Source organism: Mesoplodon mirus, assembly GCF_964341445.2.
Source record: "Mesoplodon mirus genome assembly, chromosome: 2".
NCBI lineage: Eukaryota > Metazoa > Chordata > Mammalia > Artiodactyla > Ziphiidae > Mesoplodon > Mesoplodon mirus.
In genome coordinates this window covers 135903231-135975319 of record NC_138977.1, presented here as the reverse complement: position 1 = coordinate 135975319, position 72089 = coordinate 135903231, and positions in this window count along the sequence as shown.

Here is a 72089-nt window from a genome sequence, read left to right as displayed (position 1 = left end):
AATGGAATTAAGCCTGAATTAAAAATTGATGAAAGAAAGCTTGAATTTAATGATTGGCCACCAGCCATCTCGTGTTCTCCTCATTCTCCTTTCTTCTTTTCCCCTCCATTGTGCTGCTTTTTGGAGAATTGTAAATTATATCACAAGCTGTAAATACTTTCCAGTTTGATTCAGCCAGTGTTAGGTATTTTCAGCAATAGTATCAAAACTTTAAAAATATTTATTCATACTTCTGTATTAATATATGGGTCCATATTAAAATTGAAATATTATACAGAATCTCAGTTTGCAAATCATGCAAAATTGGACCTGTTTTGGTTGAAGTAGGGACCCAGAGTCTCTCCCATTCAACGTGCTCTAATCCCCCCTCCTATCCCGTGTCAGACCTTAAAGCATCTCTAGGAGACAGAGTTGAATCAGCTGTTACACTTTAATATCACCAAGAGTCATATGGTAACAGCCAGTTTTTGTGTACTTAATCCTGAATTCAGGTGCCACTATGTCTCCAAGTTTTCCAGCCCATTTGGGTCATTCTGTGATTCAGTTCCTTATGCATCTCAGCTTCATATATGGTATACTAATCAATATTTCCAAAGAATATGAGAATCTATTTCTTCTCATCACTTCTCATTTCAGTTTGTTAAGTCAGATGAATTCTCCATTGACCTTTTTCATTTATAATCTTTTACATTTCCTTCTGTTTGTTCTGAGTTGATCCAGATGGGCAATATATATAGCTCCTATGCCACAATTTTCATCTTAATATTCACAAAGGACAATTGTGTGAATAGACTTTTACTGAAGATGAGGGGTCATTCTGGAAGAAGGCTGTGTTTCATCCGAGCACAATAGAGAGACAGTTGACTCTGATCTTTAGCCACCTCCATCCTCAAACCCTTAAATGTGGCTAGACCAGCTCCAGGGACTCCCCACTGGCTGTTTCTCCTCCTCATGTCCCAGCCGCCTACCATCTTGCTGGGCCCTCTTCCCTGCTTCTCATGTCTCCTCTGGTTTTCCAGGTTCCTAGGACAGCTGTCACCCTCTCTCTCTAGGGCAGCTAGGGGAAACTGAAATTTTTCCTTTTTTAATTTTGCAGAGTTTTTTTTTTTTTTTTGGCTTATTCACAGTCTATTCTAGTCATGCCAAAGAAACTATCTATTCATATATAAAATAGCCTTTTAAGCCAGTTATTTGCTAGACAATACATTTCTTTACCTAAGAATTTTTCCACCAGATTTTAAAGAAACACTCCCTGCTCTTCTCTCCCACCCTAATCTGAGGCTTGTACAAGAAGAAGCTTTAGACGTAAGATTTTCTCTTTTGCAGCTCATGATTAAAGAAATATATATTGGAATGAACACACAGTAGGACCTGTATACAGAGACAAAGAAATTAGATAAAGTAAGACAATAAAGTCCATGTCTGGATCTCAATAGAGACAATAAATATACATGGGTATCATCCTCCACACTAATACCTCCTTTCTCTGCTTTCATTGTGGATACTACCTCTTGGGTTCCAAACTTTCTTTGCATTATTGTACCCTTTGAATGATTAATTTTTAAATAGAGGGGTTGCTCCTCAAATATGTTGAGCAGGAATCTTGACCAGGATGCTTAAAAAGAAAAACTCTTTTTCCTGATATATAACATTTATGATTTTTGTGATTTCACTATGCGCACATTTCTTGCTCTATTATCACTTTCTGGGCTCTCCATCTGATTTCCATAATGTATGTTCATAGTGAACATGTTTATTACAACAGATTGCTAAGTTAACTTATCATGGCTTTTCTGCGTTTATATTTTCTCCTGATTCAGAATTTTAAGAGATACCAAGGCAAATCTGACAGTTACCAAATAAAGCTGAAATTCTGTCTACAATGGGAGTACCTTGGGACCCTGACTGCCTTTGGCTCTATAAACGCATGCTGTATGCTAGTGTTGCATTGATCAGAATGAGTCCGCCTGCAGTGAGCCCTGGGCATGCTCTGGGCCTTGAAACTTAAGAGGAGTGAGGGACGGTGTAATCATTGTGAGAGCAGCTTAGATACAATTGATCGATCCTCATGACACCAACAATGAACCTCTCTCTAGAGGGGCATATTGCAGTTGTGAAGTCAAGCAAGTGTAAGTGTGATGGGGTGGAACTTCAGTTTTTCTCCAAGTAAAGATACTACTCCAGAGGTCACAGCTGATGAATGATCAGCTGCTCCATTCTTCGGGTTGTCTGCAAAGATAGGCTGGTGTTTACAAAAACCTATTGATAATTCCATGAAAGGTCTTTCTTAATTCTAAATATACACCTTTCCTTTGGGCTGAGAAAGAAAACTAATAAAAGATATTTGGCTTGCTGCAATCAAATATTGGGAACAATTACACTAAAAAAAATCTCTCTTAGGGCTTCCCTGGTGGCTCAGTGGTTGAGAGTCCGCCTGCCGATGCAGGGGACACGGGTTCGTGCCCCGGTCCGGGAAGATCCCACATGCCGTGGAGCAGCTGGTCCCGTGAGCCATGGCCGCTGGGCCTGCGCGTCCGGAGCCTGTGCTCTGCAACGGGAGAGGCCACAACAGTGAGAGCCCCATGTACTGCAAAAAAAAAAAAAAAAAAAAAAAAAGAAAAAAAAAAATCTCTTGAAAGTGAGATGCTGATGGTCCAGTGGGTTTGGGGTAGAATGAACCTTTACAAGTTAACATAGCGGCTTCTCCTGTAGTGCTTTGAATGAGTGCTAGTGGCCATTTCAACCTCTGGGTGGAACATCTCAGTGATGAGGAGCTTACCATCTTGCAAGACCATTACAGTTTTATTTCCTTGGAAATTGTACTGAGCTGAAATTTGTCTTCTTATTACAGTTTTAGTCTTAGTTCCAGCATTTGGAGCTACTGCTCAGTTCATTCTAATCTTCTTCTGAAATATTTCAAATATTTGAATGCAGTTCTTATGTTCCTGCTATACCTCTACATTTCCAGTGTTTGTTAATTCTAATATTCCTCAAATGACATAATTTGTAGGACTTTCATTATTTTTGATAGTCTCCGAATAACCCCAGTGTGTTTTTGAAAATGTGGAATCCAGGACAAAATGCAGTGTTCTGGATTTGGAGGTAAAAATTCACAGAACAATGGAAGTATACCTTTCCTTTTTTGATATTGATATTTATCCACAACTCAGTTAATATGAGCTGTTTTAGCAGCCACATCTCATTATTATCTTATGACGGGTATTTTTAAACAAGAAGTGCTCTCTCACTCTGAAATTGTACATTTGACTTTTTGAGCCGTTATTCAGTCTTTATTCCCATCAAGTTGCATATTGCTTGTTACAATCCACTCGTCTAGCTCAACAAGAATTTTTAAATTTATTGTCAATTATTTTCAATAAATGGATCCATTCCTTAAGTTAGAGTCACCTATACTGTTAATAAAAATGCCTATCTATTTAGTAAAAATGCCTTATATGGTTAAATCAGATCACTGATAAAAATTGGAACAGGGTAGAGTGAATATATATGTCTCAGCTGATATCAGTGTATTATTCACTGTTTGGATTTAGTTCATGCAGCTATCAATCCTCTGAATTCTACTGTCATCCAGCCTCCAATTCTCCTAGAAAATCATAGGGAAATTGGTCATATTTCTTTCTGAAATTAATATCTACTCTGTGTAGGTTATTCTTCTTTTCTAACATAAAGATTCTATCTCATAGGAAATGAAATTGGCATGAACAAATATTGGGCATTTGTTCTCAGTGGAGCCATTGTAGCTGCTAGTAATTAGTTTTATCTGAAAAGTGTCCACAAAACATGTATTTAAAAGTTTATTCTCAAGAATTTTCAGCTACGGATAAAAGGAAGCAGAGAGGGTTGCAGGGACAAGGGCACTTAGCAGAAAGAACCATGAGAAGTTAGATCTACCTAAAGGACTCAATTCTAATTCTTACTGGTAGGAGAATATTAACATAATACTTTGTGTCTTAGCTTGTGCTGCTATGTCAAATTAACATAGACTGGGTGACTTAACAACAAATCCTTATTTCTCACAATTCTGGAGGCTGGGAAGTCCAAGATCAAGGTGCTGGCAGATCCAGTGTCTGGAGAGGGTCTGCTTCCTAGTTTGCAGATTGCTGTCTTCTTTTTGTATCCTCACATGGTGAAGAGCAGAGGGAGAGAGGGAGAACAGACTCTCCTGTCTCTTCTTATAAGGGCACCAATTCCATTCGTTCCACCCTCATGACCTAATTACCTCTCAAAGGCCCCTGCTCCTAATACATTCACATTGGGGGTTAAGATTTAAACATAGGAATTTTGGGAGACACAAACATGCAGTTCATGATATCTTGTAACAGTAAGATTGGTTCTGGAAGGAAGCCTGACCCTGATGGATTCGTTGCTGTGTTCTGTGAGGAGCGGGAGTATCACAGACAAGCAGAGCAGGGAGCAAGGAGGCAAAGACTCATGCTAGAATTTCCAAAATCTCCTTTCTCTCAGTTTTGAATATTGGGGATAATTTTGACTTTTTCAGTTTTTCTGCATCTTATCCTATTGTCTAAATATTTGCCAATAGCTGTTCCACAACTGTACGTGGATGTTCTTTCCCTGCCCTTGCATACATTTCATTTCTGCTTGAGACTTAAAGTTAATTTAAAGCAACTTGGCTTTCTCTTAATCATCTTCTTATCTACTTTAGACTTCTGTCTTCTGGTAACCAAGTCTGCTCTATCCTTTCCAATTTCAGGATCACTGTTTGTATTATAGGAAGTGGAAGTAAAGTAGAAATTGAATAGCTTTGCTTTCTCTCTGCTTCTGGTAATCGTTATATCATGTATCTTATACTCTGAGGCTGTACCTTCCCTTTTTCCAAGCACTTAAATAAAGCAAATGTTCAGTGTGTGCTGACTGTGTGGCAGATACGGAGCTATGTGTTTTATTTACATTATTTTTTATCCAGTCCTCAAAAACTCAATGTAGAAATATTGTTATTTTCATTTTGCAGATGCAGAAACCAAAAATAAGAGAAATTAGGTAGATTTGTCAAGATCACGCAGTTAAAGAAACAACAAGCCAGACTTAGAATCAGGTCTGTCTGTCTTAAAATCTTATTCTCATAAGCAGTATGTTCTTTGATGTCTTTTGAGAATTTTTAGCATTTTATTTATTTATTAAAATTAATTTATTAATTAATTTATTTTTGGCTGCGTCGGGTCTTCATTGCTGCATGCGGGCTTTCTCTAGTTGCTGTGAGCAGGGGCTGCTCTTTGTTGCGGTGCGCGGGCTTCTCATTGTGGTGGCTTCTCTCGTTATAGAGCACGGGTTCTAGGCGCACGGGCTTCAGTAGTTGTGGCTCACGGGCTCTAGAGCACAGGCTCAGTAGCTGTGGCACACGGGCTTAGTTGCTCCATGGCATGGGGGTTCTTCCCAGACCAGAGCTCAAACCCGTGTTCCCTGCATTGGCAGGTGGATTCTTAACCACTGCGCCACCAGGGAAGTCCCAGCATTTTATTTTAAAGCTTCACTCTAGGGCTTTTGCCGTCCTAATTATAGTGTTAATCTCCACACACACACACACACCCGCCCCTCACCCCCAGGTTTGTGATAATTTGTTTTGTCTGTTTTTGGCTATGAGACTTTCCTTCCATTTTAAAAAATACATGCCTTTTAAAAAATCCAAGCTTATTACATTAATCTATCTACAGAAACATTGTTTTCTTTTGGTAATTCCCTGTTGTCCTTCATTTAGACTGTATTTTCAGGATGATTTTTAAAATCAGCTCATTTCACTTGAGCCACATATCTAAACTTTAGGAATTGATAACCTTTATAAATTATTTTAGGTCATCAAAGCAAGTCTGTCTATACTCAGCTGGAGCCGGTCCCCCCTGGTTCACCCTAGTGCTTTCATTAACAAGATGTTTCATGGGAGTGGAGGCCATTCTAAAGGCATCAAGTAAGCAATGCAGGGCCTGTGACCAACTCGCCCCAAAACTGAAGACGGCATTTACTGTAATCACATACAGAGTAGCACACATCTAGACACACTCGTCACTCAAAATCACCTATTTAAGTGTACTGGTTAAACGAGCATCTACAGGGGTGACGCTAGCGTAACGATAATTTTCTGGTTAATTCTGATCCCTGATAGTAATAGTTAGGAGAGAATAGTGTAGAGGAGGTGACAGATTGTATTGATACTTTTTTTTTTTTTTGGTAGGAGTTTATTAATTTATTTATTTATTTTTGCTGTGTTGGGTCTTCGTTTCTGTGCGAGGGCTTTCTCTAGTTGTGGCAAGTGGGGGCCACTCTTCATCGCGGTGCGCAGGCCTCTCACTGTTGCGGCCTCTCTTGTTGCAGGAGCACAGGCTCCAGACGCGCAGGCTCAGTAGTTGTGGCTCACGGGCCTAGTTGCTCCACGGCATGTGGGATCCTCCCAGACCAGGGCTCGAACCCGTGTCCCCTGCATTAGCAGGCAGATTCTCAACCACTGCGCCACCAGGGAAGCCCGATACTTTATTTTTTAGATTAGAGTTTTGGGATTGCTCCTTACCAGATTATTACTCAAGCCTCATTTTCAGAATTTTCTAACCACATTACCTAGGCAGAATTTAGGGTTTTTTGGAATCTAATCATTAATAAACTGTTCTGTAAATTAAAAAACACATAAATTTGCCACTTTTTAGAAGATAGCATGACTCTCAGAATTATAATTTTTCATTTATATTAAAGTTTTCTAACTGGAAGAGAACACAATTTTGCAAATATAATCAATAGATACACTTACTTGCTAACCCAGTTGTTTTGTTTATACCTAAAGGTAGAGTTTTTAACTTCTCTCCCTTTTAAATGGATTCAGTGATTAGCAATTAGGTGTAAATGTGTAACTTTCTAATTTTTCTACAGTTGTCATGACAGTAAGCTTTCTTTGGGAAGCTCAGGTGTTTAGAGGTAGCTTTTTTCAAGCACTGAAACATATATAGCACTTTAATTCCTTAATATCCAAGTGTCCACAATATATATAAAAAGTAACTTATGACACAGAAACAGGCGTGAAGTAAAGCTCTGGCTTAGGATGGGCACTTGGCCATCTGACTCTCAGCTGTGAAACAGGAATAATGATACTACTTACTTCATGCAGTTTAGTGAGGAATATACGAGAACTCCTTGCAGATAAAACTATAAAGACATTACTTATATAAAATTTGGCCTTGAATTCTGAGCACAACTGATTGCCACTTTAGTCCCACGAAAGGTGTGCTGTGTCTTTCTCACAGCCCACATCCAGTGCCTGCAAATCCCTTGCTCTGATGTAACTCAGTAGAGAGTATCATCTTCCCAGTCAGGTATAGAAAGATATGCACAAAGGAGCTTCTCATTGAGTGTGTGTCTCCTATGTAAATCAGCACATCTTGTTCATTAACCCAGCTCAGGATAATCAGGCCACAGAGCCAGGAGCATATTGGAAGGGGTCCAGAAAGCTCCAAAGCCAGAGAGATGGAAGCAGATTGGGATATGTCTGGAAACCAGAGTCTGCCTACTAAATACTACCTTCTTTCCCTGCAATCACTGGTTAGGGAAAAAAAAAAAAAAAAAAGACACTGCCCCCAGTCCCCTGCTCGAAGAACTTTCAGATAAAGTCAGACAGAATCATCTCCCCTTGCTTTATGTACATCATAGGAACATTCTCAAATAACCAATGCTGCATGCAATTTATTTTCTCTTACCCTCTGTTCTTCTGAATGACACCACTTGGCAGGAGGTTTTGCCACTTTCAGAAGGTTCAGGGCCTGAGTGGGTAGCAGGCTGCCTCAGTGGAGATTTATCATGTAGAATAATTCATCGAGCCATATGTTCCAATGAATATGTACAGAATGTTGTAAATACATCCACTGAATTTCTCATTTGCTACCAGAGGGAATCCATCGTTCACATTTTCCAGCAGAGCTCTTGACTGCAGATGTTAGAAAATATTTTGCTTTAAGTTTTGTTCTGACTGTTCCCTCCAGTATGATTTACCTGGTTTTTATTTTCAGCTAAAGTCTAAGCTTTCTGTGAGTATTTCATTTAGAAATGCCATAAGCACCCTTGGGTATTCTTGGGCTGATAATTTCCACCAGAGTAATCTCTCCAGGCATTTGCCTGTTGTAACAGACGCCACCTGTTTAGGCACTTGTTCCGTGTGATGCAGGAAAGGATTTTATTTTAACCCTGAGCTAAAGCAGCACAGCAATATGTTCTTGTAATTGCTAGAGGTCTTCGATACAGATTCAGTCATAGTCAGATAGTCTAGTTCATGTGCCTCTTCTATTTCCACCTTCCAGGCCAAGCCTGTGGTTGTTCCCTTTGAGTGACATTACCATCAGTTATTTTATTTAGCTAGATCTCAGTTCAGTATCAGCTGAGATCAAACACAGCATCTAACTTTTGATTAGTGACCAAGAGGAGAGGGGGTTGATATTGGAGTGTGGATACTTTCGAGTTTGTCCTAGATAGGGTTGGGCCTTTTGGAGGCAAGCATAATAAAACATAGTCTGGAACTGGGAAGAAATAGAGCTAAGAAGGAGGCAGAGAGGATCAAGGAATAATTGTTTCTGCCTCTGTTTTGTCGGGGATCCTAAAGATAGTTTGTGAGCCTCTGAAGATTGTTTGCTTCTGTCTTTTTCATATGTGTTTATAGTTAGTTTCCAAAGCATGAATTTGGATGTCAAGACTATTTTAAGGCCTTAAAAATGGAGAACCATTCTTTATTACTTGGTTGAGTCCCTAGTACAAGTTATTTTAATCTTCTGCACTTTTTCAGCCTGCTTTATTGATCAAATGCTACTCCATTTTCCATTCAGGATAGATAGAAGAAGATAAATGGAGAAAGTTAAAGGAGAATGAAAAATAGGAGGGTAAACTGTTAATGAATACCACAGAGAAAATAAGCCAGTTGTCTTTTTTTTTTTTTCTTTTTTTCATTTTTACTCTGGAACCTCAGCGTTCTCTTAAAACCTTTTTTTTTTTGATTTTTTTTTTTTTTTGCGGTACGTGGGCCTCTCACTGCTATGGCCTCTCCTGTCGCGGAGCACGGGCTCCGGACGCGCAGGCCCAGCGGCCACGGCTCACGGGCCCAGCTGCTCCGGGGCCCGAACCCGCGTCCCTGCATCGGCAGGTGGACTCCCAACCACTGCGCCACCAGGGAAGCCCTGTTAAAACCTTTTGATCTTCTTCAAATGCCAAGAGCTGCCAATGCTTCAGAGGAGATTGGATTCATATTGTAAATGAAGAGAAGGGAGACAGCGGAGGTGGAGTGTAAATTGGTTGTGGTTGGAGAGATAGCAAGTTACATGTGAAACATAATTTAGGTATTTGATTATTCATACCTCATTCCCACCTCTAAGCATGGAGTGAAGACTAAACAACCGAATTAGGAACTAAATAGCTCTCAAGTAGGTATCAGCTATAATTTTCTAATATAGTTAATAAAAATACCTTTTAATTTTTCACTCTCCCTGCTTCCTTCAGCTGTCTAATAAAGGAGCATTCCCTCCCATTCATAAGTCCCCTGTAGTGATCTGTTAATAACCCAGACCAAAAAAAAAAATGCTTGCCATTGGTCTACTACAATTGTGTGAAAGAAGCTAGTGACAGCCGACACAGCTGCTACCGAAAAAGACAGTTTGTTGGCAGTCTGACAGCTGTTGACTGAAAGTTTAAGTACCAAGGCCCTGAATGCCCTGCAGTAATCCTATAGAAATACTGGAAACTCACCAAGTTTAAGACACCAAGATGTGACTGTCATGCCTGCCTGTGCCTTCTTTTATCGAATGTAGCTTTATCTTATCAAGTTAATGTCATTTCTGAGGCAGAGAACAGGAACAAAAAAGAAGTGCCTTCCAGAAAACCAAATTCAAAATAGCACCTGGTTCCCTCATACCACAATTGTCTATAGCGTTAAGTTGCAATTGATGATGTGAGATCAGCAACCTGGAGTTCATTTAAAAAATCCCACTGCTACTATTATTTAAACCAATTGTAAATGTGCTTTCATCTCCATCTTAAAAATGCCCAGTGCTCAGCATAGTAAAAATAACCATTGTAGAATTTGTTTTACCTGAGAATTTCACAAATATTCAGTATAGAAATGTTATACTATTATGTAAGAAATTTTATGATTTGTCAAATTATAGGGAAAATAAGAAAAGATGAGATTCTGCTTTAGACCTTGAGACCTAAAATTAAGAAATTTATAGATGTGTCTATAGCTCTTTCTATACTTATATAGAGTAATTGGAAATACCAAATGTGCATTTCTGTAATGTGAGTCTGGTTTACCAATCCTTTGTCACAAGGTTATAAGTAAAATCTATAGTCAAGAGTTGCTAGAATAATATCTTTGTTCTGATTCTGCATCATCTTTTAGTTTCTTGCTGTATCTCAAGCTGAATCAGGCTTTTTTTTTTTTATGTTGTGCTGGTCTCTTTCTTGTAGAACAGAGTGCTACACTAATTGAAAAAAAACTTTAGTTTATTTGCATGCAATTGGTTAATGTTCGGTCTCTAGGACACATCAACTTCAACTGCATTAGCTATTTCTGTGACTATTTGTTACTACACATAATTGCACGATGCTGGAGAGACAGTTCTTTATGTGCTCTTCAAAATGCATGTAAATGCCTCCAGAAAAAAAATGTTTACTGCAGCTGCAATGGGAGGATTTATTTTTTTCAGCCTCCCTGATGTTAGGAGAAAATAAGAATAACTTCTGATTAGATTTCTACCTGGGAAACTTTACTTCATTACTCAGATTTGCATCTCTGATTGTTTCCCACAATCAACTATCACACCGCTTCTCCACTTCAACCTGGAGTTGAGAGGTTTCCTTGTATCATCTTCATGATTTTGTTACATAATTTAATCCCTGTTGCATGTAAGTTACATAGAGTACTACATCAAGCATTGTTGGGTAGCCCAAGAGTTAGTTCTTGAAGCATTAATAAGATTTAAGGAGGTTGGAGTGTTGAAAAGAGGAATTATAAGCTCATGAAATCTTTCCAGTAAAAGTTCGTAGGAGATGAGTGTGGAAGATGATTGTTAAATGGTGAGCAATCCGTGTTGGATGGAGTACAGTTGACTCTTGAACAACACAGGTTTGAATTGCGCATTCACTTATACATGGATTTTCTTACTAAATTCGTACTGTAGTACTGCATGATCCAGAGTTGGTTACCTGGATTGTGGATACGCAACTGTGGATATGGAGGGCCGACTGTAAAGTCATATGTGGATTTTCTACTGTTTGAGCTTGGTGCCTGTAACCCCTGCGTTGTTCAAGGGTCAACTTATATGTACTTGACAAGGTCAAAAAGAGAAAGGGCTGGATGGCCGGATGACTTGTATCACGAAGGGTCTGATTTTGGACTTTATTTAGTCCATTCCATTGGGGATCATTCAGAATTCTGTTAAGAAGATTGATTTAGTAGTGGTGCAAACAATGGATTTGAAAAGGAGGGGGACTCCAGCCTATCCCTTCTCTCAGAGAAGGAGCTATCAGAGGTTTCTGTAAATTATGTGAGAGATAAGAGAAGTCTAGGTTAAGATGGTGACACTAGGAATAGAAAGTAGGGGATAGATATAAGAGGAAACGGGGAGGTATCATTTTAAAAGTTTGACCATTTACTCGCAGCCACACAGTTTCCAGCATCAGTGATGGGGAATTTAAATATAAACCTGAAGTGTTCCACTTGTGTGTTGTAGTGGAGTATTTCCAGAAGTAGGCAAGAGAACAATGTAAAGATCCAAGGACAGAGATAAATAAGTATGTTTTTAAAATATATTGTATTTGAAGTTCCAAGGAATACATCTAGATCAGTATATGAAGCAGGCAGCTGGAAATGTTTGTCTAGGACTTGGGGGAGAGAACAGAGTTGGGGGTTTGGAAGTAGATGGTGTGGGAGTGAATAAGATTTTCAGGGAAGGAATCAATATTGCTACACATGAGCTATTCATTGGCTTTGATGGTTATTTGAAAGGGCATGTTTTATTAGGATTAAGTCACTTTGGTTTGTCAATGTCTCATTAAGTAACAGATTAGTAAATAGGCACATGAAGAGTGTGGGAAGGAGGAAGGGAACATAGGGCCATCTTTTATGGGTGGAACCAAGTATGCTGGTCTTGAAGACCTCAGCAGATCATTAAAGAATAGTATCCACAGTTTGCTTGGCATTTGTTTGTCTGCTTTTGCTTGCTTGTTTTTGTATTATACTTGGTTTAAAGATGAAGAGGATTCTGCTTGGACTGTTATTTAAACAATTTTTTTTTGGTTCTACATGAACATGTGGTTCTGCATGAACTCTTCAGAATACTTAGATGTGGATTATATTTAACTGCTATATTTAATGAATTTTTAAAATTTAGTGGTGTAAACTGAATTGCAACACAGAGTTCATATTTTAGAGTTACTTTTTAGTTTTTTCATATGAGTATAGATAAATTTGGAAGTTAAAAGGATAAGTAGATGATAGAGTATTTGGTAACTGCCTAATATTCACTCAGTTTGATAATTTAAATCCCCTAAATTGTTGAAAGAATGAGGTATTCAGAAATTATTGTCGTCTCCAAAAATTATTTTTGAGGGACTTCCCTGGTGATCCAGTGTTTAGGATTCTGTGCTTCCACTGCAGGGGACATGGGTTCGATCCCTGGTTGGGGAACTGAGATCCTGCATGCTGCATGGTGTGGCCAAAATAAATAAATAAGTAACTTTAAAAAATTATTTTTATTTTTCTTCATCTTCATTGACAATTGCTAAATAAAAGTGTATATATTTAAAGTGTATAACATGATAATTTGATATGTGTACACAATGTGAAATGATTACCACAATCATGTTAATTAACACATCTCTCACCTAACATAGTCACCATTTCTTTGTGTGTGTGTGGTGAGAATACTTAAGATCTACTCTCTTAGCACATTTCAATTATATAGTAAGTATTATTAACTACAGTTACTATGCTGTTCATTAGATCCCCATAACTTACTTATAAGTGAAGACTTCTGCCCTTTGACCAGCATCTCCCCCATTTCCTCCATCTCTCAGTGCCTGATACTCTCTATTTACTCTCTCACCATTCTACTCTCTATTTCTATGAGTTTGACTTTTTTTTTCTTTTAGATTCTATATATAAGTGAAATCAGTGAAATCATACAGTATTTGTCTTTATCTGGCTAATTTCACTTAGCATAATATCCTCTAGGTTCATCCATGTTGTTGCAAATGGCAGGATTTCCTTCTTTCTCATGGCTGAATAGTATTCATATATATATATATCACATCTTCTTTATCCATTCATCTGTTGACAGACACTTAGGTTATTTCCATATCTTGGTTATTGTGAATAATGCTGCAAAGAACATGGCAGTAGAGATATCTCTTTGAGGTACTGATTTTGTTACTTTTGGATATATACCCAGAAGTGGGATTGCTGGATCATATGGTAATTCTATTTTTAATTTTTTAAGAAACCACCATACTGTCTTCCATCATGTCTGTACCAGTTTACCTTCCCACCAACAGTGCACAAGGGCTCCCTTTTCTCCACATCCTTGCCAACACTTATTTCCTGCCTTTTTTTTTTTTTTTTTTTTTGGCGGTACACGGGCATCTCACTGTTGTGGCCTCTCCCGTTGCGGAGCACAGGCTCTGGACGCGCAGGCTCAGCGTCCTTGGCTCACGGGCCCAGCCGCTCCGCGGCATGTGGGATCTTCCCGGACTGGGGCACGAACCTGCATCCCCTGCATCGGCAGGCGGACTCTCAACGACTGCGCCACCAAGGAAGCCCTCCCATAGGATTTAGACATGTGTCTCAGAACTCTCTGTCCAGGAAATCAAAGGGGTAAGCATTTATCTCTTGGTTCCCATTCCCCGTTAGTCAAGGGGGAGTTCTTGGACAGAGGTTAATGCCCTTGCATTTCTGGATTGGACGTGTGTGAGAGCCAGTGGGTTCCCATGGGTCTTCCTGAGCCTTGGCCTCAGAAGAGCCCTGGGGCAGGAAACAAGAGGTGCGTCGTACACTAGGTGGGTGCTGTCAGGTTGCACCGGCAGAGAGTTGGTGAAAGCCAGTTCTGACTGACCTCTAAGGCAGGGGCTGGACTACTGGGTAAAGCCAGTAGGATTTAAGTGGTGTCTAAGAGGTGTTCAATACAGTTGTTTAGATACTATAACTGATACTGTGACATCATAACCTACTGAGTCACATACATATAAATCTAATTAAGATGTACATGTGAACCATTTTATTATGTTTTCATATTAGCTCTGATTTTATTATGTTTTCATATTAGCTCTGTTGCCTCTTCCCTAAAGGTAGACAATTTCTGCTCCTGACTCTCTCTTTTGTTTATGGCATTGGCCTTGCTGTAAATCTGGGAATGATCATGGTCTCTCTTCTCCTCCAGTCCCTGTATTCAACTATTCACCAAGTCTTGAAGATTTTAAGTGCAAGCCACTACCGAAATATGTCCTCTCCCACCTATTTCTATTAATATGGCTCTCATTAGTGGCTGTTTATTTGGGGGCATCTTTCTTCTTTGTTTGTGATGGTCTTGGGCAATTAGACATATAAAATTATTCATACTGTCTTTGCAAGCCTCGACAACTCACCATGATTAGTGGGGAAAGTAAAATCTGTTATGGAGATGATTATTAGAGTACGAAACAATCTTCTATTGGGTTACAGGAAAGCCAGCAGACTTGGAAAAATGAAATGAAACAAAGGGCATGGGAAATAATTCTTACAGCATTTCAAGAAATTTTCAAGGTATACACTTCATATTTATCTCCTTCAATGAAACCATCGACCATATATTTCCTAGATATGAAGTTTTCATTTCAATGTATTGGTTACTAAACATTCAAACAGATGGCAAATGACTTTTGAGGACTAAGATACTCAAAGTGTATAAAGAGATCAACATGAAAATTATAGTATTTACCAACTGCATTTTGAGTAAACTAGATGAAAATAATATGCAAAATTATTAAGAAAAATTCTGTGTGTATTATTGGGGGTAAGAACAGTGCCCATTTTATAGGGTTATTTTGAGGATTAAATGAGTTACTACGTGCAAAGTACCTGGAACAGTTTTTGCTACATAGTACATATTCAATAAATGTTTATTATTATTATATCACTTTTCCTATTTTAGCTAAATATTTAAGATTTTCCCAAATTTTATTTCATTGGTCAAGAACATACATATTTGAAAATTAGCCATGTGAATCTTTGCAAGATCATCCTCTTTTTCCTTCAAATATGTATCTTGTCTAAAGTAGTCTTTTACTTTGCATGTGTTCGTGTGTGTGTGTGTGTGTGTGTGTGTGTAGTGGGGGGTTGCTTACAGACTATTTACTATTAACAAAAGTATAGAGGATTATTCTCTACTTTTTGTATTTCAGAACCTAAAATTGTTAGCTACAACAAGTGCTCAATCCACTGTGGTCATCCTAATGACCAAATTATGAAATAAGGTTCTTAATTGGGGTACATAGACATTCTTTTTTTATTCTAGATCTTTTATAATTGGAAATATTGTACACCTAAGTTATGAGGAATTCTCTTTGTATTTTCTAATTTGTTGATATATATATTTTTCTGATTAAACATAATGCTGGTTGAAAAGCATTAGGCCAACTCCAAAACACCCTCACTGACACTTCGCAGAAAAAAAAATTTTGTGATAGTTGCAGTAGAAAGAAAGCACCCATTCAGTCCATTGTCTGGGCAGTTGTTTCCTTGAAGAAGACCAAGAATCTGTCTGCCTACCAGCACATGACTCAAGTCATCCATTCTATTTAAGGTGAATTACTTTCGGTTTCCTTTGGCTGGAAGACTCAGAGGGAGAAGGGTCACAATCAAGCTCTGTTGCTCAGTACCACTTCTGCGGTCTTTTCATTGGCACAAGAACATAATACAATGGAGATATCAATCAATGCACATCTCAGTCCAAAAAACTTCCCTTGAAAATCAGATAACAGCATATGCCTCAGTCTAGCAGACTTTTCTACCTACCAGCAGACTGCAAAGGGTGATCACCAAGTGTTTTGTAAATGAAAAGCCTCACACCCTTAATGCATCCAGGCAGGGGATAATTCTGAAGTGGAATTTAGCAGAAACCATGTGAAACATCACAAAAGATTGTATGATGCCACACAGGTAGCTCCAGGGAACATAATGTGTTACTCACCACTGATCGTATTGCCTCCTGCCTGTCCATTCAACACACGAGCCCAAACAAATAAGTTCTTGCTTCTCTAAAAGAAAGAGGCTTCTGTTTTATTCTTTCCTGATATTTACAATATCAGTTAAAAAAATAAGTAATTTCCAGGAGAAAAATGTGAAATAAAATTATTTTTCATTAGTACATTTCTGATAATGACATTAACTTAAAGACTTTCAATAATTTGGAGTAGTTCAGGGCAGTATGGCCTCACAGTGGTCCCATTACTATTAACAGGAATCGTGAGTGTTATTCCATACAAAGTATTGTGAGAATTTACCCCACAGAGTTTGCACACTGTGGAAACAGGAGGTCATTGGTAAAAACAGAATCTGGAAATAAAAGTTAACATGAAGAAGTCCATATTTTGATAGGGAAGCAACTTGGGAACAAAATAATATGATGGATTGCAGAAATATGGATGTTCAAATGGATCCTTGATTTCTTAAATATCTTGGGTTTGATCATTATCAGACAGTATTTGATGTCGCCCACCAGAGTGTGGTTTAAGCCCTGTAAAGGAAAAAGCAAACAAGCGAAGAATAGGATAACATGCTGTTCTTGAAATGCAGGAAGTAAGAACTAGATGTTTGCTAGTCCAATTAAGACTTAAAGTTGAGTTATAACCAAAATGAATTTTTAGTAAACATTCATTGAAAACAAAACAAAGTTTAAAAAAGATAGTAAAAAGAAAAACACTCCAAATTTCAATTTAAGGTTGTTTTAGATTTTCCATAAAGTTACTTGAAGCTTTAACTAAGACTTAAAAAGAAATTTTCCAACTATATTATTTACTCTATCAATATTTAATTTCAAGCGCTCTTATTTAAATATTGGTCTCCTCCTCTTTGTAAATTATCATGTAAGTCTCCGTATATCTCCTGAAAAAAAATAATCTGTACTGGCTTGAATACCACCCCCCCATTCATGTTCATTAGGAACCTGTGAGTGTGACCTTATTTGGAAATAGGGTCTCTGAAGTTGTAACCAAGTTAAGATGATGTCATAAGATGATTAGGATGGGTTGTAAATACAATATGACTGCTGTCCTTATAAGAAGGGGGAAATTTGGACATGGAAACACAGACACACAGGAGAATGCCACATGAAGACTGAGGAGGAGTACAATGATGCATATATAAGACAAAGAACACTAAGGTTTGCTGAAAGCCACCAGAGGGAGGCATGGAATAGATTTTTTCTCAGAGCCACCCAAAAGGAACCAACCTGCTGACACCTGATTTCAGACTTCCGGCCTCAAGAACTGTGAGGGAAGACATTTCTGTTGTTTTAAGCCACCCAGTTTGTGGTACTTTGTTATGGCAGTCCTAGAAAAGTAATACGGAATCATAGTTTACAACTTAGTGGGAGAAGTTTGTTCTGTCTTTTTCTTACTGAAAAATTTCACTCTAAATTGTGACTGCTGACATGCTTTGCTTTGGTTCTTTGAATTGAATTTCCAATATAATTCCTACTCTGAAAGTCAGAAGAGAAATCAGTTCCACTTCCTCAAGGACCATTATAAGAGAAGAGAGTGAAACACATATCTTAGGGTAAGCTAGATGCTGGTATCAACCAGACAACCTTGGAATCAGGCTTTGAAGGGAAGAGATGCTTTTATGAAGCCACCATATTCTCTGTTCCTGCTGCCTGGGAACTTCCTGTGCATCTCAGGCTTCAGCACTAAGCTTGAGTGTTATTGCCATTTTACCATCTGAGAACGATGGATCTTTTTTACTTTTTGCCTTTTTAGTTCATGTAACAAATATAGAAGTAAGAACAAAGGAATAGTGAAAATAACTTTGTGGGAAATTTTAATAACTAAACAGAGCAAACCCAACTATTCATTCCATACCTTCTGGCTTTTGAATGTACGTAAGCCTGAAATAGATACTGTCCTCTGAATGAAACTAAAGCTTATCAGTTGTTATGCATGTACCTGGAACATATCTGTCTCATAAATACTGATTTCAGATTTCAAATACATCTCTAGTAGATCCTAGCTTATCATCATATCTGTTTTTTTCTTGCACTTGCCTCACCAAAATGTATTGCTTGAAGAGCCTTTTGAAGTTTTGACAAGGTAGAATTTTGCTAAAGGTGGCCATCTTCTTTGTTCTCTAATTGAAGAATATTTTCATTTTTAGATTTATAAACACAAGTTATAATGATCAACCCAATTTTTTCTATTTTACATAATTTATATTCTTCCAGTTACTTTTTTTTTTTGCGGTACGCGGGCCTCTCACTGTTGTGGCCTCTCCCGTTGTGGAGCACAGGCTTCGGACGCGCAGGCTCAGCGGCCATGGGTCATGGGCCTAGCCGCTCCGCGGCATGTGGGATCTTCCCGGACTGGGGCACGAACCCATGTCCCCTGCATCGGCAGGTGGACTCTCAGCCACTGCGCCACCAGGGAAGCCCCTTCCAGTTACTTTTGAATACACATATGCCTTCAGCATTTGTCTACCTATGAACCATAAAATCACAAAAGATGAAAGAATATTGTCACCTGTTCTTTTAGAAAAACAGGATGGTTCAGGTTTTCACTCACCAATCTTGAATATTGTTCACTCACCAATCTTGTTCACGCACCAATCTTGAATTTGAGAATATTCATATGGAATATCATCATCTGAAGACTCATAGTCTAGGATTTTACTTATATATCGGTTTCATCATCACCATTCTAGTCTAGTACTGCTGCTTGTCATTTTACATTCCTCTTCTGATTCATCTAATAATTGTGAATCATCATTCTCTGTCAATATTCTTCTCTTGCCAGTATGAGGAGAAAATAAAATTTCTGCATTCAGAATGAAAGAAAAAAGCACTGAAAGCCAAAAGCAGACTATAAAGATTGTCTCCAGGCTTCTTTTATCTTTTCTTAAAAGATAATGATGTCATACTTTGGTCAACTCAGTATGAGAATTTAAAGATGATGCAATAGTGATGATTTTTTTTTTTACTGTTGCATCATCCTTCCAGATGATTCCATAATTTTTCTCTTATTCTTTTAATCTTAGCATTGTTGAGGATAATCAGTGATAATAGATGAAGCAGTACTTAGAGTGATGAAATAGCAAGTTGTTTCGAGATAAAAAGTATGTTAGAGTTACAGAAAGGTTGAATGGACCCATATTGTAATTGTGAGATAGAATGGATTTTATTCCATTAAAAAAGGCTAAATTTTCTCTTTGTTCTTTGCAAGACCTTTAATAAAGAATAAATGTCATGAAATACCGATCCTTACAAATAGTGAGCTCTCATCAAAGAAATTCAAAAGCTAAGATTGGATTCAATGGACCCTGATGATATATCAAAACTTAAGGAAGTGACGATAAGGGGCCACTAGATAGATGTTTCAATAGATGGCAAAATAAGGATTAAAATTCTTCTCCTCAAGAATGTTGCCTTAGATGTTCCAGACAAAAAAAGGATCCTCCATTATATGGTCTTTTACTATCACATACTTCTCCTTAGTAGCACAAATCACAATTAAAACTAATTATTTGGCTAATGCCTGTATATACTCCATCTGTCTGTAAACTGCATGAGGGTAGGAACTTTATCATGTATTCGTGCTGGTATTCTCAACTACCCAACACAGAACCTGGCCCATACAAATTGCCCAGGAAGAACTGGTAAGTGAATGAAAGAAAAAACTCTAAAGGCCATTTTGTTCACCTACACAAATAAGAGGTCATATGGTCAGTCTATGCTTGTCACCTTCAGTAAAGGGAAACATTTTTTTTTTTTAAGACAATCCATTTGCATTTCAGAGAGCTCAGACTGTTACAAAGTTAGGCCACATAGTTCTGGAGTTCTGGAACCAGACTACTGGGCTTCAGTTCTGTCTATGCCTCTCACTAGTGTGACTTTGGGCAAGCTATGTAACATTGATATGGCTCAGGCTCCTCAACTTTGAGTTGGAGATAATATTTGTACCTGCTTTAGGAGTGTTGTAAGGATTAAATGACTTATTATGTAGTACCTACAAGAGTGTCTAGCTCTTAGTAGGCATTATATGAGCACTTGCTGTTATTATCATCATCATCGTCAAGTGTATTATTATTATATTGACCTGAATCAGACCACCTAGTACTTTTAACCATTGATTCTCATTCTATTCCTAGAGTCTCTCAAAACTAGTATCTCCAATAGAATAGCCATCCAACTACATAGATGTTGTTAGCTGTTTTTCTCTTCCTTAAACTGAATATTATCCTTGCTTAAGCGTTCCTCAAAATATTAATGTTTTCTGTCTCCTCATTACTCTGGTCGCCTGCGTCTGAATGCTTGACCATAATCTGTCTGGCTTCTTCTCAAAATCCAGTGTCTAGCACTGGATGCAGTACTCCAAGGATAGTCTAACCAGCCTGGAATGCGGCCATTCCCTCCTTTGACCCAAACAGTTTTTTGTCCATCATCAAAGCTTGGGATTACATTATTTATTTTGGCAGACACAGCCCACTGTTGAATTTTACTAAAGTTACAGTTACATAAAATCTGCATTTTTTCCCCTCTTGTATGACTTCTCTAAGATATATACATTCCACATTCTAAGCTCCCATAATTTTTAAGTAGGTTATTTTACATTTAATAATAAAAATTATATGTTTAGCAATTAAAATCTTTCACATAAATCATCTTTTTTAATATCAAAAGAAATTCATGTGGTAGAAGTTCTTGTAATTTCTATATTATAGCTGAGGGAACTTGGATAAAGGAAGATCAGGTAACTTTCCCAGGGTAATATAACCAAACGGTGACAGAACTGTCACTATTAACAAAAATAAGATTATTTTTTACTATGATTTATGTTTCTGTAAATGGTTATTGTTATAGTTCATATGATTAGATTTGGCATTTGGCTAGATTTGATATCCCTTCCAGATTTACCTCATCAACTTGGCATCAATGTCTTCCTCTTATAATTATTAAAATGTTGAGCTGACTAGGTCTAGGACCAGGTCAATGTGGATTATCTAGAGGGCATCATTAGCTTCTTAAATTGAAGTATAGTTAATTTACAATGTTGTGTTAGTTTCTGGTGTACAGCAAAGTGATTCAGATATATATGTGTATGTATGTGTGTGTATATATATACATATATACACACACACACACATACATACATACATATACACACTTTTTCATATTCTTTTCCATTATAGTTTATTATAACATGTTGAATATAGTTCCCTGTGCTATACGGTAGGTTCTTGTTGTTTATCCAGTTTATATATAGTAATTTGTCTCTGCTAATCCCAAACTCCTAATTTATCCCTCCCCTCCTGCCTTTCCCCTTTGGTAACCATAAGTTTGTTTTTTATGTCTGTAAGTCTGTTTCTGTTTTGTAAATAAGTTCATTTGTATCATAGTTTGGATTCCATATACGTGATATCATATGATATTTGTCTTTGTCTGACTTATTTCACTTAGTATGATAATCTCTAGGTCCATCCATGTTGCTGCAAATGGCATTATTTCATTATTTTTTTTATGGCTGAGTAATATTCCATTGTATATATGTACCTCATCTTCTTTATCCATTCATCTGTTGATGGACATTTAGGTTGCTTCCATGTCTTTTTTTTTTTTACACATATATACTTTTTTTTTTTTTTTTTGCGGTACGCGGGCCTCTCACTGTTGTGGCCTCTCCCGTTGTGGAGCACAGGCTCCGGACACACAGGCTCAGCAGCCATGGCTCCCGGGCCCAGCCACTCTGCGGCATGTGGGACCTTCCCGGACCGGGGCATGAACCTGCGTCCCCTGCATCGGCAGGCGGACTCTCAACTACTGCGCTACCGGGGAAGCCCCACATATATACATTTAAAAAAAATATTCTTTTCCATTATGGTTTACCCCAGGAGATTGGATATAGTTCCCTGTGCTATACAGTATATATATATATATACACACACACACATATATATATATACCACATCATCTTTATATATATACACCACATCATCTTTATCCTTTTATCTGTCGATGTACCTTTAGGTTGCTTCAATGTCTTGGCGATTGTAGATAGTGCTGCTATGAATGTTGGGGTATCTTTTTGAATTAGAGTTTTCTCCAAATATATGCCCAGGAGTTGGATTGCTGGGTCATATGGCAACTCTACTTTTAGGTTTTTTTTTTTTTTTTTTTTTTTTTTTGCGGTATGCGGGCCTCTCACTGTTGTGGCCTCTCCCGTTGCGGAGCACAGGCTCCGGATGCGCAGGCCCAGCGGCCATGGCTCACGGGCCCAGCCGCTCCGCGGCATATGGGATCCTCCCAGACCGGGGCACGAACCCGTATCCCCTGCATCGGCAGGCGGACTCTCAACCACTGCGCCACCAGGGAGGCCCTACTTTTAGTTTTTTAAGACACCTCCATACTGTTCTCAATAGTGGCTGCACCAATTTACATTCCCACCAACAGTGTAGGAGGGTTCCTTTTTCTACACCCTCTCCAGCATTTATTATTTGTAAACTTAATGATGGTCATTCTGACTGGTGTGAGGTGATACTTCATTGTAGTTTTGATTTGCATTTCTCTAATAATTAGCAATGCTGAACATCTTTTCATGTGCTTTTTGGCCATATGTGTGTCTTCTTTGGAGAAATGCCTATTTAGGTCTTCTGCCCATTTTTTCATAGGGTTCTTTGGTTTTTTGTTATTGAATTGTATGAGCTGTTTGTATATTTTAGAAATTAAGTTCTTGTTGGTCTTTGAAATCTTGTTTTTGAGTCTCAAACTTTTTTGAAATTTCTTTTTATTTAGAATCTCAGGCCATTGTCCTTTTTGAACTATCTGTAGTCTGAGTTCCAGAGTTCTCAGAAATTTGTAGAGAGAATATTTCTTCTCTTTTCTACATCTAAATACAGTCAACCTTGAGCAATGAATTCTCATAGATTTGCTCATATCATGCTTAAACTAATTGGGAATATACAGTGGCATTTATTCTCGCTTTTCTGAACACATGTAGAGGGCTAATATACGCAGTGATAAGAAGTGTGTGTAGCAGAGAGATATTGTTTGGATTTTTCTCTTTGCATGTGGTGAAAGCTTGTGAATAGACAGGCCACGTAGTCTGATTTTTAACAGTTCTTACATTGGCCTCAATTATTTGTCTGCTTATTATACTACAGGCTTCTTTGTGGACCCAAAATGTTATGTTTACCCTTTTTGTGCATATGCCGTTAAATTCAGTGTCCCCAAATGTTATGTATACATTATTATTTTTTAAAATATACATCATTAAATCCTACATCTCAAAGAAGTTTTCCTCTGGAGGCCATTTCTGTTTCACCTATCCCTCTGTTAACATTTTCTGTACTACCTTGTAATATACCTTTAATTAGCTAGTATCTTTTTATGTATTCACATCACATTTTTGCAAGGTAGATAAAAGAAATTGCTCTCAAGTGATGGGATTTTTACTTGCTGTGTTTCAGCTTAAAACATACTTCTCCCCCACAAAAACTAGTTTTATAAACATTTGCGAAGCTGGCTGCATAAAGGAAATTGCTGACACAACTGCATCTATAATCGTGCAAATGATATGACTACATGCGGAGAGCGAAGAAGATAGAAGCAAAAATTGGGCTGTATTTTCAAGTTAAGTCTCAGTGTGAAAAAAGAGACTAATGCCACTTAGTTATAATTTGAAGTATTTGGAATATTTTTACTTTGTTAATACTTGGCCAGAGTGCTCAAAATAGAGATATGTGTCTTAGGGACCAAATAGAGCTTTGTGTTATATGCCAGTAGATTAAAGGTCTCTAATGATTTGGGAAGAGACAGAACATGCTGTGGTTTGGAAAAATTTACCTAACTTTCAGGTTCATTCTTTTTTTTTTTTTAAATTATAGAAGGAGTATTATAGTGTCTTTCTCTGTGGTGCCAAAGGGCTCATCATAATGTCTGCAAATTATATGTATTTTTAGATTATTAGATGATTATATCTGCTCTGTCAGACCTCAGTCTTTAACATAAAATCTATTCATGTGAACAGTTTCTGCAGCTCCAGATATTTATCTCTATTTTTGCAATCTCCTTATGTTAGGATTATAGTCCTTTTGAGTAGCTGTTTAAATCAGATATTTTTGTTTACTGAATTACTGATCTAGTGTACAATATCCCTTTCTTCCCCATCAGTATATCAGTATATCTGTTTTGGATCTGTAGGCCTTATTAGGTAGAACTGATCTAACCCCATTCTCGTTTTCACTTACCACCTATGTGACTTTGAACAAGTCATTTACCACTTCTAAACCTCAGTTTTTAAGTCTCCAAAGTAATGAGGTGAAACCCAATCATCTCTCACCTGACCTAATCTAACCTCCAAGAATCAGTTATGCTGGGTTTCTAAGATTCTGGTAATACTAGTATAACTAATACTTACTGAATACTTAATTGTGTGCTAGGCACTCTTCTAAGTACTTTACTTGTATGAAAGCCTTTAGTCTTTGTCAAAATGATGAGATGGATATTACAATTTTTCATTTTATAGGTGAGGAAAATTAGATACAGAAAGGTTAAGGAACTAGCCATGGGTCACACAGCTTAGAAGTGGCAGAGCTGGGATTTGAATGCAGAGATCAGGATCCAGAGTTCACTTGCTTACCGACTGTATCAGGATCCTTTTTTGGTAGATAGCTATGCTTCCTGTTGGAGCCAGCCTTAGATAAATCACAAAGTAGACCATGTTCCTTCTACTCCAGAGGGCTTTTCCTTCTTACTTCAAGCTTGTCAAGTGCCTCATGCTGCTCCCCCGTATCCAGAGCTTGCCACTCTGAAACTTTTCCATGTGTGGAAGAGGTATGCACGAATTCTGTTTCCAACCTTGAGTGCTGTTTCTTTAGGATTCTGCTCTATGCTGAAAAACTGCTAAGCAAATTCAAAGCAAGGGCAAAACAACATGTTTAAAGGGGAGAGATGTTTCAGAAAGAAAAATATTTCTCGCTGAAACTAAATTTAAAAATATATGTCACTACCTGTGTGATTTAGCATTTGACCCACATCTGGGTTCTTTTGACACATACCAGTAAAATTAAAATTTTTTCATGTCCCTTTCTGCCTCCCAGTAAAACCAGAAATGGATGCCAGATGTCTGCCTCTTTTAAAACATCCTGAGTTTTCTTGGGATGTTTTAAATTTCATCTGGATCTTTGGTGCTGCATTGCTATGCTTGAAAAGACAAGAGTGTGATTTTAAGAATGCATTCCTTAGAGTCATAATTAGAAATAAAACTAAAAATTAAGAAATTTCCATTTTAAGTTACAATATCTTTATAAAAAGTCAAGAAGGAAAATTTTATTAAAGTTATTTTACTTCAGTAAAATAGTTTAAACAAATTTAATATGCTTTTAGTCCTTGAGCCTTGTAATTGCAAGCTCACTGAAACACAGTATTAATTTTAAAACTCTTGCAAAACTGTTTGATTTACACCATTCTTGTTTTGTCAAGTTTGTGACTAGATAATCCTTTAGAGACAACTTTGAACTATTTGAACAAGCCTACTCTGAGATCATGTATAAACAATTTATTTATGTGTCATTATACCATCCACACTATTTTCTTTTCCTTTGCTTTTTATTTTTCCAGAGGATTATAGCAGATGTTTTAGATTTTGTGAGAAAGGTCAGGTTGTTCTCTTCTCTAATTGCCATTAGGAAGAATTCCAGTGAAAAGCTATTTGTTATACTATGCTTAGACAGTTGCATTTATACACTCGAAAATCAAGTTTACTTTGGGACAGTTATGGATGAAGTAATGGCTGCATTACTTAAACTGTGAAGAGTAAGAGCTCTTGATCCACAGTAGAAATAAAAATTGAACTGCTTCTTTGGTACCTTGTGCGCAACTTCGATCTTGGCACTACGCACTCTACTCACATTGCCCATCTCCTTGTCTGTCCCTTCATTACACTGGGAGCTCCTCAAGACAGGAATTGTTTTTACTCATGGGAGCATCTGCCTTTCTCAGCACAGAACCTACAACACCACAAGGTACTCATCTAATGTTTTTTTGAAGGAATGAATAAAGATATGAATTAATTTTTTGCCATTTCAATTAGTAAGTCATATTTATTTTTCTAGCAAACCAGTTACCATATCATGGGTGGACATTGCGAGATACATTCACAATCTATTTGTGTCTGTGCATGTGTAAGCAGTGAAGCATAAGTATTGAGAGGGATGGTGGTTTTGTAAAGGTATAAGATAATATGTAATATAATACATATGTAATAGAATAACATAATAAAGGTGTATGATAGATTTGGGTGGAGAGAGCTTTAGGCTATAATTTTCTAAGAAATCAGAAAATGAAGACATGATTTTATATACACTAGTGAAGGCTTGGTTTAGTTTTTCTTTTTTTGTGTGTGACTTTTGAGTATTTTTAGTAATTAGAGAAAAATCAATCTTTGAGGACCTGTTGTGTTTTGGGAGAGGTACAGCTAAGAAATCAATACCAAATAACTCTAAAGATGTGGTTCCAGTGGTCCTATTGTAGTAAGGATACTCAGGAAGAAAAGTACCCTCAGTTGGTCAAGGGGCTCATGCCTCACTAACACATCTACATCTTGAAATTTCTATGTCTTTGTTTTAGCCTGACTTAATCTAACTGGACTAAGCCTAACTTCGTCATCTTAGACAAACTTTATACTTCCTCCCAGTAAGTCATTTGTTTCAGAAGGAGGGAGCAATTTATTCAGCCTACAGAAGATGTTCAGTTTAATTTATAAGCTTTTATTTAGTTTTTAATTAATAGAGATAGTCCTCGCTAGTTTTCAGAATTCAGCAGGAATGACTGCCGGTGTGGAATAATGAAAGGCATGATGATTAATGGGAAAACTAATAAATCTTATTGACAATTCCCCAACAATTTTATGGTGTCTTCAATAGTACCCTCCTTATTTGTAATTGTATTTAGTTTTGATACTTGTCTTTCTCCACTACTAAACAATGAACTCTTTGAAGGCAGGGTCCTCTTTATCTTAGCGCAGTGCCTCATTGATTGAAAGGATGCCTGAGGTAAGATAGAACAAGAATATAGTTCCTATTGACAAACTGCTTGAAATTAAACTTGTCTAATGCAGTCATCTCTAATCATATGATCGTTGGTGCTAATTGGTATGCTGGGCTGGCAATGATCGAGACTGCACTTTGTGATACAGTTTACATCTTGTCAGGTCATCTTAAGGTGCTGTCTATAAAAATTAAGGAGTTCTTAAGACCTGGAATAGATCAGACAAACCATGGATCATTGATCCATGATCCTTGGTTACTTCCATAGAAATTCAGTTGGAGAGGTTTTACCAAGTAAACTGGCACATGCTACTTTTCTTTCGCCTTAATAATATCATAGTAAATTCTAACTCATAGCTCCAAGTCTACTTGCCTTCATGCAAGTGAATTCTATCACTCTTGTGTGTCAGCTCAATGACTATAAAGTAACCACTGACAGAGAATGAAATTACAACATAGATATTTCAGCCATTATCACCTGACTTTGTTTTTAGTAGATAACCTAATCTTATTATCTGATAAAGGGCAACCTGGATCCCATGCATTTTTTCCTGAGAAAAAAATATTCATGCAGAAGTAGGTCTCAGGGGACTTTTATCATTAAAACTTTTGATAGAAATGACCAAAAATCAGGGTATTGGAAGGTAATTCCGTATGAGATGATTATTTATCTGTGGTTTCTCAGTGCCACTCCTGTCATACTTTTTTCTGTCTGCACAAGCGCGGCTCAGATTTTTAATGTACATTTTCCAGGACCTCTTGCCAGCTTGCCTGCTGCTATGTCTATCGATAGGGGATATTGTTAGAAAATCAGAAGGCTAGAAATTGGGAAAACTTCCTGTTTTGGGCTTCAATGACATTGCAGTTGTTGGCAGTCCCTGGAATTTTCTGGGAGTTTCTGGAGCAGCAGAAGTGGTGAAGTGACTCTGGACTCCAGTAGCCTGGATAGGAAAAAAGAAAATCTTTTCAGTAGTTCCTACCCAGGTCCAGGTGACACATATTTGACAGATCTGGAACTGACTACAACAGCATCTCTAAAGTGGAGTAGCAGGTACAGACTAATGGGTTCCAGCCTAGAAGTGTTAGCAGGCTCTGATTTCAACTCTCCTTCTCATTCTTTTCCATCCACCCTTCCAATATAACTCATACCCTATATTAACTTCTCTCTGTTTGATATACCTAGAGTGCCTTATTGTTGTTTTGAGCAGACACTGTCCTTTTAGATATCTTTAGATGTCTATTCATTAAACAAAAAATTACCAAATACCAATGTGTACAGTGTGTACAAAGACATATGTATAAGTATGGCTAAATTTGTTTGTTTTTGAGAATGAATCTCCAAACATGCTGTTGAGTTATACATATTGTGAAAGCAAAGCCCATATACAATTGCATTATTTCTTGGTTCTCTCAATGATAATATCTAACTTCCATCACTGGGTTGTGAGCTTTGGGGGGATGAGAACTGTACTTTATTTTTTTTATTTTTTTTTGTTTTTGTTTTTCGTTTTTTTTGCAGTACGTGGGCCTCTCACTGTTGTGGCCTCTCCCGTTGCAGAGCATAGGCTCTGGACGCGCAGGCTCAGCGGCCATGGCTCACCGGCCCAGCCGCCCTGCCACATGTGGGATCTTCCCGGACCGGGCACAATCCTGCGTCCCCTGCATCGGCAGGTGGACTCTCAACCACTGCGCCACCAGGGAAGCCCTGTACTTTATTTTTATATTCCCAGAAATTAACTTAGTAACACAGTGACCCTCTTTCCCCCTTCTAATCCATTCTTAGACTATAGGCAGTGTGGTTTATAGAGTAAATCTCCTCTTTACTACTTTAAATCATTCCATGTCTCTTCTCTGACCTTAGAATAAAAATCCAAGTTTTTTAGTGTGGCTTTTGCTTGGATCTTTACGTTTTGAGCATTGTTTACCTTTCCAGCTTCATCTCTTGCCTCTTGATCAGACTCCAAACTTTTTGTTCTACCTGGACTGAACAACTTACAGTTCTGCCAAAGTCCCACACTGTGTCTCACTTCTGGGCATTGTCATATAGATGACCCTTTAAATCTGAACACTGTCTTCTCTTATTTCACCCCTGTTTTCCGATGTATTTTTCCTATGTGTGCATAAGTTTTCAGCTTTTTAAGTATTGTTTTTCTTCATACTTTCCCAAGTCCTCCAGTCTGGCTTAGAAACCTTTCTAAATACTTCCAGTGCATTCTTCCCCTCTGTTATCATAGTACTTAACATACTGCTTTACAATTTCCTGCTTCATTACATCACAGCATGTCCGGTAGGACTTTTTGTTATGCAGGGATATCAGATAAATTCCTAAAGCTGAAGAAGATCAGTACACCTGCATTCTAAAGATGCCAGAAATCTGTTTCCAAGCTTATCATGCTTTTCAGACTTCCCTATAATCCTCACTATCAACCCTACCAACCTTTAACCAACCTGCATAAAGAGGAGTCTAGACCTCCAGAGGAACGGATGGGTGTCTTTTCTTGGTTGGAACAAGAAAGTCAATGAGAGATAGTGTGACATAGAGCCAGAGGAAGTACTTTGAATTTTCATTTCTTATTTGGGAGAGAAGTAAAAAGGCAGTCTTTCTCTTTTCAGGCCAATTAAGAAAGTTTGCTGGTGGGGTTTATGTGTCAACTTGGCTGGCCACAGTGCTCAGATATGTGGTCAAACATTATTTTGAATATTTTTGTGAGGGTTTTTTTTTTTTTGGTTGAGATTAACACTTAAATGGGTGGATTTTGAGTAAAGCAGATTGTCTTCTGCAATGTGGGTAGGTCTCATTAAATAAGTTGAAGGGCTGAATAGAAGGATAGACTGACCTTCCCCAAGCAAGAGGGAATTCTGCCATCAGACAGCTTTCAGACTTGAACTGCAGCATTGGCTCTCCTGGGTCTCTAGCCTATTGATCTTTGGACCAGAACTGCAGCATCAGCATTCCTGGGTCTTCAGTCTGCCAGCCCACCCAGCAGATTTTGGACTTGCCAGCCTTCTTAATCACATGAGGCAATTACTTAAAATATATACATCTATCTATCTATCTATCTAGATACATATCTATCTTAATCATCTATTGATGATTCTGTTTCTGTGGAGAACCCTGATTAGTACTGAGGGTTATCAAGGGCTTGAATGTATGTGTAAGCATGGAAGACTGATATTTCATTCATTGTCTACATGTTTTCTGTGCTTCACTTGTAAGCTCACCCCAAAAGTAACAGAGTGGAGCACAGTGAGAGAGTTGTTGCCCAAGGATGTCCCATGGTTCCTGAAGATTAGGGCCACTGAAGAACAGAAGACCAATGCCAGCTGCTTTCCTGGAGCATTCTAAAGGCAGGATGTTTGTTGGCTGGAGCAGCCCGCTATGGCAAGAGGAGCAGAAAGGACAGCAGTGTTGCAGTGTGAAGTCACTCCATTTGGTGTGGCAAGTATTCCTGGGACTCCTGTGACCATGTAGACACTGTGGAAAAGAACCAGGCTCAAGAACTGCTTGAAGGTGCCCTTCTCAAGGCATTATACTGGTGGAATAAGAAGATCTAAACAGTAAAAATGATGCAATATACTGTCAGGGCACAGATCCTCTTGTGGTCACTCAGCCTACACTTGTGCAACTCAAAATATCTGTCACATAGGGTTCCTGCCACACAGGGGTGGATTATAACAGTGTCCCATAAAACATTTGTTTTCTTTCCTCTTTTTACTCTTATAAACGGAATGAGCCAGAAGCTCCATGATGAGAAAGAGGAAGAAAACACCCTCAACCTAACCAAGGTCAGGCTTGTCCCAGTGGCATGCTAGTAGGACAACTGTTTTGTATTGGATACTGTGAGGTTAGCCAACTGTGAGGTTTGGGGGCACAGTACTCGCAAGGCTTCTCACCACTGGTACAAATTTTAAATATAAGTGTTTACCTAAATCACTCTCAGTTTCAGTAATTTGTTAGAAGGACTCAGAACTCACTGAAAGATGTTATAGTCACAGTTATAGTTTTTTCCAGCTAAAGAATACTGATTAGAATCAGCCAAGAGAACACGTGCATAGGGAAGAGGAAAAGTACCAAAAGTGGAGATTCTGTTGTCCTATCCCCATGGAGTCACAACAGCGTTGCTTACTTGGCATTGATGGGTGACAGTATGTGTGGGGTACTGCCAACCAGGGAAACTCACCTGAGCCTTGTTCAAAATTTTAATTGAGGCTCCGTGGTTGACTATCCAATGGCTGACTAGAATATGCATCCCCTCTGGAGGTAGAGTGGATACTGTGTGGCCCAAAGCCCTCATCATAAATCACTTGTTAGTCTGGGGGCCAAGGCCCCCAGGTAAACAAAGATATTCTTCTGAGAGATCACCTCCCAGATGAGACAAAGGCAAGACCTCTCTTTGGGTAAGGTTGTATTCTTTGCTACACAGATAGGAATTTTGATTTAAGAATTTCTGGTCACTGAAAGGGACATGTAGATAGAACATGTTTGAATAAAGGCATTCCTTGAAAGCAGTTTTTACATCTATTGAATTTAGACTTAAGATATACATGCATAACTGGATTATTCTCAGCTAGAAGTGAGCTCTGTGAAAATAGGGATGATATCTTTCTTGTCTCCATAGCCCAGCACAGATACTGTTCGTATAGGCCCTAAAGAAATATTTGTCTGCTGAATGAATAAAGACCTATCACAAAACACTAAGTAGACTATCACTGCAGAGCTATTCTGGTATGATACAGGTACTCCTGATGATCAAGATAGAGTTATAAATGGTCAGGCCTCAGTGATAAAGTCACCACCTTCAGTCTAAATAGAATAAAGAGAAAGAAGACTATGATATTCCACTCATTACCTTATTAGCCTTGTAGAGGTAGCAAAAATATCTAGGAGTTACTGTAGAGAGACAACAACTGCTTGTAAGTTTCAGATGCAGCCTTTGTCTCTTCCTTTTGTTTAATTTATGACCAGAGCCAAGCAGTTAATAACATAGGATTTATGTCTTGGAAGCTTCAAAAGACAGGTGATGCTTCTCTGGAAGGATTCTTTCAGGATGGCTTTAAGCCAGTGTATGTGTGGTGTGGCATGACAAATGCATTCCAAATTGTATAGAGTTCACCATTAGTTTTAATACTGACATATGGGGACAGATTGTAAAGTTTTGACAAAAACGATGTTTTATGACTAAGATTCATGAATAATGCCTTTTCTTTTAAACTTTCGATTTTAGAATAGTTTTACATTTATAAAAAAGTTGTGAAGATTGTACAAAGAATTCCCATATACCCTGTACCAAATTTCCCTTATTATTATTATTTTTTTAAAATTTACCTTTGGCTGCGTTGGGTCTTTGTTGCTGCGTGCAGGCTTTCTCTAGTTGTGGCGAGTGGGGGCTACTCTTCATTGCGGTGCGCAGGCTTCTCACTGCAGTGGCTTCTCTTGTTGCGGAGCATGGGCTCTAGGCGCACGGGCCTCAGTAGTTGTGGCTCACGGGCTTAGTTGCTCTCTGGCATGTGGAATCCTCCCCGGCCAGGAGTCTAACCCGTGTCCCCTGCATTGGCAGGCAGATTCTTAACCACTGCGCCACCAGGGAAGCCCCTTCCCTTATTATTAAGATCTTAGATTAATATGGCACACTTGTCACAATTAGTGAACCAATATTGATATATTACTATTAATTAAAGTTTATACTTTATTCAGATTTTCTTAGTTTTTACCTAATGTTCTTTCTTAGTTTCAGGATCCCATGTTATATTTAATCAACATGTCTCTTGAGGCTCCCCTTGGCTGTGACAGTTTCTCAGACTTTCTTCTCTTTCTTTTTTTTTTAATAGCCTTGACAGTATGGTCCAACTATTTTGTAGAATGTTTCTCAGTGGCATTTGCCTCATGTTTTCTCATGATTAAACTAGGGATATGCATTTTTTGTAGAAAGACCACAGAGCTAAAGTGCTATTTTCATCACATCATAAAAAAGGTGCATGCTATCTGCATAACTTATCACTGTTGACTTTGTGACCTTGAACACTTATTTTCAATGAGGATGGAAAGAAACTCACTATGTGCAGTGCACACTCAAGGAGTGGAGAGTTATGCTTTACCTCTTTGAGGGTGGGTTATCCACATATTATTTGGGATTTTTCTAGATGAGATATTTGTCTGTTTTCCTCCATGTATTCAATTATTTACTAATATCAGTATAGACTCAGATATTTATATTATACACTAAGTTCTAATCCAATCCTGCTTTATTATGTTGCTCTAATTGTTTTCTCTTTAGAAATTGGGACCTCACTCAGTTGCCTTCCATGTCCATTTGACATATCTCTAACATGGTGTTTTTTGTTGAGCACTTCCTTAATTTTTGGCACTGCAGGAAGATCCAGGCTTGTCTTATATATTTCTTGCCCTAGCTCTGGAGCTCCAAGGAGCCCTGGTTCCTTTTACTGGAGAATAGTAGTAGAAACCAAGTGCTTTGTGATAGGTGTGCTTGTTGTTGCTGGTGCATCATTTTTTTCTGATTTGTCAGTGCAGGGAAATATATGTATATATACCAACCTCTTTATATATACATATCTATAAATAGGCTAAACACGAGTTTGTAATATATTAGGCTCTAATCAATCCATTCCATGTTTCATTCAAGCCTTCTCTCCTTGCTTATCACAATCTCCCACTCCAAAGTGAGAAACATGACTTACCTTCTGCCATCTGTTTACTTAATTGTCCAGTTCCAGTACAGTGGTTTCAGAATTGCTAACCGACATACCTATGGAAACAACTTTATTTAGCTTACACTGCTTATATGTACTCCTTCTGCCTTTTTTCTTATAATCGCTACACTTCTACAAAGTTAAAAAGGTCAGCATGTTTTTCCCCCAACCTGTTTAGTGAGATTGTTTCATACATGTGTGATAGGATTAGATCTTTTTGTTATAGTTCATCCTGGAATACCAGGAACTCCTAAATGAGTTTGCCTATGTACACTACATTTTACTCTTTGTGCTGTAAATTCTATGGGTTTTTACAAATGCATAGTGTTGTATAACCAGTATTACAGTGTCATGCAGAATAATCTTACTGCCCCCCAAATCCCATGTGCTTCACTTATTCAATCCTCCTCTTCCCCCCAACTCCTGTTCCATTTGCCATTCCTATGTTTTGTCTTTCCCATAATGTCATATAAATGGGGTCATATAGTATGTAGTCTTTTCAAACTGGCTTTTTCTACCTAGCAATGTATATTTAAGAGTACTCCTTTTTTATATATTTTATTCCACACAAATAAAGTCTAGATTTTTTTCCATCTGTATTTAGGAAGAAATTTTATCTTAGGGGACATAAACTAGCGCAAAGAAATGTAAAACACTGTGAAATTCAGACTGTGCTAAATATCTTCTGTTTGCCCTTGCAAATCAACTTTTCACATTTCTCTTCTGTATTCGAATCCTGGAAGGCTGACTTGTGTGAAGTTCATTGATGGCCTCCTTTGTCCTCTGATCTTGAATAGACTAAGCCAATGGGTAGTCCTGCAGAAGATAAAGGGGAGGTGGAGAGCAAGACTGTGGTTTTACTATCCTTGCTCTCTCTCTGCCTAGCGTCCTGGTTACATGTCTTAAGATCACTGTTCTATTCAAGGTGGACCTCAGCACAAAATTTCTCATTCTGGTTTCTATCAATAGTAATCATCTCATCCCCTTTTCTCCTTGGACCTAATGGTGATAAGAGGATAATGGTATTGCATTATCTCTTCTGATTTCTCTAAACCATACCCACCCGTTTATAAACAAATCCTTTATTAAATTCTTTTTGAATTATGCTCTTTTGAGAGTACCATATCTTTACTGCTGGGATCCTAACTGATACATAACCTGATCCAGGCTTTGCTTCATAAATACCCAGACTTGACTTCATGAAACATACCTCCTGAAAAAATACAGGAAAATACCTTGTTTTACCTTATACAACTATGCATGCACTTCATTCCTTCCTTCATGCCCTCATAGATCCAGGATCATGACCAACTTCTCTTAAGGGTATTAACTGAGAGGGAGGCTAGAATACTAGTCCCATCTCAGGCTTTGTCCTTGTAGCACCTTAGTTAAGGTTAGTCACTAGTTGTTCTCTGTCCATTTTTTTACCCTGTTTTTTTTTTTTTTTTTTTGCGGTACATGGGCCTCTCACTGTTGTGGCCTCTCCCGTTGCGGAGCACAGGCTCCAGACCCGCAGGCTCAGCGGCCATGGCTCACGGGCCCAGCCACTCCGCGGCATGTGGGATCTTCCCAGACCGGGGCACGAACCCGTGTCCCCTGCATCACCAGGCGGACTCTCAACCACTGCGCCACCAGGGAAGCCCTACCCTGGTTTTTAATGAGAGGAATTCCTTTGTGCATGAGGCATATTATAAATCCTCAGGATTGAATATTGTGAATGACTGAGGTTCTTGTCTAGTTAATAGCTTGAATTATAAACTTTTTTTTTCTTTCTTTCTTATAGGTAAAACCTAGAGCATCTGGCTTGATATCCTCTGCCTTAAGATTTGGAATGCCTCTCTTTGTGGTCAGGGAATGTAAACCCATACTCAAAGTTTATACTGATTCCAGTAAAGTCAAATCACTGTCTGCTCCACAGTAGAAGGTGTCCAATGAAATAGACCTGCCAAGAGGTGATTAACTAATCTTTCCCTCAAATGGTGTCATATCAAGGGCTCAGTTTAATTTTTTCCTGTTGGAGTGTTGGGCAGTAGCAATATTTAGACAAGGCTTTGTGAGGAGGAGCAATAGCTTCTATCTTTGCCATCATGGTCCTGCTATTCATTGGTCATTATTCAAACACTACAGTGGATGAAGAGTTTACCATAGGAGAGAGCATCATGTTGACTTTGTGAGATAGAGCTCCCATTGTGGTAGATGTTTTTCTACATAACATTAACACAAGACACACAGATCTGCATTTTTTTGTACTCATTTCCATCATACACGTTTTCCCTAAGACTTTTCCCCCATGATTTGCAGCCTTATTTTTTATCAAACTCCTGATTCACTGGCCAAACTATTCACCTCTGCCCAGATTAAGTGCATATTTATACCTCTGGCTATCTTCCTCCCTGCCTTTGAAATGAATATCTAAGTGTCCGACTTGGAGCTCTGTCCACAGAGAAGATTATTATTTACCCCACAGACTCACCACATAACATCCTTACATATCAAGAATACTTTCAATATCATTGGGTTCCTGAATCAAGGCAGCTTGCTCAGGCTGCAGACTCCTCTACTATTGTGGACAATTCTTTAATTTTTAGCCTTCAAATTCACCATATAAATGGTTAGAGCAATAGTTCCTCAAAATACAAAGTAATGCTGCCTCCAAACCCCAACATGCTTACTTTTTGCTATGCCTCTTTTTGAGTTGTAGAAAGTTTGAAGTATATTAACTTACCTTTTACTTTATATATAATATCTTATGCTCCAGGCCATTGTAATTCTAAAAACTTAACTGATAAGGTAGGCTCCTGAAGGTTTGCGGCATTGATTTTTTACCCTTCTGCATGCGTGTGTCTTATTAGGACAGTACTATTGGCATGGTGTTGATATCGTGGGCATAGTGTGTGAAATTAAAAGACAGCATTCCTGCAGACTATGTTATGACAAAGAACCAAAGAGTTTAACATAGCTCTAAGGCATTTCTGTGAATGTGTACTGCTGTCCTTGTCATGTAAATGTAAATTTATTCCAGTGCTCCCTGACATCAGGAAAAGGATACTGGCCATGTTAATATCAGTATATAAGTGTCAGATGTCTTATTGATGTGCTCCATTAAAAATCCACATCTGGCAAAGCAGTTACGATTGAGGCCATCAGCTAGTTAAGCATATAATAGATAGTTCACCATTATTTACTTATTCATCCTTTTATCTTTGTAGGAATCTAACAGATTAACTGAACAGTTCTTTGCTGTGTGCCATCACCCTGTATCCTCAAACCTTTGATGATGGCATTGAATTCTGTAATTCTTTTCTATTTGAGATATCATTTCTAAGTTACTGCCTTGGTTGTTGGGGGGGGTTGTGTTTCAGGGATTTCTGTTTAATTCTTCCAAATATATCGAACCCGGCTCTACAAACATGAATACAAAGCCAATGTGGGTTCGGCCTGCTTCTAAGTATATCTATCTCAAGTACATATTCAGAGACTGGAAAATAATTTCAGGATGTGTTTATGTGTCTGTCTTGTTCTGTGCGAGTTAGGTTTGGACCAAAACTCTGTTTTTCACCTGACCTCCGTAAGCTCCCATTCTAAGCCAAAGACAGTGTTGGTGGTTTGGATATTCTGGTATTGGTGTCACCTCAGACCTTGGAAGGTATTTAACCTATTTGTAACTTTTGGATATCCTCTCTTCTCCAGTTCATTGCTGTGAAATGGAAGAATTATAGACTTGCAATCACATTGTACGGGTGTTCCTCAGAGGGGCTGGACCTTCCCTTTAATCGATGAATTCTGAATCTGTAAACTGACTTCGATCTGGAACTGGTGGAAGGAAATTTTCAATTGTGGGAGTTGCTGCAAGTCTTCTGATCACCAGCTCTTGATTTTTATGCCCATTATTAAGTAACATTAAGTAACATCCATTAAGCTTTCAAGCTACCTTCTCCCTGGAGCAACAGGGTATATTAACTGTTACTACAGATAACTTAGGTCAAGATATTCCGATTGCTACTCTAGTCTTAATGCCAGTTTGGCAATTATCTTCACGTTGCCTCAAGTGGTTAAGTTCTGCCAGCACTGACACTTAGGAATCTTAACATTATCACTAATTTTAGGGAGTTCATTTTAATGTCAGTGTTTCCCACTTAACACCAGCCTGCATAGAACAGCTCCTACTAAAGATGCCAGTGCTTTCCTGTGAATTCCTTATTGCCTTAATAAAGGAAGTGTCTTCTGGGTCTTCTTGGAGAATATAGTCTAGTGGTTGATTTTCAGATCTTACATAATATATCCATTCTAACAATCTCGCTTCCCTGTGCCTTCTGATCCTTTCTTTACAATTATGTTAAAGACAATTCCAGAATTCCCAACTTACTAAGTAAGATATTTTCAAGTCCAGGCATGAGGAAGCCATCTCAGGAAACTGTTATGATCAACTCCAAGGGTCCAGACAAGGGAGGCAGTTTTCCTCCAGTAGGTGGAAATAAGCTACTCCTGTTGGCCAGGAGTGGGATTTAAGGTTCTAGGTTTTTCAGGATTGTCCACCCAAAAGTTCCCATCCTAGGTAATAGGCTGCCATTATTTTCCTTCAGAGCCCATAATTTGAAACAGGAGATCTTTGAAAACATACTTTTAGTCTCCTTTGCAGCTCTGTCTCTTTTATAATTAGATCCCAAGCCTGATTTCCTGCACATTGCACCCTGAAGCTATAGAAGATGAGAATTATTCTGAAGCTTCATAGGAACTTACTGGCTTTGATAATATTCCTTCCACTGGCAATTAGCTGTCCTGAACATGTCATTTTCTTTTAGCAAGATCTCCAAGCCATAAAGAGCAGCTGCCCTATACCACAGTTCTCTCTATTATTATTGCTCCCATATTAGTCACATGCAACTTTATTGTGATACTCCTCATTCCAGTGGAATTACCTACTTATCGCCGGCAATGGGGTCTCTAAGATTGTCTTAGGAGAGTGTGATTATTCCAGAAATCCCACCTTGAGGATCAGCTTGGTACAGCCACTCTTGGTACCAATTGTCTTAGCCTGGATTTTCTAGTAAAATAGCCTGAGGCTATTTAATTAATAGCCATTAATTAAGTAATTAGCTAGTTAATTAGACTTTTTAATCCCAGAGCAGTAAGAGTGAGGGGGAAAACAGAAGTAAGATAAAGAAAAAGAAAAATCAAATATAAGCTAGTGTGTGACTGAGCTGCCATATTGTTTTACAAGAAAATACTACACAGCCAGTTGCTTGGTCACACATAATGTCTCTGGAGAGGTAGTATGATACTACTGTAATTTTCATAAGTCCATTGTGGGGGAGGAAAGCTGAAGACTTTATCTACTGGCTCCTCCTGGTCTTTATCTCTCAGTGGTCAAAGTTCACCCTATAGGGCATTAATTCCCTTACACTTCTAAATTATGTTTCCCTTCCTCTTTGGGGAATCAGAGAGATTTAATGCCATGTGCTATGGCTCTTCAACTGAACATAGAAATGGTGCTAGTAAATAAATCCTCCTTGGATTTATTCAGATAAGACTTGGGCACTGCAGCTTCTCTGCTTCCTGCCAAGGCGGGGGCATGATGCAGGCCAGGCTGTAACCCAGCTCTGGTTACTCCAGTTTCCATCTCCTTAGGTGGTGGCAGCTAGGGCTTTTCATCGAGCAAGTATCAGAGGGTGTTGATTGCAGGTGGGAATGAGGAAATCTCTGAAGACACATAAATTTGCTCTCATACAATACTGAAATAGAAAACTATTAAGAAAATTAATCAATGCAAAAACTATAGTAACAACAAATTATTTTTCCTTTCTGTCTCTTTCAATACTTTCCTAAATTTAGCTAATAAATTAGCTACTTATTGCATATTTATTGTGTACCAAGTATTCTGATAAACCTTTTACATATATTATCTCCTTTCAGTTTTTCAACAATGTAAGAAAGTCCCTACTATTGCCCCCTTCTAAATATAATGAAGTTAAGACTTAGAGGGGTGAAGGAACATGCCCAAGTTTATATAGCTAGGAAGCAGTGGGGCTGGAGGAAATTTCAAGCTAGCTAGTGGGCCTCCAGATCGTCTTTTCAGTAGAGCTGTGAGCAGTGCACGTGGTTCTTATAGATCTTGTTCACCTTTTGCGGTTTTCATCTTTATCTTTGTATAAAGCCTAGGGAAAAAAAAAACCTAGAAAGCCTTAAGATAATAAGGTATATAGTACTATAGTAAGGTAAAATTAAGATAACAATATTACTTACATCATAGTTGTGATAAAGTTGTGGTAAATAAATTAATCCAGGAGAAAAGCTTAGTTTATTTCTGGTAAATAGTAAGAGCTCAATACCAGTTAGCTATTACTACTCTTATTATTGCCATTATTATTACTATTAAAGTTGGTCATTTCTGTTACAAAAATCTAAGCATGCTGTATTAGATGGACGATAAATAAAGGTCATTCAGAAAGAGTGATGCTTCTTATACTGAGTGATTGATAAAAGCAAATTATAGATAGTTCATTCCTAAGAGAGGACATCATGTTATCCTGCCTGTTTGCACCCTGGTCACTCTTAACTTGCCTCTTTTTTTTTTTTTTTTTTTTTTTACTGAATCCTAAACTTTCTTGACTCCATCTCATAGAGTTTTGTCCTCTGGCCTTGAGCTTTGTCTGTGTTCCCATTTTAAGACCTGCTTTGTGGGTTCTTACTGCTTGAATGAAATTGGGGACTCAATCCTGACCCATTTGGCCCATCAGAACATAACCCTGGTTTGTACTAGCTCTTGGCTTGGCCCTCCTCTCTTGAGGTTTTTTCTGTGCATTCCATGCACTAACATATTGTTCTTTTCCTCTGTGATCCTGATATCAGCAGAGAGAGGGTCCCTCAGTCATTCCTCAGGCATTACTGTACACCTCCATTTTGGCCAGCAGCTTTTAGACTCTGAGCCTTGCGCTATGTGCTTCAGAGGGGTGCTCCTATTTTGCCAAGTGATTACACCCACCAGTTTTAGAAAAAATTATACTTATTTCTTGGAATCTTGAGTTTAGAACTACACAGGCCCTTCTTGGTAATCTCTGAATGCCCAGAAGGTTATCTAGGAACACAGACCTGGGGCCCTCAATAGGGTTGTCAAACTTAGCAAATAAAAACACGGGACTCACAATTAAATGTGAATTTCAGATAAATGAGAATTTTTCAAAGTATGAACTAGATCCCAGCCATTGCTTGAGATGTATTTATACTAAGAAATTATTCCTTGATATCTGAAATTCAGATTTAACTGGAGTCCTCTATTGTATCTGGCAACCTTATCGCAGAATGGCACCTCCTATCGCATTTATCATTAGAGACAATCGTTTAGGTCCCTGTTACCTGACAACAATTGAGAAATAGTCATTCCTCCTATAACTTATTTTTATCTTGATCTTGACTCTCTATCTCCTTAGGGTGAAACTGTCCTAGGGTGACCTTACATCTTGTTTTGTGTGGAAAGTCTCGCTTTGTTTCCATTGTCTTGACACAATTGCTAACTATCCTCTTTCCCTTTCAGAAGTGTCTTGGTTTGGATGATAAATTATATGGCGTCATGGATGCTTCATTCCACCCTTGAATTCCTGCTGACCCTATTGGTAAGTAAATTTTCAGCTTCTTTCACTCAAAGCCACACTCTAATCTCCAGAAGGTGCCACCATTCTGATGAACCTTTACTTCATTTCCACAAAGCACCAGGTTACATACACCATGCTGCTTAAGCTAACATAGACGAATGACTCCTGAACAACCATTATTAGTTACAGTCTAACTTTCTGTACTTTTTACCATGTGTACAGAGAACAGCAGAACTGAGCAAATTGTTCGATGAATTCAGTAAATATGAGTGATAACGCAGATGTCAGGTGAAAAGTATTCAAATGTCATTTGTTTGAAGGTATTTAGGTAATTTGCACTTTAGTTTGTAAACATGTGATGAAGATGATGTCTGTGTATGATACATAGCACCAGTTGATTAGACTACATTTTTAGAGTAATTGTGCAGAAGTGAAATAATTTTCTTTATATTGCCTTAGGTCACCATTTCCATTTCACAGTGTCGACTAAACACAATTCTTGTATCAAACAATAAAATATTCAGTCAAAGAATAAAGTTGCAATTTTATCCCTATGAAATGTCAAATAACTTGAATGATTGATTTCTCCCCTTGATTTATCCATTTATATTTTATATTCAGGTGTACGCGTGTTTGAGAAAAAGTCTTATAGACACAGACTTTTATGCACACCCATAACAATATGATGCTGAGTCAGAATCATCCTTTTATAAGCATCACATAAATAGAATCAGGTCCCATCAGAAACCAAAATAACTGTCTCCATCTTTTAACAAACTAATGAGGGAAAAATGCTGCTCTTAGTTAATATGTTTTTTTTTACATGTATTGATTTCATATAAACCAAAATCTAGGGTGTTCAAAACAGAAGGAAAAAGAACATCTCTCAGTAAGAATTCATACTGTAAAAATATTTATTTCTAAATGTATCTTTCACTTAAATGTTAAAAAGTTATTTAGAATTACTAGAGGAAAACAAACATGCCATTATATTTCCTTTATGTTAACTCATCCAATATAAATAAATGAAATGCATTATTATATCTTAGCAACCATGATTGGATTTTATTTTTAGATAGTAAGATAATAGTTGTCTTATTAAATCTAAATCAGAGGCTCTTTAGGAAAGCTTAATTTGAAATATTGCTGCTAATTTTACCAGTATTTTAATGACCTCCAAGGAAAACTGTGAATGTTTTATGAATACTTAGAAATAATGCAGATATTTCAAGAAGAAAAATGGAAATAAAAGGAAAAAGGCGTCATGTCATAGTTATGTCATCAGTGTAGAGAAGGCATCAGTAAGAAAATTCCAGGTGAATTGAAAATGATCTTATGAGGAGCAGACATTAAGATGACCCCGACTGTAGTATGGAGAATGGGTAGGAGGCGGGTTCAAAGGCAGGAGAAGAGAGATCAAATTATAAACATTAAATATACCCAGTCTTTTTGTATATCAGTTTTTTTAATATCAGTTATATTCAATAAAGCTGTTTTAAAAAACATTAAAAAGGACTATTGCAGTAATTCTAGTGAAACATGGTTTTGTTTTGTAGCAGAATGATTGTGGAAATGAAGATAGAGAATGATTAGATTAGAGAAATATTTCAGAGGTAGAATTTGTGGGTGTTGTTGAATGGTTGAGTAAAGAGGGGGAAGTGTAGGGAATGCTGAAGAACCAAGAATGACTTCTAGATTTCTTAAATGAACAGCAAAAGAATGCTGGTACCATGTGTAGAAGGGGAAGCCTAGAGGAGGAACACATTTCTGGGGGTAGGAATCAAGAGTTCACTTTTGGACAAGGTAGATCTGCAGCGTCACTGATCTTGCCAACAGAGCTGTTGGTTGACCTCAACATACACATGGTCTTTTAGATCATGGGGGCTGATGAGATCACCTAGGGAGAGAACACGGAGAGAGGAGAGAAGACAGCCAAAGCCAAATTCTGAGGAGGGCAGTATTTAGGTGCTGTTAGGAAAGAAGGAATGGATTCAGGAGAGAGAAGTCAGGATGGTTTGGGGAAACCCTAGAGAGTGTGATGAGAAGAGAGAAGTCAAGAGGTTGGAAGGCTTCAAAACTCAAAAATCCATCTGGGTGGTCTTGTAGGATAAGAATGGGATATATGAATTCTTTGGATTCAGGAATTTCAAGATATTGGTGAATATACCAGTACCAGATTGGGGGACAGGTTTGGCTAGAAACCAGATTGGAGGATGTGAAGTGTGGGTTTGAGGAGAGGAGGAGGATGCTGTGCACATATATAAAGCATGGTATGTGCTGTCATAGCTCTGCGGCAGGAGCACAGAGAAGGTCTGACGGTTCACGGAAGGCTGCACAGCTGAGGAGATGGCAGCAGTGTTGTGTTGGTACGTCAGTCTAGCTGACTATTCTATGTTCTGAAATATACTCATTTAAAATGCGTTTATGTGGAGCTGTGAAATGTGTTACACATCCCCTGCCTTCTTCCACCGAGGATGCCGAGCATAATGCAACTGTTGGTCACAGTGACTGCCTCTTTCTTTTCTTTGGCAGGCTTCAGGTCTTCCGGGTTAATGAAGGACACTAAACTTGTATTCTAAATGGTTTCAGATATCTATGCTTTAGATTTCCTGGGTGTGTATTCATGCGTGTATGCATGTGGGTATGCACATGTATGTGTGTATGAGAGAGAGAGAGAGAGAGAGAGAGAGAGAGAGAAAGAGAAAGAGAGAGAGAGGAAAATGCAACCTGGGACTCAAATCCAGGTTTGTCAGCCTCCAAAACCCATGCCCTTTCAGTATTCTAGTCCATTTCTCTAACTAGTAATAAGACTTATGCATTCAATAAATATTTTTGATTACTTTCTAAAATAACAGAACAGTCATGACAGCTAACCTATATAAAAGCTTACTTATGTGGGCAGGTATGTTTTTAAGTACTTTATATGTATTATCTCATTTAATCCTCACAACAGTCATACAAGATTCCTTTTTACAGGTGGAGCAGTTGAGACTTGGAATGAATATATAAATGTTTAGAGGTGCCACATCTAGGGAGGGGTGAAATCAGGTTTCTAACCAGGCTATTTTGCTCCAGGGTTCTTTACTCTAAGATACTACTAAAATGGAAATCTTGACAGGCAAATGGAAAAGGAAACGCAGAAAGAAAGTCGTTATTTCTTGAGTGTAGTAAGCTGAGAGAGGTAAGCAAAGAGGCCGCAGAGGGAGGCAATTGGCATTTCATCACTAGTGTTTTAAGCCCTGTTCAAGAGTTTGGATTTTAATCCAAGCAATGGCAGTGCCTTGGTGAATTCTGAGCAGTCAGTGATGAGATTTGCTTCTCATCTCTGGTTGGCATCGAGGATAAAAAGTGAGCAGTTTCTTCTGTAGAAGTGTAATTCACATAAGCTTTGAAACAACTGTTATAGACATGGAGGCTTTTCTTGTCCTCATCTTATTTCTTAGACCTTCTCACTGTGTGATGTCTTGGTGAAAACAATAATTACGATTCCAACAATACCAAATAAAGCTACAAATGCAAAAGCGGTTAATAACAGTAATCAGAAACTTGAAGGGAGAAAAGTAAAAGAAATCTCCACACAAAGTCAGCTTAAGTCATAGTTTACAAATTTTTTTTTAATTCCTCTTAGGTTCTAAATAAATGTTTCATGAATATGTTCAAATGCAACTTCTTCGGTGAAAATCTTCTTTTCAGCATTAGTTGCTGCATCTTATGTTTTCTCATCATAATCTATTTGACTTCTATTTAACCAGTTATTACACTGTACTATCATTTGTCTGTTTACATGTATAACACAGTTTGTTTCAGCAAAGATTTGTGTTGCACTTTCAGTGAAGTAGTCACTATGCTAAGATCTCCACATCATGTACTAAGTGACTTAGAGGCCTATAATCAACACTGAGTTATTGTAAATAGGATATGCAAATCTTTTAAATTTGTTACCTAGCAAAACCCAAGTATAATATATATGAGAAAATGGAACTCTTTATTATCCTCACTTGATGCACACTTTTTAGAAATATTTAATTCAGTCTTTTTTTTTTTTTTTTTTTTTTTTTGCTGTACGCGGGCCTCTCACTGTTGTGGCCTCTCCCGTTGCGGAGCACAGGCTCCGGACGCACAGGCTCAGCGGCCATGGCTCACGGGCCCAGCCGCTCCGCGGCATATGGGATCCTCCCAGACCGGGGCACGAACCCGTATCCCCTGCATCGGCAGGCGGACTCTCAACCACTGCGCCACCAGGGAGGCCCCTAATTCAGTCTTTTAACTTTCTCTTATTTGTTGGTCAAATCTTGAATAATTCCAGAGCCAAGATTCATAAAGACAATATACTTACAAATGCATGCCTATTTAAAAGGGAAGATATGTCTTAACCTTTAAAAAAGCAAATTCCTGAATTTCGAAAAGGAAGACAAGTTTTTTTTTTTTTTTTTTTTTTTTTTTGCTGTACGCGGGCCTCTCACTGTTGTGGCCTCTCCCGTTGCGGAGCACAGGCTCCGGATGCGCAGGCTCAGCGGCCATGGCTCACGGGCCCAGCCGCTCCGCGGCATATGGGATCCTCCCAGACCGGGGCACGAACCCGTATCCCCTGCATCGGCAGGCGGACTCTCAACCACTGCGCCACCAGGGAGGCCCAGGAAGACAAGTTTTAACATTGTATTTTATCAGATAGATATAACCTGTCAGTAAACTGATTGTCAAATAAGCCCTTCTACTCTTGCAAAATTGGCAAGAAAGAAAAATGTGTCTGTAGTGTTGATTGTCTTCTACTGGAAAGTATAATTAAATCTCACTAGGCTAAGTGGACTTATGACTACCTGATTATAATACTCAGGAAGAAAGAGACTGTCTACTTACAAAGTTAAATTGAAGCATATTGAGTCTTCAATTACAAGTGTTGACATTTCTTTTCAAATGCAGGCCTAGAAAATGTTTATGGTATAAGTAATCTGAGAATGAGAATATCTTAATAAAGGGTAAATCATTATAGAATAAATATAGAGAAAAATGGATTACCGACCGATCTTCCAGTGAGTCTGAAGAGTGGCTCATCTGATGTGAAAAAAACTCTGAAGACACAGATCAACCTGAGATGTTGTAGAGCAGTTATGCCATTGTGACATTTATTCAGAAACAATTCTACAGAGACAGAAGAAACTAAGTGTTCAAACTTCTGATTTTAACATTTCAGTTGTATTCAGTTGCTTCATAAAGGTATAATTTGTGTGTAAAATACATAAGAACCATCTTCTGTGGTGTGGAACTTTGTCTCAGTTTATGGGTCAGGGAGTTTTTATTTTAGGCAGAATCCTTGAGATTGGAATTTTAGACTCTAATTCAATCTACGTGTTTTAAAATTATGGATATAGATGATATAAAATAGGTTTTTTAACATAGTTATTACATTGTAGAAGTTATTTTTAAAATTGTAATAAACCCTTAGTGCCAGCTTTTCACATAAATGACTAAATTTTACTGGTAACTGGAGCTTAATGTTTAAATTCCCCAAGTTTATGCATTTTAAACAATATTGTTGAAAAAAAGACAAAATAATTTGGTTTTTTTTCTTTTTAAAACAGAGGCTTCAAATATAACAGCTTTTAGAAACGATTCAGGAATATTGTTAGGAGCATTCCCTATTAGGTTATAATACTCAGCAAAATTTATGATATGTTTTTCAGCTTTTCAGTCTCCCCATTTGCTGGCATATGATGGGTTGTCCATATTCCCTTCTATTATGATGTTTTCCTCTAGGAGAATCTCATTTCCTTTCTATTTTAATCTGATAAGTCCACTTAAGTCTAGATATCAGAGAATCAGCAGTTTGAGAATTTTGTCTTAAGAGAAAAGCAACTGAGTGGGAGGAGGTCAGAATTCCACTATTGGGTAACAATGAATAAGGGACTCTTCTGTGACTCTAGGATGTGTGACATTGTCTTTAGTGTTTTTAGTTTCCTTTCCCCATTATATTCCAGAAGTTTGAGATTCAGAAGGCAGTTTTCTGGATAGCCAGGGCATTATTAAATAGTTAACAATAACTAGATAGTCAAAATTACTGTGAGAAATATCTTACCTCGACTAATTTAACAGGTAAGTTATACTTTAATCTGTAAGAGACTTTAAAGTTTTACTTGAACATTTCTAAGTTATTGATTAGATGCTTGAAAAAGACTAGGAAAAATAATACAGGTTTGACAAATTACTATGTGCAGTTTCATAAGCAATGGACAAAAAACATAGGCATTTTCACCCATCTTCGGGCAGATGGTGAATGGCAACAGCAGACGTTTCAAATATAGATGTAGCACATATATATTGCAAACAGCTGTAATAGCTAAAATACATGCCAGAAGACTTAATCATTCTGGAATTTTTTCCAATACATGCTAGCGTTCAAAAATAGACTTCTCTTTTCCTACAATCGCTATAGAATTCTTTGAAATAGGCAAGTGCATCTATGATATAGGAACTTTGCTGTGTGCTGATTAGGCTGTATTTTCAAGGCTCCTTGACAACTAGTTGATTAGCAAAATTCTCATTAGTTATGATTTGGTATGCATAACTCATGACCAATGTGACTTCTTGTTTTTGCTACTGAGTTGGCTGAATCAAGTCTTTTGTTATGTGTAGACCTTGCCAGTACAAATTATCTGGGTGAAAACTAAAGAGCTGAAAAAACTGCAGATTTTATGTTTATCTATCTGTCATCAGGAATAGAGGACAGTTAAGATTTTAAGAATATATATATATATATATATATATATATATATGTATACACATATATACACACATATACATATATACACACACATATATATGTACACATATACATATATATATTTAACAGTTATATATATTTAACTGATGGTGAACTTACATTAATAATTTAAATTAAAAAAAATTCTGAGTATGTGTTTCTTAGTTGAAAGAGTCCTTATTTTGTTTGGAATGAAAGAAATAACAAAGTTTCTCAGAAGAGATAAGGAAATGTAATCTATATATATCATTTAAAAATTCTGGAAAAAAATTATCAGCAAACAAAGTCATCACTAAAGTTCTTAGACTACAGATACTATTAGCTTTCCTGGAGTCTTCACTGTAACATAAGAGAAGAAGGTAGCTAGGTCAGCTGATACCCATTTGGCAGCAAAGTGTGGGAGAAGGTGCATGGGTTGCAGTCCGTGGATCTGGGTTAGTCCTGTCTGACATGTGTGACCCTGTATGAATTTCACCAAGTATCCTCATCAGTGAACTGGGGATGATGAAAATATTATCTTACCCAGAAAGGATTAAAAGAGTTGATGGATGTTAAATGAACTTTGTAAACTCCAAAGTGATATTGAAATGTTAGTTTATGTGTTACTTAGAGGATGTGAGTCACCATTATTTCTCATTTTTCACAGTTTGATGACATTTCAAGTAGCTAAGAACTCTGGTTAGATATTGTTTTTTTTTAAATTTAATTTAATTAATTTATTTTTTAATTAATTTATTTTTTGGGGGGGGTACACGGGCCTCTCACTGTTGTGGCCTCTCCCGTTGCGGAGCACAGGCTCTGGACGTGCAGGCTCAGAGGCCATGGCTCACGGGCCCAGCCGCTCCATGGCATGTGGGATCCTCCTGGACCGGGGCACGAACCCACGTCCCCTGCATAGGCAGGCGGACTCCCAACCACTGCGCCACCAGGGAAGCCCTTATTTATTTTTTTATACAGCAGGTTCTTACTAGTCATCAGTTTTATACACATCAGTGTATACATGTCAATCCCAGTCGCCCAATTCATCACACCACCATCGCCACCCCCCCATGGCTTCCTCCCCTTGGTGTCCATACGTTTGTTCTCTACAACTGTGTCTCAATTTCTGCCCTGCAGACTGGTTCATCTGTACCATTTTTCTAAGGATACAAATTAAATTATGTGAGGTAATTATTATTTAAACAACACAGATTTACTGTGTAGTATTGCTTTAAACCAACAAATGACTTAGTAATTCAACAGGATAGACCTAAAGGGAATAGTGCTGCCAAAAAGGAAATCATTAAATATATTGGAATTTTAAATAGAGTCATTTCTTCCATAATGTGGTATGTGTGTTCTTAAAAATAAATACATTATGGAATTTCATGAAATAAAGATAGCATTGGGGTTGAACTCAAATCCTATACAATTTTATAAGGAAATAGACTTAATAAAAACATAAAATACTACAACATCTTACTTAAAGAATCTTAGATTTCAAATAAACACAGGAATAATACAGTAGATATAGATAAGCATTGATTGCAATTTACTTTGAAAAAAGACATTAAGTTTGCTTGGTATAAATAAATGCAGTGAAATGTGGTATTTGTGGTACCTTCAAGAAATGGAAGGAAGGACATCAGTATTATGAAGGCAAAAGTGGTGACATTGGAGTTGACACAGGTGGTTTTTGCTTGGTCCGGCAGATGAGACCAGATGCTGGGTAGTGGCTTTCCGTGGCAGCCTTATGTCTGTACCCCGAATCTTCCATAAGCACACTTCAGTCCCCCTTAGGACAGATGATGGCTGTGGTGTATCCAACCCTTGTTTCAGTTATTTTCCCACTCTGTCTTTGATGGTGCACATCATGGATTTCCTTAGGTCTGTTCCTTCGGAGCTGTAACATGCTCTCTCATTTCTTTCAAAAGGTTTTCTTTAACTTCTCAATATCTAAGACTCTCTGATCTTTATCATATTTAGATTGTGTTATTTAATACTTTAACAGGAAAAGTACATAAACCCAGGAGTATAGCATAATATATACTTATAGGGCAATACATAGATAAATAGATTAAGGAAGTATATAAGGTGTATGAATATTTTGTGTATGCCTCTGCAGATCACTGCGTTCAACTGGGTAGCGTGTTTCTCTTTCACACAGTGTTCTTTGGAGTAGGATGTATAGCCCCTTGTGAAAAATCAGTATGAGATAACTGTTTTACTGGTTTTATTCTCCTATTTATCCTCAGCATATTAACAAATTCAACCATTACAGATAAGCATTAAAACAGAAAGAAAAACAGTACCATTTTCTAAAGCATAAGATTCCCCAAGCTGAATGTGATTGATTGTAAAGGAAATCCATGCATCATTTAAGAAGTTGGACTAAAATATTTCATTTGGTAATTTATCAACAACTCCCCACACTGTCCCTGTAGAAGATGAGATAAAAATCCTCTCTGGGTAAGATGGAGAGGCAAGAAAGTTAGATGTAGTTGAGGGTTCTAAGAAGATCTGTGCCTTGATACTCACTGCTTTCCTGGTATACTCTTGAGAAGGGAGAAAGAGATGACACCAACTACATCTGTGGATCTAAAAGTAATAGCGAATCTGTTCCAATTTTCATTTAGAAACCTAGAGGCACCATGGCAAGAGAGCCAAGGGGATAGAATTGCCCGAAGGCAATTCATGCAGCCCCATCAAATGCCGTGACCCCAAATAGTCATGAAAGAACACCTAAATATGTATCTGCTCCTGGGAAGGTGCAACGGAGTGAGAGGCAGTAGACCTGAAGTGGATGCATGGCTGCAATGAGGTCTTGGTGGTGGATGGCTACATGGACCTTATAGCCAGAGAGTAGACATCTCAATTGATGTAGGGAAGCAGATATCTCAATTGATAACAATTTGGAGTGAGTGACAACAGCAGACATCCAGATGGGGTGATATTTATATTTCAGTGGATGCTCTACAGGCAGACAGTGACAGGGGATGAGCTGCCTTCCTCTAATGTTATTTTCTTTTTAACATCTTTATTGGAGTATAATGCTTTACAGTGCTGTGTTACCTCTATTGTTATTTATTCATTGAAAAATCAAACATTTATTGAGTACCTAGCATGTTCTAGGCACTGTCAGAAAGTGCCTGGATCTACATAAGCCTTTAGATGGCATCCTACAGAGAAAGCATTAACTTTCTGTCATGCAGCATACATTACACATATTTATTTTGTATTATCTGTGTCCCTTCCACTAGAATATGTGCTCCAAGAGAGGAGGAATTTTTAAGCATTCCTATTGCTTATTACAAAATCTAACACATAGCAGGTGCCCAATAATTACTGATTGAAACAAATGAATGACTCAGGAATAATGAAACTATGCAAACAGATATGAATTATAGAAAAATAAAAACTTTTTTTGTATATCTGAGTTGATGGCCGGAAGATTACTATCTTCTATAGAGTCACATAATACCATTAAGTCATAAAACTATCTTTATGTATCTGTCTTTATGTATCTAAAGGAAGTGGCCAGTGAATGAAGGCAAAAAACTTTTCTATAGGTGTGTCCACCTAGTGTTGGGGAACACTAAGCAACACACTGGGGAACAGTGTGCCTCATATGAAGAGATGATAATAATAATGATAATATAACAACAACTACCTTAACTATCTTTCCATAGTCAACTAAAATTTATACATACATAAATCTGCGGAAGGATATCTTCGTTTGGTGTTAAGGTCGGAGGATGTGTGTGTGTGTGTGTGTGTGCGTGTGTGTGTTAGTAGTTCAGTAAGGAGGAACATAATTAGTATGGATGGTATTGACTGTTATCTAGACCTCTGCCACCCATTACAATCATTGCTAGCCACTTGCAGCTATGAAGTACTTTACAGGTATCTAATCTAAATGGAAATATGCTCCAAGTGTAAAATGTACACTGGATTTCAAAGACTTAGTACAAAAATATAAAATATCCAAATAATTTTAAAATATTGATTACATGTTGAGATAATATTTTGCATGTATCAATATTTGTTTAAATAAATATATTCCTAAATTAACTTCAACTGCTTCTACTTTTTTTTTTTTTTTTTTTTTTTTTTTTTTTTTTGCGGTACGCGGGCCTCTCACTGTTGTGGCCTCTCCTGTTGTGGAGCACAGGCTCCGGACGCGCAGGCTCAGCGGCCATGGCTCACGGGCCCAGCCGCTCCGCGGCATGTGGGATCTTCCCAGACTGGGGCACGAACCGGTGTCCCCTGCATCGGCAGGTGGACTCTCAACCACTGCGCCACCAGGGAAGCCCCATTTTTTTTTTTTTTTAACAAATGAAACTTCAATTTCAGAATCATACATGGGTTGAGTATATTATAATTAATATAGAAGGTATTCACTTCCACATGGTTTCAATGGCAAAAGTAAGCAAATGGGGGGGTATAAAGATAGGACTGTAGATGCCACAGGAAGTATAAATAATTCAGACATTTATAAAAGAAATATATTTCTAACTGTTGCAGGCAGGGCAGAAGCTTACCCTCTTTAATGGCTGAACTGGTCTGAACTCTCTGATGCTATCTATCCAGAGTTAGTTGAAAGGATAGTTTCAGGAATTACATGACTAACACGTGCATTTAAAAACTCTATTTAGGGGCTTCCCTGGTGGCACAGTGGTTGAGAGTCCGCCTGCCGGTGCAGGGGACACGGGTTCGTGCCCCAGTCTGGGAATATCCCACATGCCGCAGAGCGGCTGGGCCTGTGAGCCATGGTCTCTGAGCCTGCGTCCGGAGCCTGTGCTCCGCAATGGGATTCCCTGGTGGCACAGTGGTTGAGAGTCCACCTGCCGGTGCAGGGGACACAGGTTCGTGCCCCAGTCTGGGAATATCCCACATGCCACAGAGCGGCTGGGCCTGTGAGCCTTGGCCTCTGAGCCTGCGCGTCCGGAGCCCGTGCTCCGCAATGGGAGAGGCCACAACAGTGAGAGGCCCGCGTACCGCAAAAAAAAAAAAAAAAAAAGAGAAAAGTGTATTTGGAGAGAGTTATCTGGTATATGTTTGTTTTAGCAAAGATGAAAACTAAAGAGGCAAGGTTCAGTGTTGCACAATGACTAAATGGAACCTAGATTAAAACTAAGGTTTTGTGGTCCTTAGATTTTTCCTCAGTACAATCTAAAGGCAGGAAAAAAGTTCCAAATGTCTTATAATCTCCACTGCTCCAAGGACCAAGTTATGTTAGAAAGATTAATTTCTTGTTAATTCGTATTTTTCTCTTTGGCCACCAATATCATGGTTTCTACAATTAGAAACATTCTGAAAAATGAAAAAAAGTTTTTTTCAGGCAGCAGTGTCTCTATTCATTTTACATCCCATTAGCTACTCCTTCCATTGCAGAAAGTATCAGAACCAGATTTGTGTCACATAGATGTTATGTTGTCAGTTTTTCAATACCTGTAATGGAATTACAGAAACCAACAGGTCTTGAATTCTAAATTTTATTAGCAATATTCGCTTGGTTGACTCTGGTTTTTTTCTTCCTATTCAGGGAACACTTTCTCTGTAAAATATGATTGTTTTCATATTGCTTCATTAATAATTTCTTATTTTCCTTTAATACATATTATAATGTTAAATTTTCTCAAGTCATTGAAATGACTGACAATGGCTATTGTTTTTCTGTTTATCCATTTGTGAACTTTTAAAGTTTTAATTCTTTCTTACGATTGTAATTATTAATATTTTCTCATAGGACCTTCCTTCTGATTTAGTTTTCTATATGGCTTCATAGTTTTCCTTTCTCTTTCCTTCCCTGCTCCTAGGACTCAGTGTATTTGTTGTCATTGTCACTGGAATTAGAAGAGGAAAGGAATGTAATTGCCTGAATTTGCCTTAATGTTTGCTCTGAGAACCAGATAATTTAGATTTAGTTCTGTTTACCAAATATACTAGCTGCCTATTTTGTGCAAGGCACTGTGTTATGAGAAGGTATAAATGTGAATGATGCTATCAAAAACTACAGATTTATGATGGAAAAACAGAATCTGCATTTTCTTTGCAGAGGCTGAAAGCCCATAACTTGTGTTTTTATTTCTTTTTACAGAAATTTAAACAATTCTCTTAGAATGCAAAGTGAATAGCATTTTTACTTTAAAGATATATTTTTGTGCATTAATACTTAACATTTTTCCCAGTTTTACTGAGAAATAATGGACATGCATCACTGTGTAAGCTTAAGGCATACAGCATAATGATTTGATTTACATGTATGAAGTGATTATCACAGTAGGTTCAGCTAACATCCATCATCTCATGTAGATACAATATAAAGAAAAGAAAGAAGAAAAATTAAAAAAAATCTTCTTGTGATGAGAACTTTAGGATTTACTCTCAACAGTTTTTCTGTATAGTATATAGCAATATTAACTATAATCATCATGTTGTACATTACATCCCTAGTACTTATTTATCTTATAACTGGAATCTTGTATGTCTTGACCATCTTCCTTCACTTTTCCTTCTCCCCACCCTCCTCATCTGGCAATCACATATCTGATCTCTTTTTCTATAAATTTATTTGTTCTTGTTTTTAGAGTCCACATATAAGTGAGATCATATAGTATTTATCTTTCTGACTTATTTCACTTAGCATAATGTCTTCAGAGTTCTCCATGTTGTTGCAAATGGTAGGATTTCCTCATTTTTTATGGCTGAGTAGTATTCCATTGTGTGTGTATGTATAACTTCTTTATCCATTCATCCACCAGTGGACACTTAGGTTGTTTCCATGTCTTGTCTACTATAAATAATGCTGCTGTGAATATGGGGGTGCAGATATCTTTTAGAGTTAGTGTTTCTGTTTTCTTTGAATATATTACCAGAAGTAGAATTGCTGGGCCATATAGTAGTTCTTGCATTCCAACAACAATATACAAGGGTTCCCTTTCTCTACATCCATGCCAGCATTTGTTATCTCTTCTTTTTGATGAGGCCCTTTCTAACAGGCATGAGGTAATATATCTCATTGTGGTTTAAATGTGCATTTCCCTGTTGACCATATTTTCATGTACCTGTTGCCCTTTTAATATATCTTATTTGGAAAAATGTCTGTTCAGGTCCTTTGCCATTTTAAAATTGGGTTATTTGTGGTTTTTTGCTCATGAGTTGTATAAGTCCCTTATGTATTTTGGATATCAACTCCTTATCAGATATATGGCTTGCAAATATTTTTTTACCATTCTGTAAGTCTTCTTTTCATTTTGTTGATGGTTTCTTTTGCTGTACAGAAGCTTTTTAGTTTAATGTAGCCCCACTTTTTAATTTTGATTTTTATTGTTTGTGCATTTGTGTTTCAGTTCAGTTATTGTGTTATAAAATTTCTGTTTTTATTTTTATTTTTTGTTGGTCTCTATTGCTTTGTCAGTGTTCTCAGTTTTCATGTATTTTTTTTCTTAATTTCATTTAGTTGTCTGTGTTTTCTTGCAGGTCATTAAACTTCTTTTTTTTAATTTATTTTTTATACAGCAGGTTATTAGTTCTCCATTTTATACATGTTAGTGTATATATGTCAATCCCAATCTCCCAATTCATCCCCCCCCCACATTAAACTTCTTTATGAGAGTAATTCTCAATTCATTTTCTGACAGGTCATAGATTTCCATTTCTTTAAGATCAGTTATTAGAGCTTAAGTAGTTTCCTTTGGTGGTACCATATTTACCCTGTTTTTCATGATCCTTGATTCCTTACATTGATATCTGCACATGTAAGTAATGTGGTTCCTTTTCCAGACTTTACAGGTTTGCTTTGGCAGAAATGGATCTTCAGTAGTCTGTTCAGTTTGGGTTTCTGGGTGTGTCTGCTGGTATTGTCGTTGGGCAGGTGGGACCTATTATTATGGTCTGTATTTTGGTGAAACAACTGTTCAGACTCAGAGGTTGGGGATTGGGAGTGTGCCACCGGCTGAGAACAGTTGGACAGGACTGCTGGCTTGGTTCCCTACCCAAGTGAGGCTGCGGTACAGGCTTTGCAGTTGCTTGGGTTCTCTGGACAGGCTTAATGGTTGAGACTGGGTGCCATATTCAGTTGTAGAAGGAGCTATGAATTAGATTCTCTGCCCTGGCAGGGGAGCAGGATGAAACCCTGGGCCTGTACACCTCATTGCTTGGGGACTCAAATTAGGCAGGAGTGTGTATTGAATTCCTTGGTCAGGTGAGGCCATTGGTTTTGCTCTGCAGATGGGAAAAGCCATGGGCTGTTCTCTGTTCAAGTGCCACTGTAAGCATGGCTGCTGAATGGACTTTGCAGTTTCCCATGTGCTCTGGTTAGGTTCCCTGGTCAGACATGCTAGAGGCCATAGTCTGTAATGAGTGGGGCTACAGATTGGTTTCCCTGTCCAGGCACAATAGAAGAAGCAGCAGCTTTAATGCTGGTAAAGCTCCTTGTTGCTTTGACTCAGGCTGACCTGTGCCTCAAAATCCCTGGCTGAACAAGAGTCCACTGGTTTTGTTCTGCTAACCTTCAGCGCTGGCTGCCCTTTTTTGGCTTGAGTGCTGCTGAGCTGCACAAATTCCCCATGTTCTTACCAGCCCTTCCGGTCAGATAGGGCCAGGAGCCACAGAGGGTAATTGGAGCTATGTCTCAGCTTCCTTGCCTGGGTGGGAAGGAGAGGAGCTGCTCTAGGAAACTCTCGATTTCTCAAATAGGTTCTCTGGATGGGAGGTTCCAGGAGCTACCCTCAGCCTTGGCTATAAATTAATCCCCTTGCCCTTGCATACCATGAAAATTCTCCACACCCAGTACTGCCTTTGCTCTGGGGGCGATCAGCTTTGCCTGTCTGCCTCTGTGCTTGAGCACCACTGGACCGCACACTTCCCAGGTGTTCTCACCAGCCCCTCTGGCTGGACAGGGTGCCTTGCCTGGACGTGGGCTCTAGGGATGGCAGAACTCCTTGTCTGAGGATCTGAATCAAGCAGCTCTGCACACTGCTGAGTTCCCTGGTCAGAGTGTGCCGCCAGTTTAGTTCTGCAGATGAGAAAAGTTGCAGGTTGGAATTACTGCTTGGACAGTGCAGGTACAAACGCAGTCTGTAAGATCCCTGTGCTGGTTGTTGCAATCCCTCCTCCCTGCTCTGTCACAGTCAGATTCCCCTGCAAATCCCTGTGAGGTAAGATCAGAGTAGTGGCTCCCACAAAGCCCGGGCAGGGCTGATTGTTCCCCTGGGGTCTCTTTTCCCAGAGGCTCTGGGGAGACCTCTCTGTGCAGTGCTGCAAATGAACTGGGGGAGGGGCAAGGCAGTCAACATTTAGCTGCTTCTCTTACCTTCTAATGCAGTCTGGTGTCTTGTTCTTGAATAGTGGTTAGTTGTTCCTCTTGTGAGGGGGAGTGAAGTCAGGAACAATTTACATTACCATCTTGGTGACATTGCTTAAAATTTCTTTAACACACACACGTGCATTCCCCCACTCCACTTTTCAACTTTCAGTTTGTGAATAACGCTGATCATTCCAGTAACTTACACTAAGGAAACCATTACAGTTAAATGTTTGTCTTATACCTTATGAAACAAGCATGAATGAATAAAAGAAAACATGGAAATTTAAGGGAACACTTGAAAATATCTGATTTGTATTAAAAAGTCATCACAAAGACTGAACATGCTATTCAGGAATTATTCAGTGCTTTCACCCCAGGTGTAATTTGCTCTTTTAAAATATAATAAGACATTTTAATTTGCAGCCAGGTCTGAACCTGTTTTGTTTTTTTGTAAAACCTTCGCCATTCCCTGCAGCTAAAAGATAAATGATCAAAGATGGGAATAGTAATTTTTATGACTTCCTTTTTAATTGAAGGTTGCATTGAGGCAGCTTAGTTACTGTGCTTAAATGTGAAGTGGAGTTTTCCATCTCCATCCTAAATCTCCATTTTACCCCTGGTAAATAAAACCATAATAGTATATAGAGTTGTTGATAACCAAAAATTAAGTTTCTAGTTTTGCTTCCCAAAGAAAATATATTGGCTATGCTTATATCTATTCATATAGAATGAAATAGACAACTTAGACACTTAATGGGTATTTCATTAAAAGTTTTTTTAAAAAATTAAACAGTAGTAAATAGCTAAACTGTAATAGCCACAGTATCTTTTTATAGATTATAGCTAATGCTGTTTCATACTTTTATACAGCAAGTGTAGCAAGAGTCATGGTTCATCCCTCTGGGGAGTATGTTTTAGGTCAGACTTCAGTCAGGCAGTTCTGTTCTAGACCCAGAATATAGTATTTCCCTTCTTGGCCACCAGGGCAGAATGAGTAACAAGCATTTTACTGAGGAAAGCAGACAGGAAATGCAGAGTGCCTAACCTGGACTTGGAAAGCTATAAGATCGCTCACTGCTCATAAGTAACCAGTGGCAGTCTTTTTTTTTTTTTTTTTTTGCGGTACGCGGGCCTCTCACTGTTGTGGCCTCTCCCATTACGGAGCACAGGCTCCGGACGCGCAGACTCAGCGGCCATGGCTCACAGGCCCAGCCGCTCCGCGGCACGTGGGATCCTCCCGGACCGGGGCATGAACCCGTGTCCCCTGCATCGGCAGGCGGACTCTCAACCACTGTGCCACCAGGGAAGCCCTGGCAGTCATTTTTGAGAGCAGAAAGAAGGAAACCAAAGTCTCCTTAGAAGTACAGTTGGTAAAAACTCTGAACCTGAAGTGAAATATAATCAATCATCTTTAGAAGAAATGATTTTGCAAGTAATAAGTTCACTGATATACTAGTGAAATGACATACTAATGCAGGTAAAGGTGGGACAAAATGCTATTGAGAACTGAAAATTAAAAAGTATAAGTGGAACCAAAAGGTTTTTAGCTAAATTCTTTAGCTGAATTAAGGCATTTCATTAGGTCTTTATGAATAGAGATAGGATATTTATTTTATATTTCATAACCCCATCTTCCTTATATTGAGTTTTATGTAATTATGCTAAAGCCAAGTGGTTAAGTGTATAGTAAATTCTACGTGGTTTTCATTTCATGAAAGGATTTCAATCACTTCCACACCTCCATAAAGTCCTGACTCAAACAGCCCTCTAGAGATGGAGTGGGGTCAGGTAACTACAGCATTTCCCAGCAGACGGCCAGTTAGGTCTGAGTTACTGAGATAACTTACAGCTTTTAGCACTGAACCCCATTTATTGTTTCCTTTCACCCTTTATGGAGCCAACCAAATTAAATATTTGACACAGAAGCCTTTAAAGCAAAAACCATTTATTGGATGGCAGCAGTCAAAACAGGAAAGGGAAGCTAGCCCTTCTGGGATCCAGAGATATGGATGGTACCTCTCAGAGTAGAGGTGCCTCTAGGTTTGATATAAGGAAACAGCAAATAAATTGGAACGAATTTGTCTTTGACTCGTGGTGGTTGCCTGACCAGCCTGGGTCTCCATGGTGATTTTCCAGGAGAAAATATGTGAGAGTGGAAACGGGTCTCATTTTAGTATCAAGGGAACCCTCACCTTTTTGGTTTTCTGTACTTAGCCTCAAACTGCACAGCAACGCACCTGGGCCCTGTGTATAGAATGGAGTCAAGTGTCAAACTTGTGAATAGAATGGAGTCAAGTGTCAAACTGGCCACTTTATCCATTTACCGTAATATTGAAGCCCTCTGACTGTGTCCCTTTGGATTTTGTCTTTGCTTTATATTTGTTGGATGAAATTACTTGACCTTTTTCATGGTGACTTAATGTGGACCCTTGCACACACACAACTCCCCAACACACAGTTTTACCCAAGCAGGGCTCCTTGACCTTTATTACATCCAGGGAAGACTTCTGTGTTGTCTTTGTCTCCTTCTAATCCAAGGCAGGCCAAAACATGTAATGTTTCTCTGATGTTTGACCAACAAAATTACTTAATTCATCTTTTCTGATTAGATAATTCATGCACAGTGTATACATTTCAACAGACATAAAAATGTGTATACTGAAAAACCTACCTTTCTCTCGTTCCCATAACCCAATTTCCCACATTCCTCTTACAAGAGCAGGCTCTGTCATAGACTGATAATGTCACTGACATCAACTTCATCCATAACTTTCTAGAGACTCTATCAACTTTTTTCTTTCTTCTCTCCCTCCCTCCCTCCCTCCCTCCCTTCCTCCCTTCCTTCTTTCCTACCATGGCATCATTCTCTACACGCTGCTCTGCAACTTGCTTTTTGTTTAACTTAACATTATGTCTTTGAAATTGTTCCTTATCAGTTTATAAAGTGACCTAGTTTTTTTAATGGACACCGTATTCTCTTGTATAGATACACTTTAAAGTATTGATCCAATTTCTTACTGATGCTCGTTTATGTTGCTGCCAATATTTTGTATTACAAATAATACAGCGCTGAATATTTTTGTACATGTGTCTTGTAGCTTTTGTACCTCTAGAGGTAAGATGAAGAAGTTGGTATATTTATATTAATACTACCTTCTACCTTCTTTTCTCTTCTCCCAGCTTTTAAAATTTCTAACATTTCCCAATACTGGATTTATAGTATTTACATTTGCTTCAGTAATAATAACCTGTCCATTTATTCTAGTCTTAGTCTTACAGTTTAACAGACTGGTGCTCACCATCAGTCCTTTTGACAGTGTTTCTTCACTCACTCCTTATTTGACTGAAGTTGGTTCTTTAATAGTTTCTTCAAGAAGGCATCTTGAGAACTATATTCCCTGAGTATTGTGCGTTTAGTGTTGTTTATTCCTTTTATATTTGCATAACAGTATGAATGCTAATTAAATCCTTGGCTCACACTCTGCTGATCTCTTCAAAGACTTCATTGCTCTACTAGATTTTAGTATTGGATTTTGCCATACAGAAGGAAATGTGACACCAATTTTACTTATTTCTAATTTAAGTGACTTGACCTTTTATTCTGGATGTCCAGAGAATTCTTTATTTATCTTTGATGTCCAATAAATCTATAAGTCTTTATATTATTCTTTATCACTTATTTATTTATTGGTTTATTATTGGTAGGATATGATGCACTCTTCAAACCTGTAAATTTAAATCTCCTTTTCTTTTAGGGAAGTTTCTTGAATTTTATTTTTGTATATTTGCTCGTTTATCATTTAACATTTTTTCTTTGAGGACCCCAACTATTCAAATGTAATATATCCTTTGCTTTTCCTCCACATGTAGCATTTTTTATTATCCCTTTTATCATTTTCTTAATCCTTTGCCTTCCATGTCTTTTACTGCGTATTCACAATTGTCTGATATCCTTCTTGCTGCTCCCAAAGTAGCCTTCATTTCCATGATAAGCTTAGTTTTTATTATACCCCTTTCCTAAATTGTGCCAGCTTATTTTTTTTTTCTCTTAAGTTGTCTTGTCCTTCATGTTTTCACTCAGATATTTATATGAAGCACTTAATATGTGCCAGGCACTATTCTAGGGGCTAGTGATAGAGCAGTGTAAAAGGAGACAAAAATTTATCCTCTCACAGAGCTTACATTATAGTTGGTTTTTGTATCTCTGCTATGATTCTGTCTTATATATGTGATTACCTCATTGAATTTCTATAAAATTCAATCCAATATTTTTTATCTGCCCCATGAAAAATGATTCTTTTGAGTACAGTTTTTCGACCATCTGTTTTTCCTTTTTCTTTTAAAATTTTTAATAGCCCAATCTTATACAGATGTCTATTATGGGTCCTTTTATCGCTCATCTTTGACTGACGTCATTAATTCCTTCTAGACCAATTATTTACATAATTTTTTTTGAGGGGTGAGAGAGATATCAGATCCATGTTTTAGTCTAGGGGTCAGCAAATTATAGCTTGTAGTTTTAATATGGCCCATATCCTTGTTTTGTACAGCCTATGAACTAGCAATGGGTCTTCTGTTTTTAATGGATTGGAAGGAAGAGAAGGAGGAAGAGGGGGAGGAGGAGGTTGTTACAGAGACTGTATGTGGCCCACAGAGCATAAAATATTCATTATCTCATCCTTTGTCGAAAAAGTTTGCCAATTCCTATTTCATGATAACAGCAGTTCGTGTTGTGAAACAAAATAATGTGTTAATGAGTTTGTTAGCCTTCATTTATTCCAGGAGATTGAGATTAGCAGTGCAAAGGAGCTTTCACCAATCTCTCCTCTAGCTTGCCTCAGAAACAGTCTGCTTCCTTCAAGTATGGCTCTGTGTGTGTGTGTGTGTGTGTGTGTATGATTTATCTTTCAGCCTCTATTTTATTCCCTGTTTTTAGAGACAATGCTAAAGTTGGTCAGAAAATATGTTGCTACCAGCCCATATATCATATACAAATTTCATTTATGCAAATGAAAGATTATTGATACTGCTTACAAGTATATGTCACTTGCTTTGGAAAATAGTGCTCCGATGCCTTTATCTGAGACCTACAGCCATGGGTGTATTCTCAGCGATTGTTCCTACACTTCTTTTGTACTTTTTCTACATTTTGCAGCCTTCACTCATGTATTGTGATTTGACATACAAATGTTAAATCAAAGGTATACAATGGATTTCTATTTCTTATTCTCTTAGTTGTATTTATATGATTATTCAACAGAGAAAAGGAAAACACCTACCTTAGTCCCATATTTTAAAATAAAATGTCTACATTTTTATAAACATACAATATCTTTACTTTGGAATATGTTGTCAGAAAACTTTCAGGAATAAAGATAGTAAAGTGAAATAGTAAAGATGATAGAAGTGTAAGTTGATATTACTGTGAATGAACAGTAAATTCTTATCAGACTGCCTCATAAATATCTAAGAAGCACACAGTGCTATTTTGGTTGCACACCATGGCAAATCCTTCAAAGCCCTATGTGGTTGGTTAATTAAATTCCACATAATGATTTAAGTGATGAGAGGGATAATTTAAGAAAAATGTGAATGAGTTGAATACTCTAAAGATCAGAGTTAGAGAGACTTGTTATGTAAATCAGCAAGTCATCAGTACCTACACTGTTTAAGGCACTGTGCTAGATGCCAGTTTATTCTATACTTGGCATCAAGAAGATCATTACACTCTACCAAAGGCAAGAGGAAATGGTTTCAACTAGAGATGTAATTGATATAAAATGAATCACTTAAAGTGAGAGGTTAAAAAAAAAAGAACATATACAGGGAAAACTGCAATAGTAATCCTCTTTCATCTGTAGTTCCGTTTTCTGTGGCTTCAGTTAACTGCAATCATCTGTGGTCTGAAAATATTAAAAGGAGAATTCCAGAAATAAAAAATTCATAGTTTTAAATTGTGTGTCATTTTGAGTAGTATGATCAAATCTTGTGCTGTCCTGCCCGGGATGTGGATCATCCCTTTGTCCAGGATATTCTGCCCATTAGTCACTTAATAGGTATCCCAGTTATCAGATTGACTGGGGTATTGCAGTGCTTGTGTTTAAGTGTTTATTTCACTTAACAATGGCCCCAAAGCACACGAATAGTGATGCTAACTACCTATCAGTAATTACTTTAAACATGAATGGATTAAATTCTCCAATCAAAGTGCTTCCTTTAAGTGAAAAGTTAAAAGTTCTCAACTTAATAAGGAAAGAAAAAATACCGCATGCTGAGGTTGCTAGGATCTGTGGTAAGAATGACTCTCCTATCCATCAAATTGTGAAGAAGGGAAAAAATTCGTGCTAGTTTTGCTGTCATACCACAAACTGCAAAAGTTAAGGCCATAGTAATTAAGTGCTTAGTTAAGATGGAAAAGGCATTACATTTATACAACGAGATATTTGAGAGAGGCAGAGAGAGAGACCGTCTTCACATTACTTTTATTACAGTATATTCCTATACTTGTTCTATTTTATTATTAGTTATTGTTTTTAATCTCTTACTGTGCCTAATTTATAAGTTAAACTTTATTATAGTTATATGTATAGGGTAAAACATAGTATATATAGGATTTGGTACTCTCCATGGTTTCAGGCATCTACTAGGGGTCTTGGAACATATTCTCTGCAGATAAGGGGGGACTACTGTATTTGAAATAATGAGGACCCTGGGAATAAATAAGATAGTGAAACTATCATGACCATTAACTTTTCTTCTAAGGCTCTTGACACATAGGGAGAAAAAATTAAGATAGCTAGATGAGTCCATTTGAAAGTGTAAATGGAAAAAAAAAGAATGAGATTAAGTTCATATTGGAAGTTTGTTTTAGCTGTTCTTCATGCATATTAACCTACACAGTGAAGTTAAAACCCTTTAAATTTCAGATTGTGCATCTTATTTGAAATCAACTGGACTTCGATTAATTTTCAACATTTTGCAATTGCAATGTGTTTCCAATATAATTAAAAAGTAAATTTGTTCTTTGTTCTCTCTCCCACCCTCATTTTCATGGAGGACATGAATTCTTAAAAAATTTGCCTGGTAACATTTACTTCTTTTCTGCTCCATGAAGGAATATAATTAAAACAGTGAAAAGCATTGAGCTTATGGTTCATAATGCACCAATTCATGATCATGTATTAGCATTCTGACTAAAGTAAAATACCTCAAGAAACTGGAGAAAGATTTCATTCTCACCCTTCTCTTTATATGTATGGTGAGTTCTGTGATTCAGGCAGTGTTGCAGCCGAGAGGCTATCATAAGTGAATGCTGCTTAGGAAGCTATTCAACGGGAGTTTTTAAACAGCTGTTCCCAAGCTTCATTAAGACTCATTATGAGTTGTCATGTAATGGAGAACTTATATTTTTTGATGATCTCTGCATACCAGTAAAGATAAAAGTATGTCTTAAGGCAGAACTAAAAAGAACAGAAGTTGGTACATATTAAAAATAGATTACTAAAATGCCCTAGTTAGCTGGCACAGACCTTAAAAGCTCAGTACAATCATCCAGATTTAAAGGGAAAGATAAAAAGTGACTAAACTCACTGAGCTTTTAATACATCAACTGTTATATTTTTGGGAAAAACTCTATTCTTTTATATGAAAGGTACCTGGGGGCCCCAAAGATTGATTTGCACCTCTCATGATGGGAATTCAGAGAGCTGGCATGGTCATGGCTGAGAAAGGCATCCTGATGGCTTTTCTAATTGTTACCTTGGTTCCAAATGCAGGTAAGAGTCACATCTTCTCTCCATGCATCACACCCCAGACACCTTTCTCACACCACACAAAGTGAAAGGTGATTTCAATTCTTGGTCAAAGCATGAGGATCATTGATACATCTAGTTCTGTATCCACAGGGATCTCCAGAATGAATATATACATAGAATGAACTTGGCAAGATGCATTTGCAGGGACAGGAGATTAAGGGTATTAAAGGTTTGAAGTTTCAGAGGTGTTTTTTATAGAGCAAGCACACTATTTTATACTTATATTGTCAATAAAAGTAGCAAAGATTTTAAAGGGATGTCCTTACAGTTTGTGAAAGGTAAGAAAACACCAAGTATCCATATCAAATGTAAAAATGGCTATAAATTTGAGTAAGATGGTAAGGATAATGAAAATTAATGATGGTTATTTTAGCACTCCAAACCATTACCTAGAACTGCCATTCTTCCATCAAATGTAGTACTTTCTCACAACAAGCACTGTCACCCTGAGCAATCCTGTCAGGGCCATCTGTGTGTATCCAGGTCGTCATGGCGTAGTGTCACCTGCAGCCCTCCTTCTCATACCCAGTCACACTCATCCAGAACTCAATATCCCTTAGAAAAATCAAGAAAATGCCAAGCAAATGTTTTCTTTTGTGAAGAGGAGACAATGTTTTTAGCAGGTACACTGCATACTTGCCAGTAGCAAACAGAAGAGCAGATTGTCATGAAGTTCAAGAGAGCTTGGGGCTGCTCAGAGATAACATTCCTTCATGACGGAGAGCCAGACATGAAGGTGGTTTTAGGAAGAGTGCTTTGGGAGCTAACAAGTACATACAAGTTTATGTAGCCACAAATGCTGCAGCAAGCTGAGTATGAGGGTACCATCTAAGAAAGCGTGCAGAGGCAGAGTAAGAAAAAACTAGATCTGTGTGCCCAGCAGTGTAGGAAAAAGTGTCACGTCTCTTTTACTCCAGATTAGTATGAAAGGGAGAGAGTTGGTGTTATGTGGAGAAGAGGCTGGCTCCCGGCTAAGGAGCAAGGTCAATAAAGGGAGAGTGCGTAAGAAGAAAAGAATATTTCTCTTGGTTCTTGAAATGTCCTCACATTGTAACCATTTTGTTTCTGGAAATCTTTCCAAGGTAACTAATTATCTTTTTCAAGTGTTGCAAACCAGATTACTGAACAGCTTCATATTTGATAGTCTTCAAACCAGTATCTTGATATCACCAGTAGGTGTGTTAAGAGTTGGGGGACACGGGAGAATTTAAGGAGCGTTTGCCTATTTCATGTACCGAGGAGTTATCCAGGAAGTATAGGAGCTTCTTACTGGAAAGTTCTAATTGCTGTTGAGACTGCTCACAGATTAATTTGAAGTGGCAAATGGCAATATTATTGTTTTCCTAGTCCCAGGGCAGCACATCTAATCTTCTCCCTCACAACAGGCTTTCTCTTCTTTCTATTCTCTCATCACCGCAGAACTTTGAATAATATCTGCAGTTTCAAACCATGCTTTCATACCTATTATTTCACAACCCGGTGAAGAAGGTAGGACCAGAATTACAATCCTCATTTTATAGGTGAGGATACAGGTCAAGGAGGCTACGGGAATTGGGCAGGCCATGCAGCTAGTTAGCCACTGACCTGGGACTTCAACACAGGTGTCCTGAATCTAATCTTGAAAACATGTCCTTTCCAGGATTACACACTGCCACACACCCAATTATAGAAGAGGAGATTCCTAAGGAAGAGATGATCTGTTTTTGTTCAGTCTGTTTTCTAGGATTCCTGAGAAGATTTTTGAGATCAAGCCTAGAATGATAATGATTAATTCTTGCCAACTGAGCAGACATATTTTGGAAGTTCCTGCAGCTATTTTTTGTAGTTGTATTTTATTTTTTTTTCAATTATTCCTATTATAAAGAAATTGTCTGTTAAATATACAGTGCTTTTAATAGTAAGGCAGTGTCTGCATGACTAGCTCAATATGTGAAAAGATGACAGGCAATTTAACTTGGCTGTGTAGACTCTGGTTCAGTCTTGTGATGGATAATACTACCTTAGTTTTATGCTGCATTTCTCAGTGTTGCTAAGGATTTAACAAACTGTGCATGGCTATGTGAACAACTTGTTCTCCCCATGAAAGATGGCAAGCATGCTGTGATGACAATACCATGCAATCAGTTTTCAGGATGGGTCCTCTCTACTCTAGATGCAGCTACTGAAATAAGAATGGAACAAAATGGAAAGGGCTTTGTTAAAGTAAAATTGGACTCGGATGCACTGAGTCCCATTTTGTGCATAGTCTCTTTTACTTAGTAAAGAGACTATGACTTCTTTCCTAAGAGGTCATAGTCTTTCATTGTGTATTCTTATAAGGTTATCCCTGAAGGTTAACATACAGGATTTTTGTTGCTTTAAATAAGTAGCAGTTGAAATGTTTTTCTTATATATCATGCCTGTGTTTCTCTAATGAAAGTGAACAATTATTTTGCCATGCTTTTCCAAGCAACCTTACTTTCTCCACATGACAAACTCTTTCTTGTATTTCGCAAGTAATTCAGACTTCCATTTTGATAATCCTTGAGTTCAGAAGGAGATGGGATTCAGATAAATACCATTTAAATATAGTTCATCATGGGCTATTCACTGGAATAGGTTTTATGTCCTCTCTGTATTATTTGACTCACCATCAAAGGTACAGTTTGTTCTCTGTTTTCAATTTAGTGTATCCTGAGTATTACATGGTGTGTTAATTTGAAATATGAGTACCACAGGGTATGGCAGGAACCACAGAATTTAATGTGAGTGAATCGGAGTCTTAGGACCATGAGTCAGACCAGCCTTTGCCAAGATGTATTCAGCAGAACAGATCCTGTAGTATGAAGAGGGTGGGTAGGGATGAGAGGGAGGAAGGATATTTGAGAAATGCTATATGCCTCTCTTTGGAATTAGTAATACCATTAGCATATTAATGGCCTTCAGAATTTCTAAAGTGGATAATTTTGTTTAACTTTAATTCAGTATTTCTCAAATTTATTTCAGTCAGTCATAAATATCTCATCAAGTTTTTATTACAGGCCAAGCTTTCTTCAAGAAAAACATGTAAAAATCCTTGTCCCTATGGAGCTCACATTCCAGTGGAGGACACAGACAGTAACAAATAAATATGAAAAATAAAAAGTCAGATAGTGCAAAGTGCTATGGAGATTAAAAAGAGAGAGAGAGAGGGGATGAAGGAGTGGGATTAGAGGTGGAAAAGTTGGATATTTATTTAACCAGAGAATCTGTATTATAAATGAGTAATACTTATTAAGGCCTGCAGAACTAGAGTCTGCAGAAAACACTCTGAGGAACAGAGTTGGATCCTCAGTCAAGAACCTTGGACAGCTCACTTTCTAGGTGCCTGTTTCATGTTTCTTTATAGAACATGATTTCTTTAAAAAGTACCCTGTATCCTAAATGTATTTTTTCTAAATTTGGCTAACAATACCTGTGATATGTGAGCTAGTGCTGACACAGTACTTAAACATTTTAAAACCAGCTTTGTCCTTTGAGGGAATAAAATAGGTAACCAAAAGTCAGATTAATAACCACTAGATGTCGGTGTTATCATTGGGTAACAGATATGATCTTAAACCTCCTTAGCAGGCATGGTTGACCTAGATAATTTACTGCATAAGTAGATATTAAAAATTACCTTCCGAGTTTTTTAAAATATAACTGCACAACTTTCACAAGCAGTTCCTAGATGATAAAAACAAATAATTTGGAACAAGATTTAAAGAAAACATAAGAATGTAGGCATATACCTGTTGCTCAAGCTAAACAGTTAATTGAAACACATTTTGTTCACATTTCCTCAATGTCAGTTCATGTATTCAGGAAATCTCTCCTGAGCAACTAGTATGTGTCAGGTTCTCGACTAGACACCAAGAAGGGTAAAATTACTAAGCTAATGTCCCTTAAAACAAGGGTAGTTAATGACATAATGTGACTTATATTGGTCAATATATAAGGTCAGTACATTTTTAGAGATACACATAAAGCAGAGGGAGAAGGATGAAGATAAAGGAGTGGCATAACCAGCTATGTAGACAATTCAGTGGCAGTAAGGAGGACTGATTTCAGGGGACAAGTCTGGGGGCATGAAGGCCTTAGGGGACTTAGGTTGGCAAATGTGTATACTGTCTTCACAGACAAATTAGAAGCCATCAGGTAGTAACTCTGTCAACATCCATCAACAAATCTGCAAAACTACCTGCATATTGACTATTCTCCTTTCCTCTCCTTTTACTATGGCATAGGTACCTCTTTTTCTATGTAAGGCTAATGTATCTACCTGTCCTTTAGCCCTCATACCCTCCATCAGGGGCCTTGTGGCACTGAGCATCCTTAACCATCAATATCTTCCTCTTTCTCAAGTTCCTTCCCTTCAGGATTTATGCTCTGTTGTCACCAATCCTAAAAAACAAAACAAACCAAGCTACTCAACCCACCTATCCGTGAACTTCCACTGTTTCCACAAAACTCTTACAATTGTCCCCTAAAGGCACTGATTACACTTCCCACTCACTCACCCCGCAACCAGCAGCAACTCACCTCTCTTCACACAAACTGCTCCCAACAATGGTTACCATGTCTCCAAGTTCAGTAAAGCGCTTTCATCCTTTACTTTGATGGTTTCAGAGCATCTGCCACTGTTGAACATTTCTTACTCTTTGAAACATCATTTTTTCACAACACTACATTTTCCTGGTTTGCCTCCCTAATTATTAGCACTGTTTGTCAGACATTTCGTTGCCTTCTTTTCCTCTCAGTTACTTAGTTTAGGCTCCCTTCCACCCCCGGCCCCCATTCTCATTCTTTGCACTTTATCCACAGGTCATGCTTATCTGCCTTGCATCCAGCCCAGTTCTTCGTCATTTCTCTCCTAGTGTCTTCACATCCAACATATTAAAAATTAACATCATTTTCTCTTAAAACTTGCTTCTTCACCAATACATTCCAACTTTCCTGCTGTTCAAATTAGAAAGCTTGACATCATCTTTGATTTTTCTTCTTCTTCTATGACTACATCCAATAAATGCACATACACTTAAACTTATTTATTTACTGAGTGCCTGCTATGTGCCAGGTGCTCTGGATATGGTGGCAAACAAGGCATGCAGATCCCTGACTTCATAGAGCTTACAGATGAGTAGAAGAAGCCAAGAACAAATATGCCAATAAGTTATAGACAACAAGTTGTGATAGATATTTTGAAAAATATGTTGTGAATAAAAGTATTTAGAGTCTAACACTAAACAAGGTGTTCAGGGAAGTGATATTTAAACTGAGACCTCAAGGATGGTAATAAATCAGTTATGGAAATTGGGGAAATAGTGTTTCAGGCAGAGGGGAAATGTGTAAAGCCATTAAGGTGGGAAACATTTACCACTTGTTTGTATCTCTCTGTGCTCAAGCCTCTAAATGCTTAATATGGTTAGTAAAGCCCTTTAGGGTTGTGAGCCTGACTTGTCCTAGCCCCACTTCTTGCTCTGGCACTTCAGTCTCTTTGTTCACTTTGCAAGGGGCTTTGTTTAGTCCCCCCAGTATGCTAAACTCTCTCTGACTTTGAACTCTCCCACAAGCTTTTCCTTTTGCTTCTAGGAATGATCTTATTGGACTGTCTCCTTTATTTGGCTAGTTGAGACTCATTCCTCTGGTCTTCTCAAGGGCTGGCCTTGCTTGACTGGCAGCTCCACCCCCATCTCCTGGTAAGAGACTGTCTCACAGAAGCTCCTATGCTCCTCTTCATAACTAGTTTTGCTCTTGTTTAGTGTTAATCTTCTACGCCACACTGTAGACTCGATGAGGACAGGGACTCTATCTGTATTTTTTTAAACTCTATCCTCGGTGCCTAGTACTGTACCTGCCATATTATAAGCACTCAATAAAAATTTGTTGCATGAATGAATGAACAGAATGAATGAAAAGATACTTAAAGATAGGCAGATCTAGGGGGTCAGATGATCACCCACAGGTGCTACCCATATTGATGGACAAGTTTATGTGGGAAAGGTATTTGGATCAGTTTGAGAAATTTTGGATTTAAGTTTAGGAGTCAGAATCTTCATGTGTAATGTTCTCATTAAAAAAAAACAAACTCATTTGACTCCCCCATCCTTCCTCAGCCCCCATTTCATTTCTACTGTTCTTGGAGAAAAAGTCCTCAAATAGCTATCTCTAATTTTCTTCACTTCTGATGTTCTGTTAACCCATTTCAGTGAGGCTTTTGTCCCAACCACTCAGCAGGACCTGCTTTTATCATTGTCTCTAATAGCCTGCTTGTTTCAAACCCAGTGGCCCATACAGCTTACTTAGGAGCACTGATACTGTTCATCGTTCCTTCTTTCTGGAAACACTTTCTCCTTTGGCCTCTGTGTTCTCTTCACACCACACTGTTTTTCACTTTTTTGCTAGATTTACCTCCACTTCCCAAACATCAATATTGAGGGACCCGAGGTCTCCATCCTCAACTTTTCTCTACCTGTGTGTTTTATCCAGTGCTCCAAATGCTTTGCGAAGCATCTATTCCCTGGTGGGTTCCAATATCATATGTGTAGCCCTGATCTCAGTCGGGAACCCCAGACTCACCTATTCAATTTTTAACTTGACATCTGCACTTAGATGCTAATTAGACATCTCAAATGTAGCACAGCAAATGGAACTT